Source organism: Salmo trutta, chromosome 10, assembly GCF_901001165.1.
Source record: "Salmo trutta chromosome 10, fSalTru1.1, whole genome shotgun sequence".
In the NCBI taxonomy this organism is placed as follows: domain Eukaryota; kingdom Metazoa; phylum Chordata; class Actinopteri; order Salmoniformes; family Salmonidae; genus Salmo; species Salmo trutta.
Window position 1 is genome coordinate 1,575,557 of NC_042966.1, and position 67,707 is coordinate 1,643,263.

Genomic DNA, 67,707 nt, shown 5'->3' on the forward strand with positions numbered 1-67,707 from the left:
CATAAACTATTGTTTTTAACAGTTTCACTAATTCATTCTAATTAACTTCATCATTATGACTCACCCCTCACTTTTGCCATTGGTTGCACTAATTACACTGTTTGTCTACATAACCTGCTTCAAGTATTCATGACATTACCCTGAAGGCCGAAACATTGGTAAATACCCAATAAATTACTGGGAGTTTATATATGGAGTGTGTGACTCCATTTATTTTGATAGTTTATAACCAAATAAATGTCAATAGAAAACAGCTTAAACAATGCAAATGCTAATAGTACTTTTGGGTGTCAGGGAAAATGTATGGAGTAAAAAGTACATCATTTTCTTTAGGAATGTAGTAAGTAAAAGTTGTCAAAAATATAAATAGTAAAGTAAAGTACAGATACCCCAAAAAACAACTTAATGTAACGGTCGTCGTAAGGAGTGGACCAAAATGCAGTGGGTATATTGAACATCTTATTTATTAAAGAAAAGACACTTAAACAAAACAAACGACCAAAACAATCCCGTAAGGTGCACAGACTATACAGGAAACAGGACGTACTGGACTGGGCAGGCGCACTAAAGGCCTGATGCGTGGGGCTGGCTTTGGAGGCGCCAGACTATTGACACGCACCTCAGGGCTAGTGCGTGGAGCAGGAACAGGACGTACTGGACTGGGCAGGCGCACTATAGGCCTGATGCGTGGGGCTGGTTTTGGAGGCGCCAGCCTAGTAATACGCACCTCAAGGCTAGTGCGAGGAGCAGGAACAGGACGTACTGGACTGGGCAGGCGCACTAGAGGAAGAGTACGAGGAGCAGGAACAGGATACACTGGGCCATGAACCCTCACCGGCGGTCTGATGCTTGCAACTTGCATCACCGGTCCTGGCTCGATGCTGGCTCTAGCATGACACCTGTGAGGAGCTTTCACCAAGCGCACCGGGCTGTAGCTGCGCACTGGCGATACCGTGCGTATCTCCTCATAACATGGTGCTTGCTTAATCCGTCGCTCCCCATAATAAGCACAGGTGCTCCTTCGTGCCCTTTCCGCCAGTACCTCTCTCCGGAATCTCGCGTCAGGCTCCTCGCTTGATTCCTTGACTGGCTCCTTTATGCTCCACGGCTCTCTCCTGTACGTCAGGGAAGTTAGGTCAGGGCTCCCCCCTGACTTAGCTAAACTCCCCGTATGCCCCCCCCCCCAATTATTTTGGGGGGCTACCTCCTCTCCTCCTGAAATGGAGGATATAATGCCTCATACCTCCGTCGTTCCCTTTTAGCTTCCTCCAGCTCCTCCTTCGGGCGCTTGTACTCCCCAGCCTGGTGCCATGGTCCTTTACCATCCAGGATCTCCTCCCATGTCCATGACTCCAAGTAGCTCTCCTGCTGCTCCTTCCTCCGCTGCTTGGTCCTTCGTTGGTGGGTGGTTGTGTAACAAGCGTCGTTGTAGGTAGACCAAAACGCAGCGGGTATATTTATCATCTTCTTAATTTATATGTTTTTCCTTCAATAAATTAAGAAGATGATAAATATACCCGCTGCGTTTTGGTCTACCTACAACGACGCTTGTTACACTAAAGTAGTACTTTAAAGAATTTTTACTTAAGTACTTTAACCTCTGGTTTCTGATTGGCTTGAAGGGCATTCTAGAGCGTGCATTATTTCTGTATAACGAACAGTATATTTGCACGGTAGAATTCAATGGCTATAGTTCATTCTTACATGTTCTATGTTTGAGCTGCTTTTGAAAGCAAAACTCGATTAGAATTTTATTTTAATATGTATTATTTTTATTAGATTTTCGTAATAGCAAGGTAGGACTGACGGTTTGGTACACATTTCTAGCAGTAAATGAACACATTTCTAGCAGCAAATGTGTTAAATTATAGCCATGGTATAAAAGGGAAAAAACTTGTGCTACTATACGTTCTCTGGAAAATAATGCAACTCCGTGGAAGATTAGTTCCACTCCGCTATTATCCCTTACATGTAACATTACTGTCACACCCTGATCTGTTTCACCTGTCCTTGTGACCCCCCCCCACCAGGTGTCGCCCATCTTCCCCATTATCCCCTGTGTATTTATACCTGTGTTCTCTGTTTGTCCGTTGCCAGTTCGTCTTGTTTGTCAAGTCAACCAGCGTTTTTGTTATCGGCTCCTGCTTTTCCCAGTTTCTCTTTTTTTTACCCTTGCCTGTCCTGACTCTGAGCCCGCCTGCCTGACCACTCTGCCTGCCCCTGACCCTGAACCTGCCTGCCGGCCTGTACCTTTGCCCCAGCTCTGGATTGTTGACCTCTGCCTTCCCTGACCCTGAGCCTGCCTGCCGACCTGCACCTTTGCACCACCTCTGGTTTACTGACCCCTGCCTGCCTTGACCTGGTTATTGCATGCCCCTGTGCGAATATTAAACCATTGTCAATTCGACATGTCTACATCTGGGTCTTATCTTGATTCCTGATAGTTACATACAAAGCATCACCCAAATTGCACAATTGCCTATGCCTACACATGTGGCTAAATGAAAATGTAAAACATTTTTAATCCTAAAACACCAAATTAGGCCTTCCTTATTATAAATTAGGCCATCATCACTGTCAATCGTGAATGATAGTTCTTCACATTTTACAGGTGAATCGTCCATACTGAATGCCTGCCAACCATTTGATCCCAATCAGTTTCATGGAAATACGCATTTTGATCTTTTTGGATGATGTGGGTTAAGTAGCCTAACTACTGTTTAATCGAATTTTAGAGCAGATGGAGTTAAACATTATTTTGTTTTAATCAAAGCGCGTGCTATTGACTTCTGTCCACATGAGAAATGTTTTTAACATTTCATCACAATCATCCTAAATTGTCAATAGAAATTACGTGGTGTTTTTGGTAGAGCAGTAGCCTAACATTATCGATTCTATTTAGTTTGTTATGTAGAATACTAATTAATCATTAAGCGATCTTGCGAGACATAGAAACATTTTGAGAAGTAGCCGAGAGTCGCTCCGCTGTGCACCGGCAGAACTACCCCGATTATAACGGTGGGATGATTTCAGGAGTTTAATATAACCACATGTCTATGAACTAAGTGACGCAGATAGTCGACACAATTTGTTTTACACCATCACAGCAACGCAAAAGATTCGGGGCTGACCCAAAATCATTTGTCAAGTCCTGGTAACGTCCCTGCTGTATGTGGGGCAAAATATTTTAACAGTGATTGATGTAATCCATTTCCATACATACAGCACAACTCATCTACTGTTGTTCAACGGAGACTTTTAAAGCATCAGTTCTATCTGGAGGATTTAAGATTAGGAGGAGGAAAGGGCATCCTTCCAGCCAGTCAGGGTCAGAGGTCAGGGTCAGGAGAGTAGGAGAGGCACCAGGGTTGAAGGGTGCTAGAGGGGACACATGATCCTGAGACTATTATTTTTCACACACCTGGGGGCGGCTGTCTGTGGACAGACAGGCGGGAGCTTTTCTCTCGATCTTGGGTGTCAGTATCGGGTCCCTGAGGGCCAGAGTGAACCCTAGACACAACCTGTCACATCACAGCCCATTAGATAATTAGGAAGCCCTGAATACAAGTCGAGATAAAGGACACAGGGTTAGATGGAACATTGTCAGAATGCTGTTGTAATGTTACATGCACATTACCACTATAAGGGATGATATTGGGACGGTGGGTAGCCTAGTGGTTAATCTGCCATTCTGCCCTTGAGCAAGGCAGTTAACCCCCGACAACAACTGCTCCCTGGGCACCATGGACGTCGATTAAGGCAGCCCCCCGCACCTCTGTGATTCAGAGGGGTTGGGCTAAATTTGGAAGACACATTTCGATTGAATGCATTCAGTTGTGCAACTGACTAGGTATCCCTATTGTACTGTAGATAGTGTTGCTGGTGAGACGCATTTATGTGTTGTGGCAACAGGGTTAGACAAAATGGTCAGCAGAACGCTACTGCAACTTTAACCTTATGTTGTTGCAATGGATGGAAATTATACAGTGCAACTGTACTGAGAAAAATCCATATCCTACAAATGAAACTGGTGAGTCTCACGAAACCTATTTGAATTTATATTGTAGTTGAAGAACTAATGCAGAGTTTTAAGTGGGGTCAAGAAAGAACTAAAGTTGAGCATCCAGTTGTTGTTTTCTGTTTGAATTGAGAAAAGGCCCGCGGTCGGTAGCCTACCGTCCCTCACACCCCCGCCCCGGTGGCATGCGAAGCTGTGACAGTGAGCCAAGCTCTTGGACATCGCTGGAGTGTGAAAGATCCCATTCATCCTGTGTAATAGAGTGTACTCAGACCCTCCACCAAGTTATAATGAGCCACAAATAGCATCCAGCTTGCATACAGTGCCTAGTGAAAGACTAAACACCCCTTGCACAGCCTTCACATTTTACTGCCTTAAAATGTAATCAAAACGTTTATTCATTTCGATTTTTGTCCTACCAACTTACACAACCTACTCCACATTTCTAAAGTAAAGAAAAAAATTATAGAACTTTTTCCAAATGAATAAAAACTAAAACGAAGATGTCTTGATTGTGTATGTCTTCACACACCAGAGTTAATACTGGAACCACCATTTGTATCTATTACAGCTTTCAATCATTTTGAATAACATTCAACCAACTTTGCACAACTTTTAGGGCAACACGTTTTTGCCAAAATTGCTCAAGCTCATACATTTGGTGGGGAGTCATGGACAGCAATATACCATGCTTCTGATTTTCAGGTTAAGGACTGAAACTGGACCATTCAGGAACACTCAACGCCCCATTGGAAAGTCATTCTGGTGTGTCTCTGTCCTTAAAATGTGTGTAATTGTCCTGCTGAAAAATACAACTCTATCCCAGGGTTAGGGATTCAGAAGACTGAGGCACGGTTTCCTCTAACTTTTTATCTGGGCTTTCATATTTCTTTTGATCCTGACAAACTCCCCAGTCCCTGCCGTTGACAAGCATACCCATAACATGATGCTACTACCACAATACTTGAAAATACAGAGAGTTTTACCAACAGGGACTGTGGAGTTTGTAATTATCAAAATAAATATGAAAGGAGCAAAGCCCAGGTAAAAAGTTAAATTAAACCCTGCCTGTCTTCGAAATACCTTACCCTGGGATAGTTTTATTATGAATATTGCTGTCCATCAATGTTTCCCAACCAAATTTACTGAGCTTGAGCAATTTTTGGAGAAAAAAAACGGTGAATAAATGTTGCCCTAAAAGTTGTGCGAAGTTGGTAGAATCTTATTCAAAATGATTCACAGCTGTAATTTCTGACAAAGGTCTTTCCACCGAACATTAACTCTGGGATGTGAAGACACGCACTCAATACATATTTTTATTGTTTATTAATTTGGGAAATGTTCTATGTTTATTTCACAAAATGTGGAGTAGGTTCAAAAAACGAAAGTATTCCCCTTTGAGATGTAATTTTAAGGCAAAATGTGAAGACTGTGCAAGGGGTGTGTTGACTTTCACTGGCGACTCCAACTGCGTGTTACAATAGGGTTGCCTTTCTGCCCCAACGGACAATACATTATCACAATTCCCCATCCCTGGTCCCTCATAGACTGGCCAGAACACAGGAATGTGCGGTAGCTGAGCCACGTTTCTCATTATGAGAGCACTCTAGGCTATTTCCCACCACAGCAACTTCCTAAATAACATCTCCCCCTCTTGCCTTGCCAGCTCAGTTGCCATAGAATTAAAATGGAAGTTACATTGTTTGTATCACAGGTTCGTAGAGGTCAGAAAGAGGAAAGGACTATGCTAATGCTAAAGTAACAAAACTTTCAGCTTGTTTATGCTAGAAACTATGCAAATGCTACGATAACAACACTTTGAGTTGGTTGTTTACAGTATGCTAGGTAGACCTAATTGTGTGCAGAACAGGTGCACCTTAGGCTGTATCCTGTCTATTCAAGCATTTCAGTCACAATGTTCAGCTTGATGTGTCACAACTGTCGTCATGGAGAGAAGAAGTGGACCAAAATGCAGCAGAGTTAGTGTTTAGCATCATTTAATAAAAAAAAGATCACTGGAACACTACAAAACAAGAAAATACCGACAGCTCAACAGTACTGACAGCATAACACACTGAACAGAAACAATTGCCCACAACCCCAAAGAAAAACACACACTCCTATATAGGACTCCCAATCAAAGGCAACTCAACACACCTGCCTTCAATTGGGAGTCCTAATCACCAACACAACCATTCACACACACACAAAAACCCTGCCACAAAACCTCGACCAAAACTAATCCAATTGCTCCCTCTGCTGGTCAGGATGTGACAGTACCCCCCCCTCAAGGTGCAGACCCCGTAATGCACCTTACAAAAAGAAAACACAACAAAAAATATCCAATACCCCAACAAAACCCATAAACAATAACCCCTAAACAATAAGGGAGGGAAGGGAGGGTGGCTGCCGTCAACGACAGCACTGTGCTACACCCTCCCTCCCCAACCCACCTATCCTGGAGGTGGCTCAGGTGCAGGACGTGGACCTCGCTCCACCTTCGGCGTCACCCACTTCGGCGGCGCCGATAGCTGCGCCGGGCAGCCGGGCCACTCGGGCTGACCCTGGCAGACGGACCACTCGGGCTGGGCCGGAGGACAGGCGGGCCACTCGGGCTGGGCCGGAGGACAGGCGGGCCACTCGGGCTGGGCCGGAGGACAGGCGGGCCACTCGGGCTGGGCCGGAGGACAGGCGGGCCACTCGGGCTGGGCCGGAGGGCAGTCGGGCCACTCGGGCTGGGCCGGAGGGCAGTCGGGCCACTCTGGCAGACCCGGGCAGTCGGGCCACTCTGGCAGACCCGGGCAGTCGGGCCACTCTGGCAGACCCGGGCAGTCGGGCTACTCTGGCAGCTCCTGACTAGCGGGCGGCTCTGGCAGCTCCTGACTAACGGGCAGCTCTGGCAGCTCCTGACTAACGGGCAGCTCTGGCAGCTCCCGACTAACGGGCAGCTCTGGCAGCTCCTGACTAACGGGCAGCTCTGGCGGCTCCCAACTAACGGGCAGCTCTGGCGGCTCCCGACTAACGGGCAGCTCTGGCGACTCCCGACTAACGGGCAGCTCTGGCGACTCCTGACTAACGGGCAGCTCTGGCGACTCCTGACTAACGGGCAGCTCTGGCGACTCCTGACTAACGGGCAGCTCTGGCGACTCCTGACTAACGGGCAGCTCTGGCGACTCCTGACTAACGGGCAGCTCTGGCGACTCCTGACTAACGGGCAGCTCTGGCGACTCTTGACTGGCGGGCAGCTCTGGTGACTCTTGACTGGCGAGGCTGGGCTGACGCACTAGACGCCTGATGCGTGGGGCTGGTACTGGACGTGCCAGCCTGGAGACACACACCTCCACGCTAGTGCGCACAGCGGGAAACACCGGACCGTAGAGGCGCACTGGCGGTCTTGAGCGCAGGGTTGGCATCACCCCTTCAGGCTCGATGCCTACTTCGCCCTGGCACATGCGGGGCCCTGGTACTGTGCCTACCGGCCTGAAAATCCCAGGCCTCACCACAGCCCCAACCCCAAAGCACGGGACCTGTCCAGTCTGCCCTACAAGGGTACGGGGAGCTGACCTGGGGCTCCAATCTCGCCCCGCAAAATAGCCTTTGTGCCCCCCCCTAAAAAATTATTGGGGCTGCCTCCCGGGTTTACTAAACTCTTCCATAGCCCTGGAAACGCTCCTCCTTATCTCTGCCCACGTCCATCCTTCCTCCTCGTTCCTCTGCTGCTTGGTCCTGGTTTGGTGGGTAATTCTGTCACAACTGTCGTCATGGAGAGAAGAAGTGGACCAAAATGCAGCAGAGTTAGTGTTCAGCATCATTTAATTTAAAAAAAGATCACTGGAACACTACAAAACAAGAAAATACCGACAGCTCAAGAGTACTGACAGCATAACACACTGAACAGAAACAATTACCCACAACCCCAAAGAAAAACACACACTCCTATATAGGACTCCCAATCAAAGGCAACTCAACACACCTGCCTTCAATTGGGAGTCCTAATCACCAACACAACCATTCACACACACACAAAAACCCTGCCACATCCTGACCAAAACTAATCCAATTGCTCCCTCTGCTGATGTGACATGATGAGGCTAGTTTCTCTGGTGAAAAATGTATTGAGGTCCTTTTATGAAAAGTGGCTAATCGACCACCAAGGGAAAGTTTCCTTCCCCATCTTCCGACATTGATCTGAAAATACCATCATTATGGCTCATAATGGTCCCATACTGGTCTATTACTCAATCCTACTAAGTCAATGACATGGCTTCAAATAAGTTAAATAATATGAGATTTTGTAGCACATAGTGTTGACTAATTTTATTTTCATATCACTAAAGACAGCTTTAGTGTCTTTTCATTTAATAAACCAATTTCAGTCCTTTTTTCATTATCAAGCTTTAGTCAATACATCAAGTTTACACATTCACAGATGTGATGAATTCACAATCTCAAAGCTAGGAAACTGCTTGAACATAGTGCATAAATTGTTGACAGAGACTTTTTCAATGAACAGTGAAAGGACTAAAAGATAATATACAGTAACGACAGTTATTTTTATGACTGAACAGTGAACACTCTTACTGCAGTAGTCATCTATGACTATTGTTGAGAAATAATCAAAATCACTACGCCAGCATCGACCCAACCAAACCAGACACTCAATTTCCTTCAAATGTAATCTAATGGGAACATTCTCTGCTATAACTTTATTTGCATTGAGAAATACTTTTTCAGCTCTTACATTTAGAAACTGTGGTACATTAAGAGCTGTCATATAAATTCAAATTCCGTAACAAAGAGACACAATTAGTTGGATGGAAGATTCTATCGTGGCTGCAGTATTAGTCCTGGGCAGGACTCAGATCAGTGTTTATGGAGTTGACGAAGCAAGATAATATCTTTTAGACATAATTTAGAGTTGAATGGGAAGAGATTGCATAAGAGGTCAGTGAAAATCCAATGGCCGTGCCAGTCAAGGGCGAGTGGTGTGCAAGGGTTAGTTATAGCAGATAAATGACTATGGGATCAAACCTTGATCATTATCCTCTTTTTAGACACAAAGTAGAGCAAACAGAGAGAGAGGGAGGTGGGGAGGAGGGAATGAGAAGGCTTGATGTCATTATGCAATAGCTTTAACTGTCTCTAGCCTCACATGCATGGCTCGTCTGACTTTAATAATGCAGAGTACAGTATACTATACACAAGGTTAATCTTGGCACTTGTCATCAAAACTCCAAAGTTTGGTAAATAGATTCTCTCAACAGTACGTCCCAGATGTATCCTGGCAGTACCATGAATGAAAACAACGGTGATATCACATCACTAATCATGTTTAATTCACACAGCCATAATACAATAATGGCTGAAATGAAATGAAGGGAGTAGAAATTAAATGGCCCTCCAAGCCTGAAATAGCGCTGTCAGACAGGAGGCATGTAGAGTAATGTAATTGGGGTGCTTAGTGACAGCCAGAGCAGGGGAGGAGAGGGAAGGAGGGGACAGTTCAGCACTCTCCTGGGCTTTTACACAATAGAGCTATATCTGGGTGTGGGAAGAGAAGATTATCTGTTTTTTTTGTCTTTCCTTTCGTCATTTGTAGCAGGTTACTCAGCTCAGATGAAAGGTAAAGGGGGCAGTGTTGGTATTGTAAGAGTTCAGTAGTGTAGCTGTTGAGGAGTGGAAGAGGAAGAGAAGGCGATATAAGGAAGGACGACACAGTATTAGTGTATAGTCATCCACAATTCCAAACTGAGGATACCCCTTAGTGGTTAAAGAGTTCTGATATCTACACACACCTCCATGGCTTCCATTGTGGTCGCATACTTTTGTTCCTTTGTTTACTTAGAAATTGGACGGCTGTAAGCACAACCCCCACCTGTGGATGTCGGGCCCTCATACCACCCTCATGGAGTCTGTTTCTGACCGTTTGAGCAGACACATGCACATTTGTGGCCTGCTGGAGGTCATTTTGCAGGGCTCTGGCAGTTCTCCTCCTGCTCCTCCTTGCACAAAGGCGGAGGTAGCGGTCCTGCTGCTGGGTTGTTGCCCTCCTACGGCCTCCTCCATGTCTCCTGATATACTGGCCTGTCTCCTGGTAGCGCCTCCATGCTCTGGACACTACGCTGACAGACACAGCAATCCTTCTTGCCACAGCTCGCATTGATGTGCCATCCTGGATGAGCTGCACTACCTGAGCCACATGTGTGGGTTGTAGACTCCGTCTCATGCTACCACTAGAGTGAAAGCACCGCCAGCATTCAAAAGTGACCAAAATATCAGCCAGGAAGCATAGGAACTGAGAAGTGGTCTGTGGTCTCCACCTGCAGAACCACTCCTTTATTGGGGGTGTCTTACTAATTGCCTATAATTTCCACCTGTTGTCTATTCCATTTGCACGACAGCATGTGAAATTTATTGTCAATCAGTATTGCTTCCTAAGTGGACAGTTTGATTTCACAGAAGTGTGATTGACTTGGAGTTACATTGTGTTGTTTAAGTGTTCCCTTTATTTTTTTGAGCAGTGTATATATATATATATATATATATATATATATATATATATATATATATATATATATATATATATATATATATATATATATGTATTATTTATTTTAAATTTAAAAATCTTTTTTTTTTTTTTATGACATGGAAACAACATTGATTCAACCAGGTTTTGGTTAGTGGGTTGTGTAAAAGATGTATAGTTTCATTTACAAGGAGAACTTCTGAATATTTGTTATAGTTTTCATTTTAAGGAGGACTGACTACTTCCCTGTAGGAGCCCGCTGTACTGCATAAAGCAGTTATTGGAGCAAAAATAAAGTCAAAATAAAATGGCCACAATAGACAATTTACATCGCAATTACAGTACACCTACACCTGGATGGACGAATAAATATTGATTACATGTTTATTAGAAGGGCTAAATTGTCCACCTTTCCATGTCTCTGTCAAAGGTCCTAAATGAGATTCCCTGACTATGATGGAGTGGAATAGATCCATCAGCCATAATAAATGAATAGCCCTTAGTAGAATGACAGACAGAGTTTGTGTCCCAAGTGGCATCTTATTATATAGTCCACTACTTTTGGCAAGATCCCTATGGGCCCTGGTCAAAAGTAGTAGACTATTAATGAAATAGGGTGCCATTTGGAATGTAGACAGACTGTTGACTCTGGGTAAAAGGATGACATGACACAATCACTATCATCATTATTATTATAAAATGTTTATTCATAGGAGCCTGGTGATTAATGCAAATTAGACCTTGCTGCTGAGTACAGCTGGCTGGCAGGAGTGGGTATCTCTCTTTCATTCCTTGTGTTCTCCCTCTCTCATAGTCTCTCTCTTGTATCTTGTGCTCTCTCTCTCCCCTCTTTTTCTCTGTCTCTCTTCTCCTGTCCTCTCTCTCTTCTCTCTCTCTCTCTTCTCTCTCTGATGATGAGTCATGGTCACAGTGGGTCTCTGCTTAGGTGAGTGCGGGTTGGCTGTAGCACTCTCTTCTTTTTCACTGTGGTGATATTCTCCAGTTTGACACCAGGAAGAATAACATGTCGTATATGTATGGTCACTCACACCTCTCCTTAGGGCACCAAACCCCATCATGCGAAGGATGTGTGAGGAGTGGGTATACCACCTGTCTTTTATTGGTGTTCTTGTTGTTTTCTTTACTCACACTTCATACTGAGGCATTGAAGCAACAATACAGTGAAGTCTAATGCAAACTAACGCTATGGCACATTGAAGAACCCTATGTCCTCTAGACCTCTAGCTAATTTACAGCATGATCTCAATGCAATGACACTAGATGACCATTAAGAAGAAGCAGGCTTTTCCTGACAACATTGAAAGATTCAATTACAGGATAGGCTGAGTTTGGGGGAAAAGAAAGAGCACCTCCAAAAAAGAGAACATTTTTTTTTTAAATAAAGAAAAGAGAGTGAACGAGCACCAAAAAAGAGTGTCACTGTGCTGATGATTCATAGGTGATAAAGGTGGGCGGGAGCCCAGTCAGGCTGTATTCAGAATCTTCTCACTCTCCTCCCCCTGAGTAATTGTCATCTCCTTTAGTATTTGACTGATCAATGTGAGAGCGTGCTAGTCTCGCAGAGCATCATCAAAGATAATAATGTCCCTGCTTGTCAAGGGTAACGCAGAAATATATTTCACAACATCAATAACCAGAAGAGCTACAGGTTGAAACCATTGGCATAGCACACTCACCCCCCGCAGCCATCCCCCGCAGCCCTGGGGGGGAATTTCCCAAATTATTTCAATATTATTCATTTCCATGTCGGCTCTATGCCTAGACATGCCCTTGTCCAGAGAAAATGATCCCAATTTCAAACTCTCCAAAAAAGTGTTTACAATTCTAAAAACTGGCAATAATGGATATTAACAGAAAAATGATATAATGTAGTTTCTTGCAATAGCCCTCTGTGAGAATATTTCTCTCGAAATTGTGATTCTTAAAAGATGTGTCTGGAGATTTTTTAAACTCCGTCAAATTAATAAAAAATCCTAATTTAATCAGTCATGAACAGGGTCAGCTATACCATAAGGACCCCTTATTCACATCCTCATTACAGTAGTGCAACAACCAATGGCCTGTTAAGTTCTCTACACTATTGGAATCACCATGGTCACAACCATAAACTGTAAAATCCATCTGCCTGATAGAATATGCATTTTTGGTTCAAATATGTTACATTTAATTAGGTTTAAAAATAAAAATAATAAATTGCTACTGTGTATAACACTTGAATGAAAAATAAATAAAAAATTGAACTCCATCAGAGTGCTGTAAGATCTGACAAAATGGTTATGTTTTATTGTGGATTTTCAAATGAGTAATTTCCCATATTTGTTTTGAACTTTTATTTTTAGAGGCAAAAATATGTCTGTTTTGAGTATCTTTTCTCAACTCCGTCAGTGGCTTGTCAACTCAGTCACTGATGGAGTCAATCTTTTTTTGTCAATATTCTAATCACTGTTCTGCAACATATGCTTAAACAATTGAAGTATTTGCTTTGCTAGGGATAATGTTTGCTTTATAAATGTAGTTTAATGTTCTAAATCTAGAAAAACAGGCAAAAATGCTAACGGCATTAGACCTGGAGCATTTAATAATTATGTAAAACAAAACAAAAAGAAGTTGACATTTTTGAATAGTCTCATGTTAGAATTAAACAATCAAGGCCTTTAAACACTCGTTGCCCAATAATTGTAAAAATGAAATGTCTTTTTTCACGTCTAAAATTGTTTTCCTTTACATGGTGTGATAGCTGATACCTTGGGCTATGAAAATAAATATTTCAAATTTGTTATAATTAAGACAAATATTTGTGGGAAAAAAGTTGAGATTGCCCCATCTTTCAAGAATCCCTGAGTTCTAAATCGGCAACATTTTTTCTCAGCCTCATTGCAAAATGTGTGAAATAGCATGAGATTAGCTATAATAGTGCACATTTTTCTCTCGGCCCCATGGGGACCTTGCGGGGGGCCCCGCAAACTGTGTTACGCCACTTGTTGAAATGGTTCTAAAACACCTTGAGACAAACAAGGCGCTGCTTCATTCTTCTGCTTTCGAATAAGGATAGAAAATAATTTATGGTAATGTGTGTAACCTCCAGACAGACCTAAGAAAGAGTGCTTGGATAGAGGCATTTGAAATTGAAAGGCTCTTACTGATGACTCACTGTTTTTCTTTATTCCGGATACAGAAGAGAAGCAAACAACAAATTAGGCTACCTGCTGATCTCCTTGTTAAACATAATAAATAGAGTTCAACACAGAAGGAAATGACTGCCATGTTTTTACTTAAATTCCACTTTCAGGAGAGTACTGGTACAGCTAGGATGCCATACCTGTTGCGAGGATGCCAAAACCTTCGTGCTGTCCGCAGACAGATACACACACACACCCTCGGTCAATACTGATTAAACACTGGAAAAGTGTGAAGGGGGTCTCTACACACTAAGTCACCCAGCTCAGCAACGTGGTCTATCAATATACTGTATCCACTCCATCGGCACAGCAACATACTTCCACAGAGCACCAAATAATGCATGGGATATATTTAAGGCAGGCATGCATGTTGAAAACAGTCAACGTCCTCACCATCCTCACCCCTGACTGAAAGTGCAGTATCATGGGAACACAGGTGGTGTTATCCCAACAAATGAGGCCTTCACACACAAAAATATACAACTGTCATAAAGCATCAAAATAAACTCAACTGATATGACCATGGTGAATGTAGACCTACAGGTAACTGCCAAAATAAAGGAAACCAACATAAAACCAACATAAAACGGCAATAGGGAGTTAGGCAACCACGAGCCGCAAGAACAGCTTCAATGCGCCTTGGAATAGATTCTACAAGTGTCTGGAACTCTATTGGAGGGATGCGACACCATTCTTCCACAAGAAATTCCATAATTTGGTGTTTTATTGACGGTGGTGGAAAATTCTGTCTCAGATGTTGCTCCAGAATCTCCCATAAGTGTTCAATTGGGTTGAGATCTGATGACTGAGACAAACACACACATCAGTGGAGGCTGCTGAGGAGAGGACGGCTCATAATAATGGCCAGAATGGAGTGTTTGTACTTGATACCATTCCATTCATTCGTGTTTGATACCATTCCATTCACTCCATTCGAGCCATTACACTTCATTCTGGCCATTATTATGAGCCATCCTCCCCTCAGCAGCCTCCACTGACACACACCCCTTCAACCCCTTATGCTCCTTTGAGACCCCTGTTTCAAAGTCACCAAGATCTCTTCTTTTAGCCATGGTAGTTAAAATAATGGACAACTGGGCATTTTTATGCATGACCCTAAGTATGACGGGATGTTACGTGCTTAATTAACTCAGGAACCAAACCCGTGTGGACGCTTCTGCTTTCAATGTACTTTGTATCCCTCATTTACTCAAGTGATACCTTTATTTTGGCAGTTACCTGTATCTGATATATTGATTCTGTAGTTAGTCTTGAAATTAGGGCATTGAGAGGACATAAATAGGCAAGAGGTTGTTACTATATGTTGGTACTGTAATGTGGATTGGACAGTCAATTTCCCCACCAAAAATTATCAAATTATTTCAAATATGATCAGAAACAATTATGTATACAGTCGTGGCCAAAAGTTTTGAGAATGACACAAATATAAATTTCCACAAAGTTTGCTGCTTCAGTGTCTTTAGATATTTTTGTCAGATGTTACTATGAAATACCAAAGTATAATTACAAGCATTTCATAAGCGTTAAATGCTTTTATTGACAATTACATGAAGTTGATGCAAAGAGTCAATATTTGCAGTGTTGACCCTTCTTTTTCAAGACCTCTGAAATCCCTCCTGGCATGCTGTCAATTAGCTTCTGAGCCACATCCTGACTGATGGCAGGCCATTCTTGCATAATCAATGCTTGGAGTTTGTCAGAATTTGTGGGTTTTTGTTTTTCCACCCGCCTCTTGAGGATTGACCACAAGTTCTCAATGGGATTAAGGTCTGGGGAGTTTCCTGGCCATGGACCCAAAATATCGATGTTTTGTTCCCCGAGCCACTTAGTTATCACTTTCGCCTTATGGCAAGGTGCTCCATCATGCTGGAAAGGCATTGTTCGTCACCAAACTGTTCATGGATGGTTGGGAGAAGTTGCACTCGGAGGATGTGTTGATACCATTCTTTATTCATGGCTGTGTTCTTAGGAAAAATTGTGAGTGAGCACACTCCCTTGGCTGAGAAGCAACCCCACACATGAATGGTCTCAGGATGCTTTACTGTTGGCATTGCACAGGACTGATGGTAGCGCTCACCTTGTCTTCTCCGGACAAGCTTTTTTCTGGATGCTCCAAACAATCGGAAAGGGGATTCATCAGAGAAAATTACTTTTCCAATCCCTGTACCTTTTGCAGAATATCAGTTTGTCCATGTTATTTTTTTTGGAGAGAAGTGGCTTCTTTGCTGCCCTTCTTGACACCAGGCCATCCTCCAAAAGTCTTCACCTCACTGTGTGTGCAGATGCACTCACACCTGCCTGCTGCCATTCCTGAGCAAGCCCTGTACTGGTGGTGCCCCGATCCCGCAGCTGGATCAACTTTAGGAGATGGTCCTGGCACTTTCTGGACTTTCTTGGACGCCCTGAAGTCTTCTTCACAACATTTGAACCGCTCTCCTTAAAGTTCTTGATGAGCCGATATATGGTTGATTTAGGTGTAATCTTACTGGCAGCAATATCCTTGCCTGTGAAGCCCTTTTTGTGCAAAGCAATGATGATGGCACGTGCTTCCTTGCAGGTAACCATGGTTGACAGAGGAAGAACAATGATTCCAAGCACCACCCTCCTTTTGAAGCTTCCAGTCTGTTATTCAAACTCAATCAGCATGACAGAGTGATCTCCAACCTTGTCCTCGTCAACACTCACACCTGTGTTAACGAGAGAATCACTGACATGATGTCCACTTGTCCTTTTGTGGTAGGGCTGAAATGCAGTGGAAATGTTTTTTGGGGGAGTCAGTTCATTTGCATGGCAAAGAGGGACTTTGCAATTAATTTCAATTCATCTGATCACTCTTCATAACATTCTGGAGTATATGCAAATTGCCATCATACAAACTGAGGCAGCAGACTTTGTGAAAATTAATATTTGTGTCATTCTCAAAACTTTTGACCACGACTGTACACTACTACACTGTTCTGGGCATTTGAATGATGCATATATACATCGAGTTGCTGTCCACTGACTGTGCCGTGCTGTGGGAGGAAGGGAGAGAGAGAGGGGGGAGGGAGGAGAGGAGACCACACGGTGGCTGCAAATGGCAGCTTCTGTGACACAACAGAAGAGGGGGAGTGAGAGAATAGAGGCAGGGAGCGAGTGAGTGAGCAAGAAACAGTGAGAGAGTGAGAGAAAAAAGAGAGAACTGCAGCCAGGAGAACTAGATCAGATTGCAAAGATTGATAGAGGGGCTGTTCATCTAATAAGCAGAGTTAATTTTCTCTCTTTAATTCTCCAGTTTTATGGGAAATGTGACGAGGGACTTAAATGTCTAAAGATTGTGACTGAATAGAAGTGCTGAAGGAGTTCATAAGATGGGGATACAAAGCCTTTTTTCCCATTGGGAAGTCCTTAGATACCTTTTTTACGCCCAGCAGCAGAGGACAAACTGAGGACGGAGTGATTCAGTCAAAAAAAGAAAACTCACCAATTTTTCATAGTTTTCGTCTTTGTGGGGACCGACTGACACCTGGTACATTTCATGTATGTGCAATGTATGTCGGGAAAACTCCCTGACTGAAAACAACAGAGGAAGGATAGAAAGCAGAGAGAGATCAACAATGAAGAAATTCAAAGGGTTTCTGTGCCTGTGGCTCAAAAGGATGGAGTGGTTCTACCCTTAGGAATCACAGAGAGAGAGACCAGCTCTGGTGCCTTAAACTCAGAGGGAAGAATGATGCTTCAGTTTGAATAGCTGGTATATGAGCCAGGAGGATACTGTATTTCAGCTCTAAAGTGGGGGAAGAAAATAACCAGGTGGATAATATAAGGTAAGAAAGGAACTATTCAAACTTCACATCAAGTTTGATGCTGCTCTTTTAACAAATGCGTTTCCTCATCATTGGTGTAATGTTGGTTGGAACAGCAATAACGTTATTGGGTTTAATGTAATTGTAAATACAATGTCCCTTATCTTGTCCAATCTAAATTCGTATAACACAGGTATGTTGCTGTGTAAGAAAGAAGGCAACTCTTCACGTCGATATAGTGACGCTTTCCTCATTAACAGCACAGAATATGAGTTGTGTATATGAACCTCCTAACACTTGCATACAGTATCATGTCACACCTACGGCTGGTATGAGATAGGACTGTATGATGCTTAGCTTATACCTGTTCCAGACAGTACTACATAAAAAAATATGTTGCGGTCTCAAACATGATACACATTCTACCCTCATAATTACAAGTTATGTCTAAGTCCACTGACTATACATAATTCTCTGAGGTAAATCCATTAACAGAACATAATGATTGAGGACCACTAGTTGCATTTGTGACAGGAGTTTTTGGCATGATTCGCACTTAAGATTTTCTGAACGGATAAAAAGTAGATACAGTTGAAGTCGGAAGTTTACATACACTTAGGTTGGAGTCATTATAACTCATTTTTCAACCACTCCACAAATTTCTTGTAAACAAACTATAGTTTTGGCAAGTCAGTTAGGACATCTACTTTGTGCATGACACAAGTAATTTTTCAAACAATTGTTTACAGACAGATTGTTTCACTTATAATTCACTGTATCAGAATTCCAGTGGGTCAGAAGTTCACATACACTAAGTTGACTATGCCTTTAAACAGCTTGGAAAATTCCAGAAAATTATGTCATGGTTTTAGAAGCTTCTGATAGGCTAATTGACATCATTTGAGTCAATTGGAGGTGTACCTGTGGATGTATTTCAAGGCCTACCTTCAAACTCAGTGCCTCTTTGCTTGACATCATGAGAAAATCTAAAGAAATCAGCCAAGACCTCCACATGTCTGGTTCATCCTTGGGAGCAATTTCCAAATGCCTGAAGGTACCACGTTCATCTGTACAAACAATAGTACGCAAGTATAAACACCATGGGACCACGCAGCCGCTCAGGAAGGAGACGCGTTCTGTCTCCTAGAGATGAACATACTTTGGTGCGAAAAGGGCAAATCAATCCTAGAACAACAGCAAAGGACCTTGTGAAGATGCTGGAGTAAAAAGGTACAAAGTATCTATATCCACAGTAAAATGAGTCCTAAATCGACGTAACCTGAAAGGCCGCTCAGCAAGGAAGAAGCCACTGCTCCAAAACCGCCATAAAAAAGCCAGACTACGGTTTGCAACTGCGCATTGGAACAAAGATTGTACTTTTTGGGGAAATGTCCTCTGGTCTGATGAAACAAAAAGCGAGCTGTTTGGCCATAATGACCACCGTTATGTTTGGAGAAAATAAGGGGAGGCTTGCAAGCCGAAGAACACCATCCCAACCGTGAAGCTCGGGGGTGAGCGCATCATGTTGTGGGGGTGCTTTGCTGCAGGATGGACTGGTGCACTTCACAAAATAGATGGCATCATGAGGCAGGAAAATTATGTGGATATATTGAAGCAACATCTCAAGACATCAGTCAGGAAGTTAAAGCTTGGTCGCAAATGGGTCTTCCAAATGGACAATGACCCCAAGCATACTTCCCAAGTTGTGGCAAAATGGCTTAAGGACAACAAAGTCAAGGTATTGGAGTGGCCATCACAAAGCCCTGACCTCAATCCCATAGAAAATGTGTGGGCAGAACTGAAAAAGCGTGTACGAGCAAGGAGGCCTACAAACCTGACTCAGTTACACCAGCTCTGTCAGGAGGAATGGGCCAAAATGCACCCAACTTATTGTGGGAAGCTTGTGGAAGGCTACATGAAACGTTTGACCCAAGTTAAACAATTTAAAGGCAATGCTACCAAATACTAATTGAGTGTACGTAAACTTCTGACCCACTGGGAATGTGATAAAAGCTGAAATAAATAATTCTCTCTACTATTATTCTGACATTTAACATTCTTAAAATAAAGTGGTGATCCTTACTGACCTAAGACGGGACAATTTTTCTATTAAATGTCAGGAATTGTGAAAAACTGAGTTTAGATGTATTTGGCTAAGGTGTATGTAAACTTCCGACTTCAACTGTATACTTGAATATTCAACTGAGCATAAAACAGACATTTTTATAATCACGAAAATGAAAGCAGTTCATTTTGGATAATGCATACATTGTACCCTTGATAATGTATGGAGCTTTGTCCAGCTGACAGCTGTCATTAATAAATCCATAGGAATGCTGTATGATCTGAGTGCATCTCCCAAAAGTACTGTACTCAAGATACAACCAAAGAGTTTAAAATACCAAGAGGATTCAAGTTGATGTACAGTAGGGCTCTGTTTCCCAGATGGATAAATGACCACGTCCTGCCTGCCTGTTATCTCAATAGCACACCAGCACACCACAAACCTTATCTTCATGTTACATTCGTAAGTGACGCCATTAGAATGTATTAAAAGAATGAAGTCATTATACATACTTGATCTCATATTTGAACATGTGTTCAGATATTAAAAACTCATTTTAAATAGCACTTAGAATGCAGAGTACTTCAGGACATTTCAGAGTTGTATTATTTCTCCTGACCTGCGCAGCATGTTGCACTAAGTGCAATACAGATGTAAATCTATATAAGAGAAGATGCACAATGAAGTTTATATTTTAAAAAGTACTCAGTGATTCTCTCAGTGAATAGAACATCAAATAAAATACTACGTGCAAGTTCCCCCTAGTGGGATTGACCTGTAATCACTTAATTGATCAAGAGAATACAGGTGGATAAAAAACTGACCACGGGAGATATTCAGCCAGCTTGTCTTGTCCAGTAATACATAAATAGAAGAGACGATGGAGGATAATTAAATCAAATGGTGACAAAAAGAACACAGATCTGCCCTAAAGCAATGAATGACTATGATACACAATGCATAAACACAAACATGCAAATGCACACACAAACACACGCTTACGCACGCTTATCTCTTTGGTTCCAGCTGAACAATAACTTCAGATGGCATCTGAAACACAAAATATTATCCCAGTCCACGGGACGAGTGTGACTCATTTATCTGTAGAGACACATACCGATAAAGAAAATAACTGACTTTATCAGTGTCACGGCTGTCGTAGGAATGAGTGGACCAAAGTGCAGCGTGTGTGTCGTTCCACATTTAATTTTTACTGTGAAACTATGCAATACATAAATAAACTGAATGAAAAAAACCAACAAACCGTGACGCAGAGGTGAAACATACACTACTCAAAATTAATCTCCCACAAACCCAGGTGGGACAAACACCAACATAAATATGACCTCCAATTAGAGACAACGATGACCAGCTGCCTCTAATTGGAGATCATCCCAAACACAGCCCAACATAGAAATACAATACTAGAACAACCCAACATAGAAATACAAAACTAGAACATAACATAAAAAAACTCAACTAGAAAACCCCCCTGTCACGCCCTGACCTACTCTACCATAGAAAATAACAGCTTACTATGGTCAGGAGGTGACAATCAGATGTGACCTTTCCATTGCCATGGTCAAATCCTGTCAAACTGTTCATCTTGAATAAAGGTCACTGTGATAGAAATAGAATGAATAATAGTATTTCTATTTTTATGTTCACTACATTATTATATTGTCCAAAGCATACAATGTAGTAACAAACTTCCCATGTAACTGCCCATGGCAGATACAGTACAGTACTGTACCACGGTTAAGATGTGAGCTACTCTATAGGAAAGTACCTGTAGGTCACTTGAGACTACACTAGTGAAGAGGGTGCATAGGAAAATACACTGACATCTGAACCTGATCTCTTCCTCGACAATGGATATGGTGGTGGACTTGATCGCAGTCGCCGGTTCAATTTCCTGCCTCCTTGAGGTGGAGTGCCTCCCTTTCCCCTAGGCCTAAACTTCTTAAGATCATTCAAAAGCAGTACACCTTACCTGCACCCACAATTCACCTCCATACTTGGTGTGTGTGTGCTCCTGGAAGCAACTGTACTAAAGTTATATGTGAGTAATAACCACGTCATACTTTCTATATAGACTCCCTCATGAGTTCTATAATTTGGTTGTTATTTCAGACACAACAAAGTCATCCCGAAGTCAAGTTATTTTAAAGTGAAAGGAATGACAATGAACAACTTACCGTAAATAGAAATGCAGCAAAATGGTCTCACACAAGGTGCGACTTCCATCACGTGCCGTGGTATTCTTGGCGTTGACTCTGCAGACCTGTCATTTCTCACTCCCACACCGTCAAACCCCCCCACACAAACAGAAACATAAGGGAATCTACTGAATTTTAACTTCAATATCTCAATAAAAGCTATAACACATAAATATGCAACAAATAGGGCCAAAGTCATAACTATAGTTTGTCTACTCATGCATGTGTTGCATTTACAACAGAAGACAAGGGGATTCGTGACACTATACTTCATAGGCCTAATCTACTCTATTTTCAGCTGTGTTATAAAGATGTCACAAAAACTGTTGATTCTGAAAAACCTTGGCATTTTAACAAGGCATACATTCTATTATATATTATATATATATATATATATATATATATTATATTCTATTAGATATTTCTGAGCGAGTTCCAAATCAAAGTCCATTGCCTGAAAACCTATTCATGCAGCACGTTGCTAAATGCTTTCTTTAGCAGAGACCCGGTGGCACTTATCTAATGACATGAAACACACACAGGCGGTTTTACTTTCATTTGAACAATTCATGTGTTACCTGATATACTACTACAGTATGATATGGGCGTTGGTAGTCTAGGGATAAGAGGCCAGCCTGGTCATGCATGTACTGCAAAAGATCATACAGGATAAAAACATACTGAAATGCTGAAACCATCCATATACTATGTGTTTTTTGTGATATTGGTGATTGGTTCAAGTGATTTACAGTGCATTCGGAAATTATTCAGACCTCTTCCCTTTTTCCACATTTTGTTACGTTATAGCCTAAAATGAATTCAATATTTTTTTTCCCTCATCAATCTACACACAATACTCCATTATGATAAAGCAAAAAAAGGTATTTAGAATTTTTTGCAAATGTATTAAGAATAAAAAACAGAAATACCTTATTTACATAAGTATTCACACCCTTTGCTATGAGACTCGAAATTGAGCTCAGGTGCATCCTGTTTCCATTGATCATCCTTGAGATGTTTCTACAACTTGATCGGAGTCCACCTGTGGTAAATTCAATTGATTGGACATGATTTGGAAAGGCACACACCTGTCTATATAAGGTCCCACAGTTGACAGTGCATGTCAGAGCAAAAACCAAGCCAGGAGGTCGAATGGAATTGTCCGTAGAGCGCCGAGACAGGATTGTGTCGAGGCACAGATCTGGGGAAGAGTACCAAAACATTTCTGCAGCATTGAAAGTCCCCAAGAACACAGTGGCCTAAATCATTTGTAAATGGAAGAAGTTTGGAACCACCAAGGCTTAGCTTGGTCATTATGGGGTATTGTGTGTAGTTTTAGAATAAGGCTGTCACGTAAGAAAATGTGGAAAAAGTCTAGGGGTCTGAATACTTTCCGAAAGCACTGTATTGTATTTCTGCAGTAACACTAGTGGTGAGGTGTGAGACATTATCAGGGGACAATCAAATCCTTTGGAAGAGGGCACAATAACAGACATGGCTGTCATAATATATTATAGCAACTGAGAAAGGGCTCTTTTGGACGTGGCTGTAGAGCACAGCAGACTACTGTGTGTTCATAGTTAATGGAATGAGACTAAAAGGCTGTGGTAGAGAGAGGGAAGGACCAGAGGTATTTGATAGTGGGCGTTTGTACACCATCAGTCAAGCCTTCCGAGTGTTGATCAGTGGGAGAGCATTTCCATCTAAATGGACCCATGAGCACCAACATGTGAAGTTTATAGGAGCATGCCAAATTGGGTATCAAATGAAAGCTAAGAGTCTATATTTATTTTAAATGAAGGCATACATATATTATTCAACCATGTTCCATCCTAAAAATTAGGAATACGCAAAGGCTTTGATTTCTGGCCAAACAGATGGAAAAGGGGTCTTAGACAATATCTACCAGAAAATGTCTTAAAAGTTATTAGAAATACATCAAACACAATAATGTTGAAGTAAAGACCTCTGCCAACTAATATCAACACTTATACTTTGTTTTGGAGAAATGATTTGCCTTCTGTAAGTTTAAGAAACATTGCCTTGTGACTTGTAATTCTGTTACCAAAAACCCATATATCTTTAATACATTTTAAGATTCCTCATGAGGGACAATAATGAAAGGTCACAGAAGTAACAAGTAATGTTAGACCTACCAGTTAGTTATAGTGTATTAAATAGTGTATATTTACTGATATCAAGTTTGTTTGTGAATTATTAAATGATTAAAACGTGCAATTCCATTACCAAATTGGTAACGTAATTTCAGAAACCTCTGTAACAGAATTACTGCAATTGAATTGGCTACAATGGGAAATCATAGTAGTCACAAACCACAGTTGGGTCACTTGCTACTGTCCTCCCTTCCACTGGGATACTGTTATGTTCAGCTCATAGTGTCTCCTGCTACTGTCCTCCCTTCCACTTGCACACTGTTATGTTCAGCTCATAAGACTTAAAAAAAAATCGTTATGTTGTCTGTTAGTGAAAGCAAGACTGTGAAAACAGTCTGGACAACCCCTCCCTCCCTCTCTCTCTCTTTCTCTCTCACTCTCGCTCTCTCTGCTGCTCTCTCTCTCTCCAGGTAATGTCACCTTTCCCGGTTCTTACTGACACCTACCATGACATCTACCACCTACCCTCTTTACTGTAACAAGCATCCTCAACCACTGAGCACCGACCGACATCAGACGTCCATGGATGTTGAAAAGTAGTTGAAGTTTGGTCAGTCACGCTCTGGCAGGACCAAATTTGTATCAATCGTAGACATCTATGTTTGACAAGCTTGGACAACACGGAACAGTACAGTATAGCACAGTAGAGTAAAGTACAGTATAATGTATTGTATTGTACTGTACTGAACATATCTACTTTACTGTACTCTACTGTACTGTACTAAATTCTACTTTCACATTTCTGTGCTGTTCTGTTCTCTATCAATCAATAAAGCCCTTTTTACATCAGCACTTGTCACAAAGTGCTTATACAGATACTCAGCCTAAAACCCCAAAGAGCAAACAATGCAGATGTCAAAGCACAGTGGCTAGGAAAAACTCCCTAGAAAGATAGGAACCTAGGACGAAACCTAGAGAGGAACCAGGCTCTGAGGGGTGGCCAGTCCTCTTCTGTCTGTGCTGGGTGATTATAAGAGTACATGGCCATTAAGGCGAGATCATTCTTCAAGATGTTCAAACGTTCATAAATGACCAGCAGGGTCAAATAATAATCACAGTGTTTATAGAGGGTGCAACAGGTCAGCACGGCAGGAGTAAATGAGAGAGAGAGAGAGAGAGAGAGAGAGAGGGTGTGTGTGTGTGTGTGTGTGTGTGTGTGTGTGTGTGTGTGTGTGTGTATGTGTGTGTGTGTGTGTGTGTATGTGTGTGTGTGTGTGTGTGTGTGTGTGTGTGTGAGAGAGAGAGAGGGAGAATCATTAGATAAGACTGGAGAATTACACCAGATAGGATAGACTGACCCTAGCCCACCGGCAGATAGACTATTGCAGCATAGATACTGGGGACTGAGAGAGGGGAGGTGGGTGGCCCCACCCAAATTTACTCCCAGACAGGGCCAACCAGTTAGGATATAACCCCACCCATTTTGCCAAAGCACAGCCCCCACACCACCAAAGGAATATAAACAGACCACTAACTTACTACCCTGAGACAAGGCCCAGTATAGCCCACAAAGACCTTCCCCACCGCACGAGGGGGCGCAAAACTGGACAAGAAGATCACATCTGTGACTCAACACACTCAAGTCGAGAATAGTGAAAAAATCCTGGCATGACGTGATGCACCCCTCCTAGGGACGGCATGGGAGAGCACGATCAAGCTAGTGACTCAGTCCCTGTAATAGCGTCGGAGGCAGAGAATCCCAGTGGAGAGAGTGGAGCCGGCCAGTAAAAACTTAAAGGTTGAGACCAAGTCTGCATCTCTCACATGGATCGGCAGACCATTCCATAAAAATTTAGCTCTATAGGAGAAAGCCGTGACTCCAGCTGTTTGCTTATCAATTCTAGGAACAATAAGGAGGCCTGTGTCTTGTGACCATAGCGTTTGTGTGGGTATATACGGCAGAACCATATCGGAGCGATACGTAGAAGTAAGTCCATGTAATGCTTTGTAGGTTTACAGTAAATCTTCAAATCAGCCCTAGCCTTAACAGGAAGCCAAAAGAGGCTAGCACTGGAGTAATATGATAATTTTGGGGGGTTCTAGTCAAGATTCTAGTAGCCATATTTTGCACTAGCTGAAGTTTATGCTGTGTCTTATCTGGGTAGCCGGAGAGTAGACCATAGCAGTAGTCTAACCTTGAAGTGACAAAGCATGCATTAGCTTTTCTGCATCAATTTGGGACAAATGTTTCAGATTTTTGCAATGTTACAAAGATGGGGAAAAAGCGACTCTTGAAATATTTTTGATATGTTCGTCAAAAGAGATATCAGGGTCCTGATTAACGGCAGGTCTTTCACAGTTTTATTTGAGACGACTATCGAGATTCATTGTCAGATCCGACAGCAGATCTCTTTGTTTTTTAGGATCTAGAACTAGAAACTCAGTTTTGTCCGAATTTAAAAGCAAAACATTTTCCGCCATCCACTTCCTTATGTCTGAAAAACAGGTTTACAGGGTAGGCAAGTTTGCGGCTTTACCTTGTTTCATTGAAATGTACATTTGTGTGTCGTCTGCATAGCAGTGAAAGTTGACAATGTGGTTCTGAATGACATCACCAAGAGGTAGCATATATAAAGAAAACAATAGTGGTCCTAGAATGGAACCTTGAGGAACACCGAAACGTACCATTGATTTGTCGGAGGAAAAACCATCCACAGAGACAAACTGATATCTTTCAGACAGATAAGACCTAAACCAGGCAAGAGCTTGTCCGCGTAGACCAATAAGGGTTTCCAATCTTTCCAAAAGAATGCGGTGACTGATTGTACAAGCGGCACAAAGTTCTAGGAGCACGATGACAGGCATGGACTTGGTCTGACGCCATTAAAAGGTAATTCACCACATTCACGAGTGCGGTCTCAGTACTGTAATGGGGTCTAAAACCTGACTGGAGCGTTTTGTATAAATCTTTTGGGTTCAGGAAGGGACTGAGTTGCTGAGCAACTGCTTTTTCAAATAATTTTGAGAGGAATGAGAGATTCGATAAAGGCATAGTTTTTTACATTTTCCAAGTTAAGGTTATGCTCTTTCAGGAGAGTCTTTATTACTGCCACTTTTAGTGAGTTTGGTACAAATCCAGAGGATAGGGAGCCATTGACTACATTCAACATAGGAGGGCCAAGCACAGGAAATAGCTCTTTCAGTAGTTTAGTTGGAATAGGGTCCAGTAGATAGCTGGAAGGTTTTGAGGCCATTACTATTTTAGTGAATATGTCGAGAGATACAAGATAAAAAAAAAGTGTATATGTTTGATTTGTTTTTAATCTCCTCATTCAGGTTGGAAAAGTGGGCTGATCGAGCAGCAGTGAGGGCTTTTCAATATTGCATGGTACTGTCTTCCCAAACTAGACGGAAGACTTCTAATTTGGTGGAGCACCATTTCTGTTCCAATTTTCGGGCAGCTTGTTTCAGGGCTAGGGTATTTTCTGTATACTAGGGAGCTAGTTTCTTGTGAAATGTTGTTTTTGTTTTTAGCAGTGCGACCACATCTAGGGTATTACGCAAGGTAAAGTTTAGATCCTTAGTTAGGTGGTTAACTGATTTTTGTACTCCAACATCCTTGTGTAGGTGGAGGGAGTCTGTAACGGCATCTAGGAATCTTTGGGTTGTCTGACAATTTATAGCACAGCTTTTGAAAATCCTTAGTTGGCGTCTAAGCAAATGATTTGTTGCGATTGCACACGTAATAAGATTGTGGTCCGAAAGTCTAGAATTTTGAGGAAAAACATTTAGATCCATCTACAGGACAAAACTAGATCCAGGGTATGATTTTGGCGATGCGTAGGTCCCGAGACATGTTGGACAAAACATGATAGCTCCAAAAGCCTTTTTGAGTGGGTCTGTGGACTTGTGAATATTGAAATCACCAAAAATGTTCAAATGATCGCCCATGACTACGAGGTACGATGTGAATTCAGGGAACTCAGTGAGGAACGCTGTATATGTCCCAGGAGGCCTGTAAACAGTAGCTTTAAAAAGTTATTGAGTGGGCTGCATAGTTCCCTTTCAGTCGGTCACTCAGTATAACATACTATGGGGGAGTCAACGACAAATCCTATTCACCTGAAGCAAACCGATATCACGCCCAATGGATGCCAAGCCCACCCTCGGGAGCCCCACCTTCCTGGCTCTTAACTGCCCCATTGGAAACATGTCCTGTGAATTATAGTGTAATATTTTTTCACCCATACCCTTTATGTATATCATTTTCAATACTTTCAATACTTCGTCCCCCTAGATGTTTCAAGTATCTGTATCAGTAACTGGCATCAGTTTTGTATTTGCTAAAGGCTTAATACATTCTGCTCTGCTTGTGTAGCTAATGCTTCATTGCTTGGGTAGCATTTGTGTTGGCTAAAACCCACTACTTTCTGCTCTGCTTGTGTAGCCGGAGCTTCCTTGTTTGAGTAAGATGGCCAGTGGAAAGAGTAAGTTCAAAAAGGCTAACCAGCAGAGTTTGAACCACTGACCGTGCCCTAGGGCATGTGGTTTTACAATGAAAATTAAAGATACTCATGAGTGTTGTCCTGTTGCCTGGGAACACCCTCAGGAAACCTTGGGTTAGACCATTCGTGTGACCATTGTCTCCAGCTGGTTCTGGACACCACCCTCTGCAACTGGATCCTGAACTTCCTGACAGGCAGACCACAGGTTGTGAGGATTGGCAACAACACTTCCTCCACACTGACTCTTAACACAGTCCCCCCCCCCCCCCGGGGTGTGTCCTCAGTCCTCTGCTGTACTCCCTGTTCACCCACTACTGCGTAGCCTTGCCCGACACCAACTGCATCAGCAAGTTTAATGACGACACCACGATTGTAGGCCTGATAACTGACAAAGACGAGTCAGCCTATAGGGAGGAGCTAAGTGAACTGGCATTGTGGTGTTATGACAACACCTCTCCCTCAATATCAGCAAAACAAAGGAGTTGATTGTTTACTTTAGGAAGCAGAGAAGGGAACATGCCCCATTCCACATCAACAGGACTGCAGTAGAGAAAGTCACTAGTTTTAAGTTCCTCGGTGTCCACATCACCGAGGACAACACCACCACACTGGTCAAGAGGGTGCAATAGCATCTCTTCTTCCTAAGGTGGCTGTAGAAAGTCGGCATTCCACCCCTGGTCCTCTCCAAATACTACTGCTGCACCATTGAGAGCTTCCTGACCGGTTGCATCAAGTTTCAAGTTTCAAGTTTTAATGTCACATGCACAAGTACAGTGAAATTCTTTCTTACAAGCTCTAACCCCAACAATGCAGTAATCAATAACGATGTAATAGATAAAATAACAAGGTAGAACAAAAACACAGAAGATATAAGTGTTATATCTAGCCTAGCTGTAGAAGAACACACGTCTGCACGGTTTCACATTGTACATCACTCTGTCGTTTAATGACATGTGCCACTCATCCTGACAACCCATTCATCCGTAAAGCAGCACACTGTCGTAAACCATAACAACGTATAGTATGACGTACAGCACGTCGTACCATACATAACATTTCCCCCCCCTTTCCAAAACCAGGGACTGGTACCATATATAAAATGTCCATAGGGCAAGAACCTAGAGTGATAACTATAAGAAATAAAACATTAACCTTTAAAACGGAAGGACCCTCCAAACTAACCAGTTCAGTCCATTAACCTGGAGGTTGACTAAGACCCCTATCGGAGCCTAAGAATGAAAAGAGGTTAAGTAGTCCCCCAGATGAGCAGGGCGAGTTCGTGCCCGCATAGGCCTTTCTTCAACTGCCACCGCTTGTGGCTCTGGCCCTTGGGGAGCCCACAGAGGCTGGGGCTCGGGTGGTAGTGGTGGGGGAGGTCCATCCGGTGGCGTCTCTGGCCTGCATGTCTGTTCTGTGTGCATTCGTATTCCTTGAGGAGCAGGGACTTTCCTGAGGCGGCTGGCGTGCCAGCGTGATCCATTGCTCAACATGAATGTGGCGGGCCCCAGTTGTCGACTGACCTGCAGGGGGTCCGACCAGAATGAGGCCATTTTGTTGCACCGCTGAGGCCGTCGGGCTCGAACCCAGTCAGACACTTGGATGATCGACTTCTTCACCCTGTGTGCCTTGTCGAAACGCTGTTTCATTTCTCTTTGGTGCCTAGTCACTGCCTGTTTTTCTTGGGTGCACCTAGTCGCCGGTTCTGCAACTCTCTGTGTTCTGAGTCTGTCCAGTGGCAGTTCCATCTCACGACCTAGCATGAGAGATGCCGGGGAGGCCTGTGTTGTTGTGTGTTTGCTTGCTCTGTAGTGCATTAGCGTTTGATTCAAAGCAGTTTGGAACGTGCACCCCTGGACCAGGTGCGCTCTGATGCCGTTCTTCAGCGTTTGGTTGAAGCGTTCCACCCCTCCGTTAGCTTGTGGGTTGTAGTAGGCCGTGCGGTTGTGTTTGATTCCCTTGTTGCTGAGGTATGAGGAGAACTCGGCAGAGATTAGCTGGGGCCCATTGTCCGTGGTAAGGGTGAGGGGCAGGCCCCACCTTGTGAACAGGCTGTCTAGGATGTCCACGATGGCCTGTGCTGTGACAGTTCCGACAGGAACCACTTCTGGCCACTTAGAGTGGAGGTCATACACCACCACCAGGAAGCGCTGATGGTGAGGGACTGCGTGACCATGGATCTCGCCACAGATGTCCAGTTGGATGTGCTCCCAGGGGCGGGACGGCCATGCGAGAGGCTGCAGGGGGGGTGAGGCGGACTGTCCTGTTTTCCCACTGAGGAGGCATGCAGCACAATCCCTGACCAGGGCTTCAATGTCGTGGTCGATGCCTGGCCACCACACAAGGTCTCGACATCTCTGTTTGACCTTCACTATGCCCAAGTGCCCCTCGTGCGCCATGGATAGAACACGCGCACGCAGACCACTTGGGACCACAGTGCAAAACCCTCGAGAGACACAGACTTCTTCCCAGCAAGACAGTTCGTGCTTCACCCTGGCGAAAGTCGCAAGCTCTTCCGGCACGTGTGCTGGCCATCCAGTGCGTATGTAGGTGCGCAGGGTAGACAGTGTGGGATCCTGTTCCGATGCTTGCTTCAGCTCTTCCAGTGAGACGACTGACTGAAGAGGAGCATAAAGCATTTGTACGAGGTCTGTTTCGTTGTCGTCTGGCAAGACGGTCGGAGTAGGAGCGTCAAAGGAGCGTGAGAGGAGGTCTGCCACCACGTTATCCCTCCCTGGAGTGAACTTCAGCTGATAGTCGTACTGTCTGAGGCGGTCGGCCCATCTGTGCAGCCGAAGTGGCTTGTGGCCAGTTCCTGATGCCGACAGTAGCGTTGTGAGGGACTGGTGGTCGGTTCGGAGCGTGAACAGACGGCCATAGAGGTAGAGGTGCCACCTTTCGCACGCCCAGACACAGGCCAGTGCTTCTCGTTCGCCCACAGAGTACCGTTGTTCTGTGGGGCTCAGGGCCCTTGAGGCGAAGGCGACGGGCCTCTCAATGCCATTCTGCAGCTGTGAGAGGACAGCTCCTAGTGCTCCAGCTGAGGTGTCACATGTGACAATGGTGGGGCAGACGGGGTCAAAGTGAGCCAAGACTGGGGCCGTGGTGAGCTGGCTCTTCAGTGAGCGGACCGCGTCTGAGCAGGCTGCCGTCCAGGCCCATGGCTCATCCTTCTTGAGGAGCTGGCGAAGGGGCGCTGTGGTCTGGGAGTAGTGGGGCAGAAACCGGAGGTAGTAGGCTGTCATGCCCAAGAATGATGCCACCTGAGAGGCTGAGGTCGGTTCCGGGATCCTGTGGACGGCTTCAATGTTCGACATGAGTGGGGCAATGCCTTTGGCCGACAGGCGGAACCCCACAAACTCGACGGCTGGAGCTGCAAAGGTGCACTTTCCACCGTTAAGGGTCAGGTTGTTCTGCAGTAGAGCGCTGAATACTCTGTGGAGTCGACAATCATGGATGTGGAGGTCAGGACCGTGGACCACGATGTCATCCAGATAAACCGCCACCCCAGGTATTCCAGCGAGGATGGTGCTCATCACCTTCTGTAAGCAGCTGGGGGCGGAGTTAAGTCCAAAAGGCATGCGTGTATATCTGAACACGCCAGCATGTGTGACAAAGGTAGTGAGATCTCTGCTAGCTGCGTGGAGGGGTACCTGAAGATAACCCTGACGAAGGTCAAGCTTCGTGAAGATCGTGGAGCCATGGAATTGTGCGGTCAGCTCCTCAGCTGTAGGCAAGGGGTACTTATCCGGGACAACGGCCTTGTTCACAGCACGAAGATCCACGCAGGTCCGGATTCCACCTGACTTTTTGGTTGCAATGACTAAGTTTGAAATCCAGGGGGCAGCGTTGACTGGCTCAATGATGCCTGCATCCAACTGTGCCTGGAGATCTTTTGTGACGTCATCACGCAGTGCAAAGGGAATGCGCCGCAGGGGCTGCATGACTGGGGTCACTTCCGGATTCACTAGGGGCCTGTGAGTAAAGGCTGTGAGGCAGCCCAGTCCATCAAACAGAGTTGGCCAGTTCTGTTGCCATGTGCAGGTAACCTGGTGGATAGCTGACCCACTGTCATCTCTCAGCGTGAATCCCAAGCCTGTGAAGAGGTCGAGGCCCAAGAGGTTGGCACCCCGCTTTGCAACATGAAATGTAAATGATGGCAGATGCTTGGTGCCGTAGTGTACTGGGACCTGGAGGGTGCCTACAATGTCTATCTTGGATCTACCGTACCCACACAGGGCAGTGGAGGGCTGTTGGAGTGGTAGGTGACTGAAAAACTTGTAATAAGTTGCAAGGTTGAGCAATGACACCGCAGCGCCAGTATCCAGCAGTAAAGGCAAACCCACCTCACCCAGCTGCACAGTGCATGTCCTGAATGACACATGGTTGGTGGAGACAGTTCGAATTTCCGTGCGTTCATGTCGAGAGTGAGATGAAACTAAGGGCCTGTGCTGGGTGGAGCTAGTAGCTGGGGCAGAACGACACACTTTTGCAAAGTGATTGTATTTTGAACAGTTCTTGCATATTTTCCCACGGGCTGGGCAGTTTGAAGCCCTTGAATTGTGAGAGCTAGCCCCACAGTTGCCACAGCTACTTCTGTTCGTTTGTCTGTGTGCCTGCTGCACGGGCATGCCGGTGTCTGTGTCCATGCAGCTATCAACGTGGGAGGCCATGCACAGCGCGTGATCGTTGTAGTGCGCCTGCTCGGGCTGAAGCTGCTGTGTGAGAATGGCTGGGGGCCGAGTGTATGCTGCAGATCTGTCTGTTAGCATAGTAGAGCATTCCAACGCCGCTTCAACCTGGAGTGCTATTTTAATGGCTCCATCTAGTTGTAAATTATCCGATTCCAAAAGCAGTTTCTCCCTTGTCTTTTCACATAACGTCCCCTCTATCAACTGATCCCTGATGATCTCGTCCTGAAGTGTCCCATAGTTACAAGAGCTAGCCAAATCCCTCAGATTAGCCACGTAGCTTTGAATGGACTCACCCGGCCGTTGGTGTCTCTTCCGTAGCCGGTAGCGTCGGAGGAGCACTCGCTCTTTCCCGGCGAAGTGGTTCCGTAAGAGGCTGACTGCAGCAGTGAATGTAGGAGCCGATCCAAGCGCTCTGAAAATCCTTTGACCCTCTGTACCGAGGCAGTGACGGAGCAGTGCTGTCCTCCGCTTGTCGGAGATTGTAGAAAGGTCCATAGCTTCGATATAAGTGTTAAAGCTATCAAGCCAGTTATTCCACGGGACTGGAGGTTCGCCAGGCACGGCGAGGAATGGTGCCGGTGGTGGTAAACTGAATTCAGCCATCTTCGTCGCCAATGTTATATCTAGCCTAGCTGTAGAAGAACACACGTCTGCACGGTTTCACATTGTACATCACTCTGTCGTTTAATGACATGTGCCACTCATCCTGACAACCCATTCATCCGTAAAGCAGCACACTGTCGTAAACCATAACAACGTATAGTATGACGTACAGCACGTCGTACCATACATAACAATAAGAGTAAGAAATAAGAACACGATGAAGTAGGTTAGCATACTATATACAGGGTCAGTTCCAGTACCCTATTGACAATGGGCAGGGACACTAGATCGATAGAGGTAGATACAGTTGAAATTGGAAGTTTACATACACGTTTCTCAACCACTCCACAAATTTCTTGTTAACAAACTATAGTTTTGACAAGTCGGTTAGGACATCTACTTTGTGCATGGCACAAGTAATTTTTCCAACTATTTCACTTAGTTCACTGTATCACAATTCCAGTGGATCAGATGTTTACATACACTACGTTACTGTGCCTTTAAACAGCTTGAAAAATTCCAGAAAATTATGTCATGACTTTAGAAGCTTCTGATAGTCTAATTGACATCATTTGAGTCAATTGGAGGTGTACCTGTGGATGTATTTCAAGGCCTACCTTCAAACTCAGTGCCTCTTTGCTTGACATCATGGGAAAATCAAAAGAATCAGTCAAGACCTCAGGAAATAAATTGTAGACCTCCACAAGTCTGGTTCATCCTTGGGAGCAATTTCCAAATGTCTGAAGGTACCACGTTCATCTGTACAAACAATAGTACGCAAATATAAACACCATGGGACCACACAGCCGTCATACCGCTCAGGAAGGAGACGCGTTCTGTCTCCAAGAGATGAACGTACTCTGGTGCGAAAAGGGCAAATCAATCCCAGAACAACAGCAAAGGACCTTGTGAAGATGCTGGAGGAAACAGGAACAAAAGTATCTATATCCACAGTAAAATGAGTCCTATATTGACGTAACCTGAAAGGCCACTCAGCAACTGCTCCAAAACCGCCATAAAAAAGCCAGACTACGGTTTGCAACTGCGCATGGGGACAAAAATCGTACTTTTTGGAGAAATATCCTCTGGTCTGATGAAACAAAAATAGAACTGTTTGGCCATAATGACCATCGTTATGTTTGAAGGAAAAATGGGGAGGCTTGCAAGCCGAAGAACACCATCCCAACCGTGAAGCATGGAGGTGGCAGCATCATGTTGTGGTGGTGCTTTGCTGCAGGAGAGACTGGTGCACTTCACAAAATAGATGACATCATGAGGTAGGAAAATTATGTGGAAATATTGAAGCAACATCTCAAGACATCAGTCAGGAAGTTACATCTTGGTCGCAAATGGGTCTTCCAAATGAACAATGACCCCAAGTATACTTCCGAAGTTTTGGCAAAATGGCTTAAGGACAAAAAGTCAAGGTGTTTGAGTGGCCATCACAAAGACCTCAATCCTATAGAAAATAGTTGGGCAGAACTGAAAAAGCGTGTGCGAGCAAGGAGGCCTACAAACCTGAGTCAGTTACACCAGCTCTGTCAGGAGGAATGGGCCAAATTCACCCAACTTATAGTGGGAAGCTTGTGGAAGGCTACCGAAAACATTTGACCCAAGTTAAACAATTTAAAGGAAATGCTACCAAATACTAATTGAGTGCATGTAAACTTTTGACCAACTGGGAATGTGATGAAAGAAATAAAAGCTGAAATAAATTACTCCACTATTATTCTGACATTTCACCTTCTTAAAATAAAGTGGTGATCCTAACTGACCTGACCAGGAATTTTTACCAGGATTATATGTCAGGAATTGTGAAAAACTGAGTTTAAATGTATTTGGCTAAGGTGTATGTAAACTTCCGACTTCAACTGTATGTAAGGTGACGAGGCATCAGGATATATGATAAACAGTGTAGCAGCAGTGTATATGATGATTGTATGTGAGTGGGTTTCTGTAGAGTTAGTATAAATGTGTGTGCATGTTATGTGTGTGAGCAAATGATAGAGTGAGTGTTTGTCTGTTGGAGTGTCAGTGTGTGTAGTGTGTAGGGCCCTGTGAATGTGCATAGAGGCAGTGCAAAAATAAGAATAAAATACAAGGGTCAACTCAGATAGTCCCTGTAGCCATTTAGTTAGCTGTTTAGTCTATTTAACAATCTATTTAACAGTCTTATGGAATGGGGATAATGTTCAGGAGCCTAAGCAGAGAGAATAGTCTATGGCTTGGCTGGTTGAAGTCTAACGATTTTCCTCCCTTTCACACCGCCTGATATGAGGTCCTGGATGGCAGGGTGCTCGGTCTCAGTTATGTACCAGGCAGTCCGCAACACCCTCTGTAGCGCAATGCGATCGAGGGTGGTGCTATTGCTATACCAAATAGTGATGCAGCAAGTCAAAATGCTCTCAATGATACAGCTATAGAACTTTTTGAGGATTTGAGGGCCCTTGCATGCCAAACCTTTTTAACCTCCTAAGGGGGAAGAGGTGCTGTCGTACCTTCTTCACAACTGTGCACGTGTGTGTGGACCATTTTAAGTTCTTAGTAACTTGGACAGCGAGGAACTTGAAGCTCTCCACACGCTCCACTGAAGCCCCGTCGATCACAGCCTGCTACGGAATTGCTACGTTCACGAGCCTAAGGCCCTCCAGCGGGTGGTGAGGGGTCTCAGTACATCACCCATCCAGGACTACTCGAAACGGTGCCTGAGGAAGGCATGCAGCATCATCAAGGACCCCACACACCCTAGGCATGAGTTGTTCTCTCTCTTACCGTCGGGCAGATGGTATTGGAGCATGAGGTCTGAAACAAACAGGCTCAGAGACAGTTTCTATCTACAAGCCATCAGAGCGCTGAACACTTGAGCTGGATTGACCACGTGCTCTGATTTCTCGCGCCTTAGCAAACATGCACTCATTCATGAACACACCCACACAGACAAACACACACATATACATTAATGCTACGCACACATCACACCTGCTGCTACCAGACTCTCATTATACTACTCAGTTTATACACTGACCCCCCATCCCCCTTACCTAATACACAGACACATATACAGTATATTAATGCTACACACATCACACCTGCTGCTACCAGACTCTCATTATACTGCTCAGTTTATACACTGACCCCCCCATCCCCCCTTCCCCAATAGATCTGTAAATATTGGACTATAAATTGTGCCTTCCTATTTTATACATATGCAATATCTATATATATATTTTTTACTGAGCCATTTACTTTATGTTCGTATTCTTATCTTTTATTATTTGTTATTGTTGCTGCATTGTCAAGAAGGAACCTGCAAGTAGATATTTCATTGAAAGATGTATACCATGCGTATCCCATACACATGACTAATAAAACTTGAAACTTTAACTTCCATTGGGAGTCGGGCTGAATTGTGTGAAAGATTGGTGGTCGGAGTTGATAGTGGTGTCATCCCAGCCGAGTGAGGCTCATTCCGGTTTCTCTGGCAGTGTTCAGAGTCCAGATTCCGGGGATGGCATACTATGCCTGATTAGCTCTGGAGGGTTTGCAGAGTGTCAATTGGATGACATCAGTCGGTGGGGGAGAGTGAACCGTTGATGGTGAAAGCGCCTTTGATGGCATTTTCTCCCCGCTGCGTAGTTCCTCCAGGTTTGCGAAGGTATTTACCTCCTGTCCCTGAAGCGCTGATGAGTGGTGAGTTACTTAAATCCAGAGGCTATGTGGCAGGATCTACAGACAATCATGGATTACAAAAAGAAAAACAGCCCCGTCGCGGATATCGATGTCTTGCTTCCAGACAAATTAAACAACTTCTTTGCTCGCTTTGAGGACAATACAGTGCCACCGACGCGAACCGCTACCAATGATTGTGGGCTCTCCTTCTCCATGGCCGACGTGAGTAAAACATTTAAACGTGTTAACTCTCTTAAGCCTGCCGGCCCAGATGGAATCCCTAGCCGCGTCCTCAGCGCATGCGCAGACCAGCTGGCTGGTGTGTTTACGGAAATATTCAATCAATCCCTATCCGTCTGCTGACCCCACATGCTTCAAGATGGCCACCATTGTTCCTGTTCCCAAGAAAGCTACTGTAAGGTAACTGAACTAAATTAATATTGCCACGTAGCACTCACTTCTGTCATCATGAAGTGCTTTGAGAGACTAGTCAAGGATCACATCACCTCCACCCTACCTGTCACACTAGACCCACTCCAATTTGCTTACCGCCCCAATAGGTCCACAGACGATGCAATCGCCATCACACTGCACACTGCCCTATCCCATCTAGACAAGAGGAACACCTATGTAAGAATGCTGTTCACTGACTACATCTCAGCATTTAACATCATAGTACCCTCCGAACTCATCATTAAGCTTGAGACCCTGGGTCTCAACCCCGCCCTCTGCAAATGGGTCCTGGACTTCCTGATGGACCGCTCCCAGGCTCCCAGATGTTAATGGGGCCTGTTCGGCCCGCCTTTTCCTGTAGTCCACGATCAGCTCCTTTGTCTTGCTCACATTGAGGGAGAGGTTGTTGTCCTGGCACCACACTACCAGTTCTCTGACCTCCTCCCTATAGGCCGTCTCATTGCTGTCAGTGATCAGGCCTACCACTGATGTGTTGTCAGCAAACTTAATGATGGTGTTGGAGTCGTGTTTGGGCACGCAGCCGTGGGTGAACATGGAATACAGGAGTGGACTAAGTACACACCCCTGAGGGGCCCCAGTGTTAAGGCTCAGCGTGGCAGACATGTTGTTGCCTACTCTTACCACCTGGGGGGGCCTGTCAGGAAGTCCAGGATCCAGTTGCAGAGGGAGTGTTTAGTCCCAGATTCCTTAGCTTAGTGATGAGCTTCGTGGCCACTATGGTGTTGAATGCTGAGCTGTAGTCAATGAACAGCATTCTCACTAAGGTGTTCCTTTTATCAAGGTGAGAAAGAGCAGTGTGGAGTGCGATTGAGATTGTGTCAATAATAATAATAATGCCGCTTTAAGAATATGTATATACTGTATCCTTCACTATCTATTCTTTACTATCTATTGCATCTTAGCGGCTCTGTCACTGCTCATCCATATATTTTATACTTATATATTCTCATCCATTCCTTTGCTAGATTGTGTGTTAGGTTTTGTTGTGGAATTTGTTAGATATTAGGTTTTGTTTCTGGAATTGTTAGATATTACCTGTTAGATACTGCTGCACTGTTGGATCTAGAAGCAACAGCATTTCGCTACACTCACAAAAACATCTGCTAGCCATGTGTATGTGACCAATAAAATTTGATTTGATTTGATTACAAGGGGGCTAATCCTTGCACTGGGCTTCCGAATAAACAGAGCCGGTTTTCAGGATTCCTGAGAGGGACAGGTGGATGTATTTGGATGAGCCATATTCGCCCGCAAGATTGTGTGGCTCTGGAACCTCCTCCCCAAGCATTTACTGTGGCAACAGTGCTCCCAAGTTGCTTGTTCAATGGGGTCAAGTTCCTGGTTGCCAAAGTCCCCGAACCTGGTGTGGACCGGATATCAGAACGCACAGTTCCTTCTCCACGTTCAGACACACGGTTGTCAAGAGTGGTGGATATGAAAACAATAATTATCCCAGTCCTCAGGGTGGAGCGCTGCCCCTTAGGAGATCATTTATGGGAGACTGGCAGTCTCACCATGGGTGATGACGACGGTGGCGAGAGGGTATAGTCTACAAATCACTCTGCATCCTCCTCCTTTTGTGGCTTCATTACGTCAATGGTCCCCGAGGTCCTAGCACCTGTCTCTAGAGAGGAGATTTCCTCTCTCCTTCAAACGCAGGCTGTGTGGGTCCTGTGTCAGAGGAACAGAGCGGTTGGTAAAGCCTGTACTTCTTAGTTGTCGGGAGCGATGGAAAGTTGGATTCCATCCTGGACTTACTCACCCTTCACCAGCTATTGCAGTCTGTGCGTTCCAGCGATTGGTTCACATCCATAGATCTGAAGAATACATATTTTCAAGTGCTATACATCCTCCCCATCTCCCTATTGCCCACACATTTTCTATGGTGGTGGTGGCAGTTTTGGCACTGGTGCAGTGTCAGGGGATCAGAGTATTTTATTTTGACTGGTCGTAGGGAACAGGTGGAGCTGCACACTGCCACTCTGGTTTTCTCTGGGGTTCATAGTGAATCACAAGAAAAGTTGTTTGACTCCGGTTCAGCGAATTCAGTTTCTGGGTCTCGTTCTGGACTCGGTTCTGAATCATGCATTTTTGTCCCAACAGAGGAGGGTTGCATTCCGGCTCTGTCGTGCACTGTATCAGCTGGGTGTCCGCTAGGTGCCTTTTCGCTTGTGCCTGCAGTTATTGGGTCTGACGGCATCTAAACTCTGCAAAAAATGAAACGTCCCTTTTTCAGGACCTTGTCTTTCAAAGATAATTTGTAAAAATCCAAATAACTTCACAGATCTTCATTGTAAAGGGTTTTAACACTGTTTCCCATGTTTGTTCAACGAACCATAACCAATTATTGAACATGCACCTGTGGAACGGTCGTTAAGGCACTAACAGCTAACAGACGGTAGACAATTAAGGTCACAGTTATGAAAACTTAAGACACAAAAGAGACCTTTCTACTGACTCTGAAAAACATCAAAATAAAGATCCCTGGTCCCTGCTCATCTGCGTGAACGTGCCTTAGACATGCTGCAAGGAGGCACGAGGACTGCAGATGTGGCCAGGGCAATAAATTGCAATGTCCGTACTGTGAGACGCCTAAGACAGAGGTAATTGGAGACAAGACGGAGAGCTGATCGACGATCAGTGATCATCCTCGCAGTGGCAGACCACGTGTAACAACACCTGCACAAGATCGGTACATCCGAACATCACACCTGCGGGACAGGTACAGGATGGCAACAACAACTGCCCAAGTTACACCAGGAACGCACAATCCCTCCATCAGTGCTCAGACTTTCTGCGATAGGCTGAGAGAGGCTGGACTGAGGGCTTGTAAGCCTGTTGTAAGGCAGGTCCTCACCAGACATCACTGGCAACAACATTGCCTATGGGCACAAACCCACCGTCGCTGGACCAGACAGGACTGCAAAAACGGCTCTTCACTGACGAGTCACAGTTTTGTTTCACCAGGGGTGATGGTCGGATTCACGTTTATTGTTGAAGGAATGTACTCTGGAGCGGGATTGATTTGGAGGTGGAGAGTCCGTCATGGTCTGGGCGGTGTGTCACACTATCATCAGACTGAGCTTGTTGTCATCGCAGGCAATCTCAAAGCTGTGCGTTACAGGGAAGACATCCTCCTCCCTCATGTGGTACCCTTCCTGCAGGCCCATCCTGACATGACCCTCCAGCATGACAATGCCACCAGCTATACTGCTCGTTCTGTGCATGATTTCCTGCAAGACAGGAATGAGTGTTCTGCCATGGCCAGCGAAGAGCCTGGATCTCAACCCCATTGAGCACGTCTGGGACCTGTTGGATCAGAGGGTGAGGGCTAGGGCCATTCCCCCAAGAAATGTCTGGGAAATTGCAGGTGCCTTGGTGGAAGAGTGGGGTAACATCTCACAGCAAGAACTGACAAATCTGGTGCAGTCCATGAGGAGGAGATGCACTGCAGTACTTAATGCAGCTGGTGGCCACACCAGATACTGACTGTTACTTTTGATTTTGACCCCCCCTCCCCCCCTTTGTTCAGGGACACATTATTACATTTCTGTTAGTCACATGTCTGTGGAACTTGTTCAGTTTATGTCTCAGTTGTTGAATCTTGTTATGTTCATACAAATATTTACACATGTTAAGTTTGCTGAAAATAAACACAGTTGACAGTGAGAGGACGTTTCTATTTTTGCTGAGTTTATGAAAGCTGTGGTGCCTCTGTGACTTTTGTTGATGTGTCTGTTTCAGCGCTGGGTGATTGTTGATGACAGGATGGTGGTGGCATGCATCATCAGACAGGGTGGGATGTCGTCTCTCTCTCTCCTAAACCTGGCCCGTTATCTGCTCGTATGGAGCAGTGCGCATTTTCTGTTGCTCAAACTTTGGTCCTGGACGCTCTGTATGAGCCTCTGTTTGAACCATTGGAGTCTGTGGACCTGAAGGTCCTTTCCTAAAAGACTGCCCTGCATATTGTGCATTTATCCAGGTTACCACAGTTAACCTGTTGGTTTGAGCCTTGGGCTGCTGTGGTTCGTTGATGAGGCTGCGCGTGAATGCACATTATCAAGTCACAGCAGATGCCCTGTTGTTTTGGACTTGCGGTTCCTTGTGTGAGTTCTGGCATTCCAGACTCCTATGTTAGCCTTTTTGGAACCAGTAGGATCTACGGACTAGGCCTGCCGTGGTCAATGTTACGCAGCTTTTTGTCCAGGTTACCACAGTTTTCCTGTGTGTTTGAGCCTTGGGTTGCTTTGATGTGTGGCAGCATGCGAGTACACAGTTTCCGTGTTACTGCAGGTTTTCTGTGGGTTTGAGCCTCAGGCTGCCATGGTTCAACAACTCTTGCCGGTTCAGTGTGCATAGCCAAGTTGCAGCAGGTTCTGGTTCCCTATGTGGGGCTATGACAGTTCAGGCCTCATGAGTCTGTGACAGTTCAGGCTTCTCAGGTATGTATTAGGGAAAAAGGTGGCTTCTGTAATCCTTTTTTGGAGTCGGTGGAACGTGCATGTGCTGGGCTACAATAGGCCTCCTAGTTTGGTAACCTCCTGGGCAGGCTTGGGGCGTGATTGTATGTCCCCATAGTATGTTATACAGAGTGACCGACTGAAAGGGAACGTACGTGGTCACATAAAAAACTGAGGGAGATTTTACCGTAATTCTGTGACCAAACTTTGCATCTGCACAGTTTTTCAATGAAATGTGTTTTGGTGAAATGTTCTGTGTCAATTGTTCAAAGTAGTCCTTGTGCATGCATTAGTGCTGAACGTCTAGTGCTTTTTGAGGTCGGTTTGGTTTCGGTTCGATTTCGGTTTAGATTATTTGGGTTGAATGCTGCAACTACACAGAATAAAACAATAATACAAGTCCCATGATGGTAGTGACTGCTAATTACTGCTTATCACTTATTAAAACCTCTATTGGATTGGTGTCCCTATACCGGGACGGTTGATGTTAACGTGTGCTAATGTGGCTAGAATGACGTTGTAAGTAACAGCAAACTTTCCAAGACATAGACATGTCTTATATGGGCAGATAGCTTAAATGTTTGCTAATCTAACTGCACTATCCAATTTATAGTAGCTATTACAGTGAAAAAATACCATGCCATTATTTGAGGAGAGTGCACAACAACACGGCAACTGGTTTGATACATTTACCTCTGAAGGTAAATAATGTACTTACATTCAGTTATCTTGCTCTGATTTGTCATCCTGAGGGTCCCAGAGATAAAAATGTAGCATAGTTTTGTTTGATAAAATCTAGTATTATACTCAAATGTAGGAACTGGGTTCTACAGTTTGAACCCCTGCTGTCTCTGGCTCCACACCCATCTCGCACGGCCATCTAGATGTGTGAAAGTTAGTGTATAAGCTAACTCATCTCTGATTAGCTGTTGTTGTCTTATCCGTTGTTGTTTTAGCTAGTCCTCCCAATCAACACCTGTGATTGCTTTATGCCTCGCTTTATGTCTCTCTCTAATACCAATATGCCTTGTATACTGTTGTTTAGGATAGTTCTAATTGTTTTAGTTTACTGTGGAGCCCCTAGTCCCACTCAACATGCCTCAGATACCTCTTTTGTCCAACCTCCCACACATGTGGTGACCTCACCCAGCATAACGAGTGCGTCCAGAAATGCAACCTCTCTTATCGTCACTCAATGCCTAGGTTTACTCAATGCCTAGGTACATTATGCCCTGAATCTATCCTACCACGCCCAGAAATCTGCTCCTTTCATTCTCTGTCCCCAATGTACTAGACGACCAGTTCTTATAGCCTTTAGCCGTACCCACATCCTACTCCTCCTCTGTTCCTTGGGTGATGTAGAGGTTAACCCAGGCCCTGCGTGTCCTCAGGCACTCTCATTTGTTGACTTTTGTAACCGTAAAAGCCTTGGTTTCATGCATGTTAAGATCAGAAGCCTCCTCCCTAAGTTTGTTTTACTCACTGCTTTAGCACCCTGACATCCTTGCTGTGTCTGAATCCTGGCTTAGGAAGGCCACCAAAAATTCTGAGATGTGCATCCCCAACTACAACAAGATAGAACTGCCAAAGGGGGAGGAGTTGCAATCTACTGCAGAGATAGCTTGCAAAGTTCTGTCATACGTTCCAGGTCTATGCCCAAACAGTTCGAGCTTCTAATTTTAAAAATGTTTCTCTCCAGAAATAAGTATCTCACTGTTGCCGCCTGTTATAGACCCCCCTCAGCTCCCAGCTGTGCCCTGGACACCATATGTAAATTGATTGCCCCCCATCTATCTTCAGAGTTCGTTCTGTTAGGTGACCTAAACTGGGATATGCTTAACACACCGGCAGTCCTACAATCTAAGCTAGGTGCCCTCATACTCACAGAAATTATCAAGGAACCCAACAGGTACAACCCTAAATCCGTAAACATGGGCACCCTCATAGACATTATCCTGACCAACCTGCCCTCCAAATACACCTCTGCTGTTTTAAATCAGGATCTCAGTGATCACTGCCTCATTGCCAGCATCTGTAATGGGTCCGCGGTCAAACAACCACCTCTCATCACTGTCAAACGCTCCCTAAAACACTTCTGCAAACAGGCCTTTCTAATCGACCTAGACCGGGTATCCTGGAAGGATATTGACCTCATCCCGTCAGTAGAAGATGCCTGGTCGTTCTTTAAAAGTAATTTCCTCACCTTCTTAAATAAGCATGCCCCTGTCAAAAAATGTAGAACTAAGAACAGATATAGCCCTTGGTTCACTCCAGACCTGACTGCCCTCGACCAGCACAAAAACATCCTGTGGCGGAATGCACTAGCATCGAATAGTCCCCACGATATGCAACTTTTCAGGGAAGTCAGGAACCAATACTGATTGCATAGTCAGTTAGGAAAGCAAAAGCTAGCTCTTTCAAACAGAAATTTGCATCCTGTAGCTCTAACTCCAAAAAGTTTTAGGACACTGTAAAGTCCATGGAGAATAAGAGCACCTCCTCCCAACTGCCCACTGCACTGAGGCTAGGAAACATTGTCACCACTGATGAATCCACGATAATCGAGAATTTCAATAAGTGTTCTCTACGGTTGGTCATGCTTTCCTCCTGGCTACCCCAACCCCAGCAAACAGCTCCATACCCCCCGCAGCTACTTGCCTGAGCCTCCCCAGCTTCTCCTTCACCCAAATCCAGATAGCAGATGTTCTGAAAGAGCTGCAAAACCTGGATCCGTACAAATCAGCTGGGCTAGACAATCTGGACCCTCTCTTTCTAAAATTATCCGCCACCATTGTTGCAACCCCTATTACCAGTCTGTTCAACCTCTCTTTTGTATCGTCCAAGATCCCTAAAGACTGGAAAGCTGCCACGGTCATCCCCCTTTTCAAAGGGGGTGACACTCTAGACCCAAACTGTTACAGACCTATATCCATCCTGCCTTCCTAAAGGTTTCAAAAGCCAAGTTAACAAACAGATCACTGACCATTTCAAATCCCACCGTACCTTCTCCGCTGTGCAATCCGGTTTCCAAGCTGGTCACGGGTGCACCTCAGCCACGCTCAGGGTACTAAACGATATCATAACCGCCATCGATGAAAGACAGTACTGTGCAGCCGTCTTCATCGACCTGGCCAAGGCTTTCGACTCTGTCAATGACCGTATTCTTATCGGCAGACTCAACATCCCTCAACAACTACTTCTCAGATAGAGTTCAGTGTGTGAAATCGGAGGGCCTGTTGTCCGGACCTCTGGCAGTCTCTATGGGTTAAACAGGGTTAAATTCTCGGGCCGACTCTTTTCTCTGTATATATCAACGATGTCGCTCTTGCTGCGGGGGATTCCTTGATCCACCTCTGTGCAGACGACACCATTCTGTATACATCTGGCCCTTCTTTGGACACTGTGTTAACAAACCTCCAAACGAGCTTCAATGCCATACAAAACACCTTCCATGGCCTCCAACTGCTCTTAAACGCTAGTAAAACTAAATGCATGCTCTTCAACCGATCTGCTTCTTTAATCAGAACAACAGTTTTCTGCTGTGCTAACATAATTGCAAAAGGGTTTTCTAATGACCAATTAGCCTTTTAAATGATAAACTTGGATTAGCTAACACAACGTGCCATTGGAACACAGGAGTGATGGTTGCTGATAATGGGCCTCTGTACGCCTATGTAGATATTCCATAAAAAATCTGCCGTTTCCAGCTACAATAGTCATTTACAACATTAACAATGTCTACACTGTATTTCTGATCAATGTGATGATATTTTGATGGACAAGAAATTTGCTTTTCTTTCAAAAAACAAGGACATTTCTAAGTGACCCCAAACTTTTAAACGATAGATACAAATTTAATATGAATGATTGATCCCTTAACCATCAGAAAGGTTTCACTCTAGTATTGGACATGCACATAAGCAGAGAGTGGAAAAATGCAGTATACCTATATACCGTAGGGTGCAGTGAGAAAATGCTATAAATCTTACACCATCCTTGTTGAGTGATGAATACTATAGCAAATTGTACAGAATGAGGTCAAGTAAATAGAGCTTGAAACCCGGCTAAGTAGTCACAGAAAATTAACATTTTTAGTGCATCTCTCCCTCTGTCCCTGTCCCTGTGCGTAGCATCTGGGATGGCGCACCCATGGAAACTGTGGCATGCACAGGAGTCCCCTGGGAGTCCCGGATTAAACACACACACATACATGCACACAAACACCCACACACAGGCAATAAAAACAGACACATGCTCAAATCGAATGCAATGCTGACACGACAGCCAGAAGAGCTCAAGACATCAATTAACATCAAATCAAATCAAATGTATTGGTCACATACACAGATTTGGCAGATGTTATTGCGTGTGTAGTGAAATGTAGCAAAATAGGAAGCTTTACCATGTTGGACTTTCCACTATGTCCTAGGGTTGGTGTAACTGAGATCTGCTGACGTCTGCTGATCATGTGTACTGTAGTGTATGGAAGGCCACCATACTTTTCCAAAATCCATAAACAACTAGTGAATGATGCCTAGTAGCATCTCATCAGTACTTAGCAAGTACATGACCGATAAAATCACAGGAAGTGTCTTGCAATATAAGTGTCTGCATCTAGCTAGTTCCTCTCCACTTTGCCTAGCAATCAACAAAAATACTTCTGAAAGTGCCATTTGGAATGAACATTTGAGTTGTGATCAGACTCCAGAAGCAGAATGTGAAGGAAAGGGGTGGGGGTGTGAGTGATGCGACTCATATTGAAAATGATTCATGATAATAATCTAGCGGCTTGTCAAGAGTCAAGGTAATAACACTAAGACCATAACACCGTTTTTTTCAATCGCTATTTTCACAAGTAGCCTATGTGGTGAATTTTCAAAACACTTAATGGGTGATTCCATCGCTATGGATGTTACATTTGCATGCAGAATCACAACTTGAATGTCTCACAGAATGGACAAACAAAATATAAATTCAACTTTTGATGTGTGTATGTCTATAATTCCCTTGGAGGGAGTGTATACCCAAAAAAGCCACTTCTAAATATTAGCATGTTGGAGAAATTAAGCAAATAAGAGGCTGCATTATGGATGTTACATGAAATGGACAAGCTTTTTGGGGAGACTGAACATATTAGCACAATTTCTTTGAGTTTGTAAGTCTTAAGTCAAGACATGGACAGTGATTTTGTGGGAAAGGCTGTGCTGAACACAAAAATTATAATTTTGAAAATATTCTAATTTCCATTTTTACTTTAGAGAGGAAAATGACCATAATGGTTTTTACGCCCTCCATTAAGGATGTTACAGAGTCTGAAATAGACAGTCAAATCTTAAAGTTTCTTGATCAAAATCTATTAAAATCTGTTTAAAAAAAATCTGTAGAAGGGATAGTATCTTGGGATTGCATATTTACAGGTAGCCTGAATAGTATACAAGGCCAAGCACCTCACCCTAATAGGGTATTTTTTTTATCTTTATAAATATCATTAGAAGTTGAATGTAGACACACATATAATGTTTTTTTTTTGTATTACAACTTTTCTGAAACATTGTAACAACATGTAACAAAATGTGTAAATTAGACTATATACACATGCCCAATCCACTTCTCTGGACACTGCATGAAGTCACTATATTTTGGGGGGCTTTCATTGGAAAAAGACACTACTGAACAATTCATACATTGTTGATAAACACTCCTCTCATCTTTCTTTCTAAACAACAGTACTGCAATATACTGTATGATAAATGCATTTAATCATATATTTTCTAAGAGAATCTTAGCTAGAACACATCATTTTCAAGATATCAACAATTGTTTCCTTTTAATAGGTCTGAAGAATACATCTCAAAACAAGCACGGAAAATGTGGTGAATGCACAAGCTTCTGAAGCTATCATACATCAATATCCAAATCAAATCTACTGTAAGTTTATTTGTCACGTACATAGATTTGCAGATGCTTGTGTTTCTAGCTCCAACAGTGCAGTAATACCTAGCAACGCAAAAACATACACACGTAATCCAAATTGTAAAAGAAAGAAATGAAGAAATGTCAGAACAAATCCAATTAACAACCAAATGCAATTTATATGTATCTACACAGAATTAATTCCACAAGATATATTTGTGGAATGATAGGAATGATATGTACAGCAATATACATATTAGAATGAGCTATGTCGAGAATAAAGTGTATACAGTGCATTTGGAAAGTATTCAGACCCCTGACTTTTTACACATTTTGTTATGTTACAGCTTTATTCTAAAACTGATTAAATTATTTATTTTTTCTCATCAATCTACACACAATACACCATCACGACAAATTGAAACAGGTTTTTTTTTAATGTTTGCAAATGTATTAAAAATGTAAAATATAAATACCTTATTTACATCATTATTCAGACCCCTGCCTTTTTCTACATTTTGTTATGTTACAGCCTTATTCTAAAATGGATTAAATACTTTTTTACCCTCCTCAATCTACACACAATACACCATAATGACAAAGTTAAAACAGGTTTTTTGATATTTTTGCAAATGTATTCAAAATAAAAAACAGATTTACCTTGTTTACGTAAGTATTCAGACCCGAAATTGAGCTCAGGTGCATCCTGTTTCCATTGATCATCCTTGAGATGTTTCTACAACTTGATTGGAGTCCACCTGTGGTAAATGAAATTGATTGGACATGATTTGGAACACACGCTGTCTATATAAGGTCGCACAGTTAACAGGGCATGTCAGAGCAAAAACCAAGCCATGAGGTTGAAGGAATTGTCCGTAGAGCTACGAGACAGGATTGTGTCGAGGCACAAATCTGAGGAAGGTTATTAAAGCGCTGAAGGTCCCCAAGAACACAGTGGCCTCTATCATTCTTAAATGGAAAAAGTTTGGAACCACCAAGACTCTTCTTGGAGCTGTCCGCCCAGCCAAACTGAGCAATTGGGGGAGAAGGACCTTGGTCAGGGAGGTGACCAAGAACCAAATGGTCACTCTGACAGAGCTCCAGAGTCTCTGTTGAGACAACCATCTCTGCAGCCCTCCACCAATCAGGCCTTTATGACAGAGTTGCCAGACGGAAGCCACTCCTCAGTAAAAGGCACATGACAGCCCACTTGGAGTTTGCCGTAAGGCACCTAAAGGACTCTCAGACCAAGAGAACAAGATTCTCTGGTCTGATGAAACCGAGATTGACCTTTGACCTGAATGCCAACCAGGCACCGCTCATCACCTGACCAATACCATCCCATCACCTGACCAAAGTCATACCCGTGGTATACTGTCTGATATACCACGGCTGTCAGACAATCAGCATTCAGGGCTCGAACCACCCAGTTTATAATATTACTTAAACTATAATATTACTTAAAACATGCAGCCTACAGGTGCATGTTTTATAAACGTATAATTTTAAATGGATAATGTACTTTTATAAACTGGGTGGTTCGAGCCCTGAATGCTGATTGGCTGACCGCCTTGGTGTATCAGACAGTATACCACGGGTATGACAAAATATTTCATTTTAGTGCTCTAATTACATTGGTAACCAATTTATAATAGCAATAAGGCACCTCGGGGGTTTGTGGTATATGGCCAAGCACTCCGCGTTGCGTCATGCATAAGAATAGCCCTTGGCCGTGGTATATTGGCCATACACCCCCCCCCGTGCCTTATTGCTTAAGTAACCCCCCAACAAAAAAACAACAAAACACATGTAAAATAAAGTATAAATAGGGGTATTGTAAAGCAGTTGGTTATTGTAAAAACGTAACAAGATCACCATTTCTACGTGACTTGTCAAGTGATACAGTTTCGTCTGTCTCTCTGCTTCGAAATTCATCAGCTTATCATCAGCTTATCAATGAAATTCAGATAATGAGTGGAATATATTGTTATAAACAATCCAGGTATTTCAGCAGTGCATTTTACTGTACACTATAATTCTAAATGGTAGCACATATAGAGTGAGTCTTGCCACATTGTCCTATTCAAGAACACTGGCTGATGCAGAATGTTGATGTAGTATTCACAGCCACATAAACATACATTTATGTCAAATTGATACATTTATGAGGTAATAATATAGTATTTTACAGTGTTCAGCAGTTATCAAACTATATACATTAACTAGGCACTCCACAATTTTGGTTCAGCAGTTTTCAGTTTTGAGAAGTTTGATTAAGTGATAGTTAATTGTATTGTTAACAAATGACAAGAAAATCTAATCAAAAGTAAGGAGAATATTTAATTTTTAAAAGCAGATACTAGATTGAACATGTATCCAAATTGAAAAGGGTGATTTTGTGCAGTGAACAAGTGACTTTGTGGATTTGTTTGTTATACTCAGTCAATTGAAAATGTACTTAGAGTTTTGACAAATTAGCCATTTTGATGATTCGTTTAGATTTTTGTGAAAGTGTACCACATACTTGTGAAGAGTTTTCATTAATTGGACTTTTGACCAATCAGATAAGCTCCGAAAAGATCTGATGTGAAAAGATCTGATGTGATTGGTCAAAAGACCAATTAGTGGAAAAAATATCAGAATTTGGCTGCCTGTCTTAACGCAGCCTTTGTAATGCAGTTTCCCAGAGTCTTCATGGTGGAGTATGTTGATACTGACATGCTGTAATATACTGACATCCGTATCCCTTTCCTCTTTCCTCAGGGAGTGGTCTGCCCAGAGTACAACACCCAAAAAGCACACCTTCTCCCTGGCTATGACCGGCTAAGATGGGGCTCTGGCAGTGATACCGCTGGGAAGGGCCTTTGAGTGATCACACATTGGGACTCCGGGATTGCCCACCTACTCCGACACTGCAGCCCGGCCTACGTGGCCAGCATGAGCGTTGGGCGTATCAACCGTTACAGCATTGTGTCGTCGGAGGAGGAGGCGCTGCGCCTCACCAATATGCACAGCAGCAGCGGTGGCGGCATGAACGGCTTCGGCAACGGCAAGATCCACACACGCCGCAAGGTCCGCAACCGCTTTGTCAAGAAGAATGGCCAGTGCAACGTGCAGTTCACCAACATGGAGGACAAGTCGTCGCGCTACATGGCCGACCTTTTCACCACGTGCGTGGACATCCGTTGGCGCTACATGCTGGTGCTGTTCACACTGGTGTTCGTGCTGTCCTGGCTGGCCTTTGGCCTGGCCTTCTGGGTTATAGCGTTGCTCCACGGCGACCTGGACAACCCTGCCGGAGACGACAACTTCACGCCTTGCGTCCTGCAGGTCAACGGCTTCGTGGCCGCCTTCCTGTTCTCCATCGAGACCCAGTCTACCATCGGCTACGGCTACCGCTGTGTGACAGAGGAGTGTCCAGTCGCCGTGTTCATGGTGGTCTTCCAGTCCATCGTTAGCTGCATCATCGACTGCTTCATGATCGGCGCCATCATGGCCAAGATGGCACGGCCCAAGAAACGTGCGCAGACACTACTGTTCAGCCACAACGCAGTGATCGCTTTACGCGACAGCAAGCTGTGCCTCATGTGGAGGGTGGGGAACCTAAGGAAGAGTCACATCGTAGAGGCCCATGTCAGAGCTCAGCTCATCAAACCCCGGATCACTGACGAAGGGGAGTATAACCCCCTGGACCAAATAGACATCAATGTGGGCTTTGACAAAGGCCTGGACAGGATCTTCTTGGTTTCTCCCATTACGATTATCCATGAGATCAATGAGGATAGTCCACTATATGGGATCAGGAAAAATGACCTGGAGACGGCGGATTTTGAGATTGTGGTCATACTGGAAGGGATGGTCGAGGCAACCGCCATGACTACGCAGGCCCGCAGCTCCTATCTGGCCACGGAGGTACTGTGGGGTTACCGGTTCGAGCCAGTGCTCTTCGAGGAGAAGAACCTGTACAAGGTGGATTACTCTCACTTTCACAAGACCTACGAGGTACCGTCCACCCCGTGCTGCAGTGCCAAGGACATGGTGGAGAACAAGTTCCTGGTGCCCACCTCCAACTCCTTCTGTTACGAGAACGAGCTGGCCTTTCTCAGCAGGGATGAGGATGAGGAAGAGGAGGTGGTGGGCATGGGCAGTGGTACATTCAGAGCGCTGGCCAACCTGAACAGTCTGGACCGGAACAATCGACACGAGTTTGAGCGGCTACAGACCACCAGGGGACTGGACCAAAGGTCGTACCGCAGGGAGTCGGAGATATGACCTCGGCCCTATCTGGGGTCAACTTCGATACGTTTTCTTTCCTTCCAAGGGTAAAAATGCAGAACAATGCGCAGTGCCATAGGAAAAGCTTACTACTGTAATAGGATGTAAAGTAAATGAGGGGACAGTGAAAGGGAAAGCGGGACATTGGAAAAAGTGGATGCTAGCAAACGTATGCAGCATGCAAAACTGTGGTAAAGAATGTCCACAGGACCACAACAAAAGGAAAAGGCCAGTGAAGGACATTATTCCTTCATGGAAACTTGAATCTTCATTTTTCATTTGAGTTGAGAGTGTTTAATGATGCATCGAACAGGTATAATGGCAAGACCTAATAATCAGGTCCTAGGTGTAAATATTATTCCTTAGATAAGTTATGTTTCATGTGGAGTATTATTTTAAAAAACATCTTTAAAAGATTATTTGTAGCTATTTCAAGTTGCTATTGGGCACAAATGGCAGCGTTACAGTTTAAAGCTACATATAAGCTTCCCACATTGCTGGAATTCACCATCGCTGGAACTGAGTTCGGTGACACATTGAAAATTCCTATAAAAGTGAACTGCAACATTCAGAAGCAATGAGCCATGCTAAATGGTCTAACCATCCACGAGCCACTGAAGCACAATATAGTTTCACAACTTGGACTTAATTTTAACCAGTTGTGATGAATACATATCATTTGCACTATAAGCAGAACTTAAGAGTAGGCCCTACAGTAATGCAATAAATAAATTTAGAATGGGCAATACATTTTATTGTTCATTTTGATACCCCTTGCTTAAAACATTAAAATAACACAGGATTATTCTGACCTCAATGAAGTTTGAAACTACGAAGTTGTTGATATGGAAAATATCATTGCATTTCATAATTCTTTTCATTATTCTCTTTACAACGAATCTATGCACATCATTAATGTTATCAGGAGACAGAAACTCAATGGAGATGATGCAATCATCATTGCATAATTCTACGAAGAGAACGGGTTTGATGAAAGTATGTCTGAACTCAATGAGAATTGAAGGGCTTCACATGTAAAAAGCATTTACCCTCTATTACACTGCATGACCAAAAGTATGTGGACCCCTGCTCGTTGAGCATCTCATTCCAAAATCATGGGCATTAATATGGAGTTGGTTCCCCCTTTGCTGCTATAACAGCCTCCACTCTTCTGGGAAGGCTTTCCAATAGATGTTGAAACATTGCTGTGGTGACTTGCTTCAATTCAGCCACAAGAGCATTAATGAGGTCGGGCACTGATTAGGTGTTCGATGGGGTTGAGGTCAGGGCTCTGTGCAGGCCAGTCAAGTTCTTCCACACCAATCTCGACAAACCATTTCTGTATGGACCTTGCTTTGTGTAAGGGGGTATTGTCACGCTGAAACAGGAAAAGGCCTACCCCAAACTGTTGCCACGAAGTTGGAAGCACAGTTGGAAGATTTCCTTTCACTGGAATTAAGTGGCCTAGCCAGAACCATGAAAAACAACCCCAGACCATTACTCCTCCTCCACCAAACTTTACAGTTGGCACTATGCATTCGGGCAGATAGCGTTCTCATGGCATCCGCCAAACCCAGATTTGTCTGTCGGGCTGCCAGATGGTGAAGTGTGAATCATCAGTCCAGAGAATGCGTTTCCAATGCTCCAGAGTTCAATGGCGGCGAGTTTTACACCCCTCCAGCTGACACTTGGCATTGCGCATGGTGATCTTAGGCTTGTGTGCAGCTGCCCAGCCATGGACTTGCACTGATGTTGCTTCCAGAGGCAGTTTGAACTCAGTAGTGAGTGTTGCAACCAAGGACAGACCATTTTTACGTGCAATGCACTTCAGCACTCGGCGGTCATGTACTGTGAGTTTGTGTGGCCTACCACTTCGTGGCCTACCACTTCCACTACACTATAACAGCATTTACAGTTAACAGGGGCAGCTCAAGCAGTGCAGAAATTTGACAAACTGATTTGTTGAAAAGGTGGTATCTTATGACAGTGCCATGTTGAAAGTCACTGAGCTCTTCAGTAAGGCCATTCTACTGCCAATGTTTGTCTACAGAGATTGCATGGCTGTGTGCTCGATATTAAACACTTTCATCAATGGGTGTGGCTGAAATAGCCGAATCCACTAATTTGAAGGGGTGTCCACATACTTTTGTGTATAAAGTGTATCTTTATAGTAAATAACAGTTATTGTATGTTATAAAATCCCTTTTGATAGCTAAGTTCAAATAATATGAGGTGCATGCAGAAAGAATGGGACTTTACCAGGTAAATGGATGTGAGTTAAGTTTTACTTTGCACAAAAACTGTCATCAACATATTCATAATGGCCTACACAGGATATGCGTGTGGGACAGGACATTCCCTTATTATGTTAAAATTATTCATCCAATTCTTTTAGAAATATATGGGCAAGCTTTTAAAAAAACACTATCAAGCACAAGAAACTATCTGTGATATGGTGATTTGATTCCATCACACCTATGACGCAATAGATTTACACGATCAGTTGGACAGCCAATATGAAAAGCAATAATACTGAAATGCACCTTCCTATTATTTAGTCAACATAATGGACGATTGGCACAAAGCTCCGTTTTATTTCTGGATACCACTTCTCGAGTCTAATGACTCTCCATTTTTTTTGTGGTGCACCTGTTAGATAACAGCACCACACTCATCTCTCTGACAGTGATGTTTTGAGTTTGAGTTGCATAGACATCCTTCATCCTTCATTTACTGGAGTGCTCTCCAAAGTTAGATAACTCAAGAGGTTGCTGAGCAGCTGAGTTAAGTTTGATTTGGTACAACATTATATTAAGAATGATATGGACAAAATTATTTGTAAGGAGTGTTGTTGATATGGAATCCTACACCCACTGCGCACAGACGTGAATTCAACATCTATTCCACATTGGTTCAATGTCACTTCATTGAAATGACGTGGAACAACGTTGACTCAACCATTGTGTGCCCAGTGGGAAGCTACCGAAACTCAACTTGAAATTCGAATTGGACAATGATGCTTTGGACTGGAAGTAACAAAAGTAGTCATAATTGAGAGAGGTAAAAAGTGTCTTGAACGTAAATAATCTAGGTTCAACTTCAAGCACAATACCAAGCAAAACATTTCTAAATGGGGGCGGCAGGTAACCTAATGGTTAGAGTGTTGGGTCGGTAATCAAAAGGTTGCAGGATCGAATCCCTGAGCTGACAAGGAGAAATTCTGTCTTTCTGCCCCTGAGCAAGGCAGTTAACCCACTGCTGCCGTGGATGTCAATTAAGGCAGCCCCCTGCACCTCACTGATTCAGAGGGTTAAATGTGGAATACACATTTCAGTTGTACAACTGACTAGGACTTCCCTTAAAACCAAATAAATGTACTATTTTAGTATGTACAGATTTGTTTTTGTCTTCGTTACACTAGATTGAGTAGTTTTATCAGTATCTAAGTAAAGCAAGAAAACTAAGGTGCATGACAGACACATTGGAATATTTGGCATGAATCGTAGAATTTGAAATGTAATTTATGCCTACACATAATGCGCTGCTCTACGAAATAGCACACCATTTATTATGCTGTGTCATGGAGTTAATGTCCCCTAAGATACTACTTTTCTCTATTTCCATTGACACCAAAATCACTGCCCTTCAAAGCAAGAAAACAACTATGAGATGGTCATTCAGCTGGCTACAATGACTGATATTTTCCTAGTGGTCCTGTTATCCCTTGGGTATACTTTGCTCTAAATAATCCTACATAATGTGTTGCTTTTTTGCTTTTTTAAGAAAAGAGAGTTTTTTGGGAGATGAATGAAACCTTTTCGTCCCAATCCTAGACTTTATGCTCATTGCCTTCTGGGAAGGCTCTGGTATCCCATGTGTGACACCTTTGTACCTACTTACAATGTTTCAGTGGTATCCATGATAAAGCATAATCAGCTTCTATGCTGCATCATCGGAATGCAAAGTTCCATTATGCCTTTTCATTTAATTTTTTTATTTTTCCGGAAGGATTTTATTCAGTTTTAATGTTACCCAATCTGACCCCATTAAAACAGAGAAGGCACTAGCAATACACATGTATCAAAGGTGCACAAAGTCAACAAAGTATATTAGGTAACAGCTAAACATACACAGAAATCAACACATCTATTTTTATATTAAGTTGTTTTTAATATGACAGTATTTCCTTGAGATACAGTGTAACAAAATCATCCATATTAATCAATTTTGTACCAGGAAAAAGTCAGAAGATTAGATTGTTTTTCATTTCAGCTTTTGATTAAACAGGTATTTCTCTTAAAGGGATGATTGGAAAACCTTTGACCTCTGTAGAAGTCTTTCTATGGCCCAGGTGAAGAAATGTGTCCTGGGCTTTTTATTTTAATGGATAATGCAAAGCCAATTAAATTATTCAATTAAAACCTAATTGTAAAAGAAAACTGAATGGAGCACATTTTTTTTCAATGTACCTATCATTGTAAAACACTGAGAACATTAGTATAATACTGAAGACAAAATATAAATGCAACATGCAACAATTTCAATGATTTCACAAGAAACGTCCTCTCACTGTCAACTGCGTTTATTTTCAGCAAACATAACGTGTGTAAATATTTGTATGAACATAACAAGATTCAACAACTGAGACATAAACTGAACAAGTTCCACAGACATGTGACTAACAGAAATGGAATAATGTGTCCCTGAACGAAGGGGGGGTCAAAATCAAAAGTAACAGTCAGTATCTGGTGTTGCCACCAACTGCATTAAGTACTGCAGTGCATCTCCTCCTCATGGACTGCACCAGATTTGCCAGTTCTTGCTGTGAGATGTTACCCCACTCTTCCACCAAGGCACCTGCAAGTTCCTGGACATTTCTGGGAGGAATGACGCTAGCCCTCACCCTCTGATCCAACAGGTCCCAGACGTGCTCAATGGGATTGAGATCCGGGCTCTTTGCTGTCCATGGCAGAACACTGACATTCCTGTCTTGCAGGAAATCATGCACAGAACGAGCAGTATGGCTGGAGGGTCATGTCAGGATGAGCCTGCAGGAAGGGTACCACATGAGGGAGGAGGATGTCTTCCCTGTAATGCACAGCATTGAGATTGCCTGCAATGACAACAAGTTCAGTCCGATGATGCTGTGACACACCGCCCCAGACCATGACGGACCCTCCACCTCCAAATTGATCCCTCTCCAGAGTACAGGCCTCGGTGTAATGTTCATTCCTTCGACGATAAACGTGAATCCGACCATCACCCCTGGTAAGACAAAACCGCGACTTGTCAGTGAAGAGCACTTTTTGCAGTCCTGTCTGGTCCAGCGACGGTGGGTTTGTGCCCATAGGCGAAGTTGTTGCCGGTGATGTCTGGTGAGGACCTGCCTTACAACAGGCCTACAAGCCCTCAGTCCAGACTCTCTCAGCCTATTGGAGACAGTATGGAGGGATTGTGCGTTTCTGGTGTAACTCGGGCAGTTGTTGTTGCCATCCTGTACCTGTCCCGCAGGTGTGATGTTCGGATGTACTGATCCTGTGCAGGTGTTGTTACACGTGGTCTGCCACTGCGAGGATGGTCAGCTGTCCGTCCTGTCTCCCTGTAGCGCTGTCTTAGGCGTCTCACAGTACGGACATTGCAATTTATTGCCCTGGCCACATCTGCAGTCCTCATGCCTCCTTGCAGCATGTCTAAGGCACATTCACGCAGATGAGCAGGGACCCTGGGCATCGTTATTTTGTTTATTTTGTTTTTTATTTTGTTTTTCAGAGTCAGTAGAAAGGTCTCTTTAGTGTCCTAAATTTTCATAACTGTGACCTTAATTGCCTACTGTCTGTAAGCTGTTAGTGTCTTAAACGACCGTTCCACAGGTGCATGTTCATTAATTGTGTAAGGTTCATTGAACAAGCATGGGAAACAGTGTTTAAACACTTTACAATGAAGATCTGTGAAGTTATTTGGATTTTTACGAATTATCTTTGAAAGACAAGGTCCTGAAAAAGGGATGTTTCTTTTTTTGCTGAGTTTATAAGAAAATCAATCAATTGAAGTAAATCCAGTAGGCCTTAATCTATCGATTTCGCATGACTGTGCAGAGATGCAGCCATGGATGGGCCTGGAAGGGCATAGGCCCACCCACTTTGATGCTGCCATCACCATGCTTCACCGTAGGAATGGTGCCTGGTTTCCTCCAGACGTGACGCTTGGCATTCAGGCCAAATTGCTCAATCTTGGTTTCATCAGACCAGACAATCTTGTTTCTCATGGTCTGAGAGTCTTAATGTGCTTTTTGGCAAACTCCAAGTGGGCTGTCATGTTCCTTTTACTGAGGAGTGGCTACTGTCTGGCCGCTCTACCATAAAGGCCTTATTGGTGGAGTGCTGCAGAGATGGTTGTCCTTCTGGAAGTTTCTCCCATCTCCACAGAGGAATTCTAGATCTCTGTCATAGGCCCTTCTCCCCCGATTTCTCAGTTTGAGAAAGGCCAACTCTAGGAAGAGTCTTGGTGGTTCCAAACTTCTTCCATTTAAGAATAATGGAGGCCACTGTGTTCTTGGGGACCTTCAATGCTACAGAAATTGTTTTGGTATCCTTCCCCAGATCTGTGACTCGACACAATCCTGTCTCAGTGCTCTACGGACAATTGGCGCCGGAGGAGATGGCTGCCGTTTTACGGCCTCCAAACCAATTGTGCTATTGTGTGTGTTTTTTCATGTTATTTGTAACTTATTTTTTGCATATTATTTCTGTCACCGTCTCTTATGACCAAAAATATCTTCTGAATATCAGGACATCAATTACTCACCTCGTACTGGATGAAGACTTTTTCTTTAAGGAGTCAGACGCGAAGAATTTACTTCAGACACCCGACAAGGCCCAAATCCCAGTCATTCACATGAGAAAGAGACTGAGATATCGGGGATGTACATCGAGGTGCCTTGTAAGGATTCGATGGTGAGTGGGCAATCTGCCTCTACCATCAGCCCTATTAGCCAACGTACAATCATTGGATTACAAAATAGACGAAAATAGACAAAATCTACGATCACGAATATCCTACCAATGGGATATTAAAAACTGAATTTCACCGAGTTGTGGCTGAACGACGACATGGATAACATGAAGCTGGCGTTTTTTACGCTTCATCTGTAAGATAGAACAGCTGCCTCCGGTAAGACAAGGGGTGGCAGTCTAGTATATTTGTAAACAACAGCTGGTGCTGAATATTAAGGAAGTCTCAAGGTCTTGCTCGCCTGAGGTAGAGTATCTCATGATAAGCTGTAGACCACACTATCTACCAAGATAGTTTTTATCTATAAACCACAAACCAATACTGGCACTAAGACAGGACTCAATGAGCTGTATAAGGCCATAAGCAAACAAGAAAAGGCTCACCCAGAGGCGACACTACTAGTGGTCGGGGACATAAATGCAGGGAAACTTAAATCCGTTTTACCTCATTTCTACCAGCATGTTAAATGTGCAAACAGAGGGAAAAAAACTCTAGATCACCTTTACTCCACACACAGAGACACGTACAAAGCTCTCCCTCACCCTCCATTTGGCAAATCTGACCATAATTCTATCCTCCTGATTCCTGCTTACAAGCAAAAACTAAAGCAGGAAGTACCAGTGACTCGCTCAATAAACAAGTGGTCAGATGATGCAGATGCTAAGCTACAGGACTGTTTTGCTAGCACAGACTGGAATATGTTCCGGGATTCTTACGATGACATTGAGGAGTACACCGCATCAGTCACTGGCTACATCAATAAGTGCATCGATGATGTCGTCCCCACAGTGACCGTTCTTACATACCCCAACCAGAAGCCATGGATTACAGGCAAAATCTGCACTAAGCTAAAGGGTAGAGCTGCCGCTTTCAAAGAGCAGGACTCTAACCCGGACGCATATAAGAAATCCTGCTATGCCCTCAGACAAACCATCAAACAGGCAAAGCGTTAATACAGGACTAAGATTGAATCGTACTACACCGGCTCTGATACTCGTCGGATGTGGCAGGGCATGCAAACAGTTGCAGACTACAAAGAGAAGCACAGCAGCGAGCTGCCCAGTGACACGAGCCTACCAGAGGAGCTAAATTACTTCTCTGCTCGCTTCGAGGCAAGCAACACTGAAGAATGCATGAGAGTATCAGCTGTTCCGGACGGCTGTGTTTTCACACTCTCTTTAAACAGGTAAACATTCACAAGGCTGCAGGGCCAGACGGATTACCAGGACGTGTATTCTGAGCATGCGCTGACCATCTGTCAAGTGTCTTCACTGTATTACCAACATGTTTCAAGCAGACCACCATAGTCCCTGTGCCCAAGAACACTAAGGTAACCTGCCTAAATGACTACTGACCCATAGCACTCATGTCTGTAGCCATGAGGTGCTTTGAAAGGCTGGTCATGGCTCACATCAACACCACTATCCTAGAAACCATAGACCCACTCCAATTTGGATACCGCCCCAACAGATCCACAGATGATGCAATCTCTATTTTACTCCACACTGCCCTTTCTCACCTGGACAAAAGGAACACCTACATGAGAATGCTATTTATTGACTACAGCTCAGAGTTCAACAACATAGTGCCCACAAAGCTCATCACTAAGCTAAGGACCCTGGGACTAAAAACCTCCCTCTGCAACCGGATCGTGGACTTCCTGATGGGCCCCAGGTGTTAAGGGTAGGTAATAACACATCTGCCACGCTGATCCTCAACACGGGGGCCGCTCATGGGTGCGTGTTCAGTTCCCTCCTGTACTCCCTGTGCACCCATGACTGCATGACCAGGCACGACATTAAGTTTGCCGACGACACAATAGTGGTAGGCCTGATCACCGACAACAATGAGACAGCCTGTAGGGAGGAGGTCAGAGACCTGGCCTTGTGGTGTCAGGATAACAACCTCTCCCTCAACGTGATCAAGACAAAGGAGATGATTGTGGACTACAGCACGCCCCCATTCTCATCAATGGGGCTGTAGTTGAGCAGGTTGAGAGCTTCAAGTTCATTGGTGTCCACATCACCAACAAACTATCATGGTCCAAAGACACCAAGACAGTCATGAAGAGGGCACAACAAAGCCTATTCCCCCTCTGGAGAATGACAAGATTTGGCATGGGTCCTCAGATCCTCAAAAAGTTCTACAGCTGCACCATCGAGAGCATCCTGACTGGTTGCATCACTGCCTGGTAAGGCAACTGCTCGGCCTCTGACAGCAAGGCACTACAGAGGGTAGTGGATACGTCAAGTACATCACTGAGGCCAAGCTTCCTGTCATCCAGGACCTCTATACCAGACGGTGTAAGAGGAAGGCCCTAAAAATTGTCAAAGACTGCAGCCACCCTAGTCATAGACTGTTCTCTCTGCTACCGCAGGGCAAGCGGTACCAGAGCGCCAACTCTAGGTCCAAAAGGCTTCTTTACAGCTTCTACCCCCAAGACAGAAGATTCCTGAACAGCTAATCAAAGGGTTACCCAGACCCCTCTTTTACTCTGCTGCTACTCTCTTTTTATTATCTATGCATAGTCACTTTAACTCCACCTACATGTACATATTACATCAATTACCTCGACTAACCGGTGCACCCGCACATTGACTCTGTACCGGTACCCCCTGTATATACCCTCGCTACTGATATTTTACTGCTGCTCTTTAATTATAATTATACATTTTTTACTTATCTATTTTTCTTAAAACTGCATTGTTGGTTCAGGACTAAGGGCTTGTAAGTAAGCATTTCACTGTAAGGTCTACACCTATTGTATTCGACGCATGTGACAAATTCAATTTGATTTGATTAGATTAGAATTCCTTCGACCTCATGACTTGGTTTTTACTCTGACATGCACTATCAACTGTGGGACCTTATATAGACAGGTGTTTGCCTTTCCAAATCATGTCCAATCAATTGAATTTACCACAGGTGGACTCCAATCAAGTTGTAGAAACATCTCAAGGATGATCAATGGAAACAGGATGCACCTGAGCTCAATTTTGAGTCTCATAGCAAAGGGTCTGAATACTTACGTAAATATGCTTTGAAATGTGCCCCCAAACTGGCAAGTTCAAACAAACATATACAGTGCCTTCGTGCTGGGAACCAAACAAAGAAAAATATTACAAGGAAAAAAGGTTGAATGTCTTCTATTTGTTCTTAATATTTGGCAAAAGGTAAGTAAAAAAAATGAAACTACGGAAACAGTTCTTCAGATTCCAGCATGTTCCTAGCTGTACACCCTGTAGCTGAAAAGGCTTGAATTCAATAATGGTCTATTAGCAGCAGTCTGAGCCCCTCGGCTGAGTGTCACCACTGCTCCGGCCTGCTCCCTTGACACCCATGCCACGGTCCCGGCAAATCAGACCTGTTAACTACCATACGGAGGCTGCTCCCTGCCACGTGACACGCCGGCCCCAAAAAAATAGCCCGCAGCTGGAGAACCAAACACAACCCAAACACTGAGGCCCACTCACCAATTTGTGCCTTTCTGGCCCTACCCTTTATACATGTTTCCACTGCTTTTTGAGGCAACCAGAAAATATATTGTCAAATAACTACATATTTTTATTTTTACAATAGTTGTCATATCATCAGGTTTTGACCATTAATGCACTTTTTAGAGTGAGGAAGACACCCATGACACCCAAGGGAATGGCTACCCCTTCTGTAGTCCAAGTTAGCATGTCCACACACGCCCCGGCCAGCTGTGGGCTTTGTTTCAAATGCTATGAAATAAGGAACAACCCAACAACACAAAAATTCCTTTGAAAAGAGGAGACTGACTGACTGACTGAATGACTATGGGTGCCAGAGTGTGTGGTACAGTACTGTATAGCCAGCCATGCTCTCTGTGTCACGTCCTGACCAGTAAAAGGGGTTATTTGTTATTGTAGTTTGGTCAGGGTGTGGCAGGGGGTGTTTTTCTGTGTGTTTTGGGCATTCTATGTCCTTTTTTCTATGTGTTTGTATTTCTTTGTTTTGGCCTGATATGGCTCTCAATCAGGGACAGCTGTACATCGTTGTCGCTGATTGGGAGCCATACTTAGGTAGCCTGTTTTCCTTTGGGTTTTGTGGGGGGTTGTTTTCTGTCTTGTGTGTGTTCACCTGGCAGAACTGTTGGCTTTCATTTTCTTGTTTGTTTTAAAGTGTTTCATTAAATATAATTATGACCACTTACCACGCTGCATCTTGGTCCCCTCTTCCAGACGATCGTTACACTCTGTAAGCCTGCCTATATTGCTAAGTTAATTAGCCGCACATCACACTCCCCAGTGGCTGTGGCTCTGGCACAGTGATGACAGTAAACCAATTGGCAGTCGTGTTGAAGGGACTGCCGTCAAGCTGTGTGGCTCTCCGGTCACTTTCACCTCTCAAAAGTTCTTACTATTAGTTATTGAGATTATATCACTCAGCGATAGACTTTTAGCTTGGAGGTCTTTAGCTATTGAATCAGCATACCTCCGCTTTGAAAGTAATACACTAATAAAAAATGATTCAACTGCAAATCCTCCACCTTGTGAGGAGTATTTGATGCCACAAGGCAAACTGGATTATTATAATTATGTAAATAGTTTGTTGAGTCAAATTTTTATTACATTTAACCTTGATGCAGGAAACATTACTAAGTGGTAAACATACAGCAGCCCTGAATCCAGGGGCTTTGCACCAAGGTAGCAAAACATTAGTAATTTCTTCCAACATGAGAAGCATTAGCCAACTTCATCACAATGAAATCCAGTATCAATGGCTTCTTGAGTAACCTTAGTTAGCTCTATTAGAGCCTAGAATAGTGCCCTGTGTGGTGAAGTCATGAGAAAAGACCAGCAGCTTTTTGGTCTGTCTGGTGAGTGGACTGGCCTCCGTCATCACCTGCTCTAATAGCCCTTTTACTGGGAGAGAGCAGGGATGGGATTCTCATCTCTCTATCCCTCCCTCCACCCTCCTGTCTCTCCATCCATGCCAGCAAGAGTACTGTCTCTTTATAACCATCCTCTGCAGGGTCTGAAACAACCGGATGCATCCGTTTTTCAGGGGAAATGGAACGAGAGCCTGTGGCACGACTTCCGCTTTTGGATGTTAACAAGGTGACACTATATCTTAACTCCTCCTCCACATTTACTGGATTAGTTCAACAGTGCAGAAGAGAACCTCCTTTGCAGCTGATACCTTAGGTTACTCTATCACTGTGTTCCCAGTGGACACAGGCCCTGCTCCGGCGCAGATAGAGTCTCCTGTGTCAGGCAGAATGGGAGCCATTGTGGAGGGAGGCTCTGGGGAACAGAACGTCCACACAAAGACAGGCTGGGTTGGAGGCATTGGGTGTTAGGGGGAGACAGCATCTCGCCCAACCTGACATTGTCTATGGCTATGCCACTTTAAGCCAGGCACAACAATAACCGAAGAGTCCTGCATTTAACCAGGGAGTTCTGCAATTAATGCAATGCACTACACTACCTCTCAAATCCAATGGTTTGTATGGTAACTACGGGCCCTTAGGGATGGACCACTGACAGAACTAATATGGCGTCTGAGATGGGCACACAGAGGACAGAGGACATTGCTGCTGACAGAGACAAGTGAAACTGGAGACACAGTGACAGGTCCCCACTACTACAGACAAGGACCTTACTGAGAACCCCAAAAATGAATGTCCCTATTACATAAGAATTCCATTCTTTCTCACATCATTCATTCACTCTTTGGTAATCTACTGTGGTAAATTAAATAGTTACATTATGTAAGATATCAGATAATAACACGTATGGTTTTACATATACCTAAGTATCAAAAGTAAATGTAATTGCTCAACTATACTTAAGTTTTGAAAGTAAAGTAAAAGTAGAAATAATTTCAAATTCCATATACTAAACAAACCAGATGGCACCATTTTTTTATTTTTTATTATTTAGGGATAACCAGGGGAACACTCCAACATTCAGACATCATTTAGAAACAAAGCATTTGTGTTTAGTGAGTCTGCCAGATCAGAGGCAATAGGGGTGACCAGGGATGTTCTCTTGATAAGTGTGTGAATTGGACCATTTTCTTGTCGCTAGCCATTCAAAATGTAACGAGTACTTTGAGTGTCAGGGAAAATCTATGGAGTAAAAAGTACATTGTTTTGTTCATGAATGTAGTGAAGTAAAAGTAAACGTTGTTAAAAATATAAATAGTAAAGTAAAGTACAGATACCCCAAAAAACGACTGAAGTAGTACTTTAAAGTATTTTTACTTAAGTTCTTTACACCACTGGCATTATGTGGGTTGAATGCTGTAACAACACAGAATTTAAAAAATTATTCAAGTCCCATGATGGTATTGACTGCCCATTACTGCTTATCACTTATTAACCATAATTTATTCACATTACTTTACGTTAATAAAATATTTCAGTTGTTGTGTATATTACATTTGTTTTATTTGATGACTTTATTATTTCATTCCAAGTCATCTCATCTCTATAGAGCTGCTGCCTATGCTTTCTGACAAAATCACTAATCACTAGTTCTTCAAAGTAAATAAGGTATACTTTTATGATTGTTGAATACCAACTATCAATCACTTAGATCATGTATTTTCAGGTAGAGATACCTTGTGAACAGTGGAGGCTGGTGGGAGGAGCTATAGGAGGATGGGCTCATTGTAATGGCTGGAATGGAATCAATGGAACGGAGTCAAACGTGTTTTCCATATGTTTGATGTGTTTGATACCGTTCCATTTATTCCATTCCAGCCATTACAATGAGCCCATCCTCCTATAGCTCCTCCAATCAGCCTCCACTGCTCACGAAGCAACAGCTGCTCTCTACATCCCCCTCACAAAACTGCATTCTTCTGTCTCTTCCGTAGCAGGCGTAAAAGAAACACAGACCGGACAAGTAGATGCTTAATGGATTATGGTCATTGTAGTTAATTACCACGTTTTAAGCATTACACTATGTACAATATTGGTCCTGTTGGAAACTACAACTCCATACTACATCGCACAGTTTAGGCTGTATCTGATTTATCTCTTGAGAAACGGTGCAATGTGCACATTGAGCTCAGAAAAAAACTGTACAACATGGAATTCAAATAATTGAATCGGTCTGTCTATTAGTTGTTTAAAAAAAACAAAATATCCAACATTTCGGTTAATGGCTCAGAACTAGTAGGCCTATTGTGGCCTTTTTAGTGTGATATGTTACCATTAAATTAGTAATTGTGTATCCATATCATCTTTTTTTGTTAATCTATACCTAACCCACTGTATTCTCTGTGAGGATTTGTCATAGACATAGACAGATGACACATCTATGTATCTTTCCTATTATGGCGTCTGTGAGAACACGTGCAGCTCCATTGAGCCCATCTCCATTTTGAAGTAGTCCATTTTCTTCCTCTACTACTGCTATGAGTTGGCGAATTACTGCCACATTTAGTAATGGTTGGAATGTTCGTTCACAAGTATAATTCATTGGCTGACCTCTCCTGGTAGACTGGATGGAATTATGTGATCCTTTCTTTAACCCATAGGAAGTCCCACCCAGTTGACCACTTCAACGTGTGAAATTCCTCAATGGTGCTGCCCATGCTAAAATGGGCTTTTGGCACTAGAATTGTCTAAGTCTATGTGATTTGTTACTCTAAGCTCTCAGCCAAACCAAAAAATGTAATTGTTCTGTGGCAAGGAGCTCATCAAACATACAGTACCAGTCAAAAGTTTGGACACACCTACTCATTCAAGGGTTTTTCTTTATTTTTACTATTTTCTACATTGTAGAAAAATAGTGAAGACATCAAAACTATGAAATAACACATATGGAATCATGTAGTAACCAAAAAAGTGTTAAACAAATCAAAATATATTTTAGATTCTTCAAAGTAGCCACCCTTTGTCTTGATGACAGCTTTCCACACTTGGCATTCTTTCATCCAGCTTCACCTGGAATGCTTTTCCAACAGTCTTGAAGGAGTTCCCACATATGCTGAGCACTTGTTGGCTGCTTTTCCTTCACTCTGCGGTCCAACTCATCCCAAACCATCTCAGTTGTGTTGAGGTCGGGTGACTGTGGAGGCCAGGTCATCTGATCCAGCACTCCATCACTCTCCTTCTTGGTCAAATAGCCCTTACACAGCCTGGAGGTGTGTTGGGTCAATGTCCTGTTGAAAAACA

The 67,707-nt window shown here is 43.6% G+C and overlaps 1 protein-coding gene across 2 annotated transcripts; it reads left to right on the forward strand.

Moving 5' to 3' along the window:
- The first annotated feature begins 16,991 nt into the window (after positions 1–16,991).
- Positions 16,992–53,635, forward strand: LOC115200944 (ATP-sensitive inward rectifier potassium channel 12). Of its 2 annotated transcripts, none has more exons than XM_029764083.1 (2): positions 16,992–17,574; positions 51,030–53,635. In XM_029764083.1, exon 2 carries the CDS (start codon positions 51,204–51,206, stop codon positions 52,536–52,538), a length of 1,335 nt encoding a protein of 444 aa, XP_029619943.1. In that variant the 5' UTR covers positions 16,992–17,574; positions 51,030–51,203; the 3' UTR covers positions 52,539–53,635. The 2 variants fall into 2 exon arrangements, with proteins under 2 accessions (XP_029619943.1, XP_029619944.1); XM_029764084.1 differs by lacking the exon at positions 16,992–17,574 and adding an exon at positions 37,801–37,839.
- The last annotated feature ends 14,072 nt before the right edge of the window (positions 53,636–67,707 follow it).

What these genes read in the sequence shown, in the direction of transcription:
- LOC115200944 (XM_029764083.1), top strand. Translation starts at nt 51,204, where the DNA reads ATGAGCGTTGGGCGTATCAACCGTTACAGCATTGTGTCGTCGGAGGAG.